The 72,089-nt window shown below is 42.0% G+C and overlaps 1 long non-coding RNA gene across 1 annotated transcript; it reads right to left on the bottom strand.

The window, feature by feature from the left end:
* Positions 1-57,811: 57,811 nt before the first annotated feature.
* On the bottom strand, positions 57,812-70,985 carry LOC126232388 (uncharacterized). Its single transcript, XR_007544693.1, has 5 exons — positions 70,939-70,985; positions 62,305-62,420; positions 62,016-62,123; positions 61,646-61,880; positions 57,812-57,877 (listed from the first exon to the last, which is right to left on the bottom strand). It is a non-coding gene; the product is annotated as an uncharacterized LOC126232388 (long non-coding RNA).
* Positions 70,986-72,089: the final 1,104 nt, after the last annotated feature.

Here is a 72,089-nt window from a genome sequence, read left to right as displayed (position 1 = left end):
TTGGCCACAATATCCCTCAGGAGAAGTCTGTCAATCAATACCAAGCTGAATAATTGCTTGCATAAAAGCTGGAGGTGGAACAATGTGTGAAGCTCTTTCTGTGGAATAAATAATCCAGTTTTTCTGAGAACGTAATGATTTGTTTGTTGGTACTTGTACATCACTCCTACTGGTTTCCATCCCATTCAGAAAATTCCTTTGTAGAGCCTATTTTATGTCTTAGAGTGTACAAAATGCATCTGAACATTTGATGAATTGTCTCGGAAAGAAACAAGAGTTATAAACAAAATGCTTTTACCGGCCTTCAGAGTAATCACCATTACCTACAACAGACTTCTGACTTCAGTTGTCAAGCTGTAGGAAATGGCCAGCCAACACTTCTCGTGGAATCACTTAAAGCACCATGGGCACACAATGCTGGATGTCTGCATCATTGCTGGAGATGATACCTGATGTTATCAGCACTATCCACAGACCTTGCAGCAGTAAGTGATGTGGTGTTCATTGTCTTCTCAACATCCCACAGGTAGAAATTCATCATGGATCAAGCCGTTTCCATCAAAAATTGTGATTGATATGTCCTAATCTCAGAGTTATTTTTATCAAACTTCTTTTGGGAGGCATGGAAGATGATGAACACTGTTGCTTGATGGGCTGTGGATTGTACTGGTGGCTCCGCCTCTCATCTATAATAGCGCAGATATCCAACAATGCGTGACAACTGTGTGTTCAGTGACTCCACAAGAATTGTTTGCAGACAGTTTCCAATAGCTTTACAACAAATGTCAGAAGTGTTTTGTAGCTAATGGTGATTACTTTGTAACTTATGTTCCCTTCATTTTCTGAGACCATTCACCAAACTTTCCAGATACACCTTGTACAAGAAGCAATACACACACTGTTCTCTTACATATACCATCAAGTAACATGTGTATGAAGATAAGTCACATTTTGTCCAAAGAATGTGTTGCTGAGAACTGGACAGACATGTAGAACAGGTTGAATATGGGTTAGCTTTGAGGTAACAGTCATTGTTGTCTCCCAGTGTTGGCATATTAGTTGGGAGAGAATAATCCCATGTGAGGAGGATTGACGAAAGAGCATTTAAAAGGCACATTGTAAGATATGTGAGGAGGGGAGGCAAATAACCTAGAGTAGCATCTATCGACCCTCTTCACTGAGTGGTCAGCACATCTGACTGCCATGCAGTCGAGCCTGGGTTCATTTCCAAGCCATGTCAGACATTCTCTCTGCTCAGGGAGTGGGTGATATGTTGTCCTTATCATTGATTCATCATCGCCAGCATGAAAGTCACCCACCATGGTGTCAAAAGAAAAGACCTGCTAATTGTCAGGCAAACTTTCCCAGCAAGTGACTCCCAGGTATCAATGTCCATACGATCACTTCATTCCACCTAGAGCAGTAGAAAGGGAAACGTACCAAAGAGGGAGCAATAGCTAAGTATGCTAAATGTGATGGGCTATAAACAAACAAGGATATTTTTTCAAAATTTAAAAGCTTTTGTCCAGATTGGTCACCAAAGTCTGAACATTATGGCCTTTCCTCAGAAACATAAAGTGATCAGAAGTCCAAAGTAGAAACTGGATTGATATCTTATCAGTGTACTATCAGATATGAGGCTCCTCTGAGATTGTTGATGGAGGTTTTTCATTTTCTCCTACATAAAGGGTGAAATGAACTCCACTGAAAAAATTCAGTTGGTGGTTCAAGGATGTTTTATGAGTATTTTGGTACAATGGACCCTTGATCTCCTGTGGCTCACTCCAGAGTAATAATGTAATTATGATTTATTTAGTTTGGTACCTTCGTTTCTTCTGAAAATACACTGTCCAGACATGTTAATGTGACTACCTGTCAAAACCTCGAATAACCTCTTTTTGCGGTGCACACCATTGCGAGACATGCAGGAAGAGATTCAATGAAATGATCATATGGCGGACCCCATCTGGGTTTGATCAGTTGCCTACTGCAATTCTTTTCATTTTATGCTGCTTTTGAGATTTGCTTGTTGATGACAAGAACAACACAACGCCCACTTTCCGAGGAGACAAAAATCCTGTATCCAGCTGGGAATCAAACTGCCCCCCCACGTGGCTGTGAGATTCTGTATTAACAGGGGTGTGAAGCCATGATGATTTCATTGCCAAGTCCAGCTGTTCTGGGTTTTTCGTGTGAGGATCCACGGAGAATACAGCCTGGCAGACGGGTTCCCACAGATTCTCAATTGGTTTAAATCCAAGGACTTCGGTGGCTAGGGGCATATGATAAACTCATCCTGTTGCTGTTTGAACCACACATGTACACTGCAAGCTGTGTTGAATTGTATCGCTGGTAGATGTCACCATGCTGAATAAAAACAAACTGTGTGCATGGGTGGATGCGGCCCTCGAAGATGGGTGCATACATCTGTTGATCCATTGTCCCTCCCAGAATAACATCACCACTCAGGGAATGCCACAGACTTCCTCCCCTGGCGTGTCCCCTTCTGACAGCTGTTGCAGTGTGTTTTGCTTTCAGACATTTAAAAACGTGCACGCCAATGGCCGTCTGTTGTTTGAAAAGCCTCTCAGTTCATCTGGGTGGTCAGTTGTTCAACAGCTGCATGTCTCAGTTACCCTTGACGCTGCATCACAGTCAAGAGCGCGTGCTATGGTGTACTCGACGACGAACCTGGGTGCACGAATGGGAAAACGTCATTTTTTCGGATGAATGCAGGTTCTGTTTACAGCATCATGATGGTCGCATCCGTGTTTGGCGACATCGCGGTGAATGCACACTGAAAGCGTGTATTCGTCATCGCCATACTGGCGTATCACCCGGCGTGATGGTATGGGGTGCCATTGGTTACACGTCTCGGTCACCTCTTGTTCGCATTGACGGCACTTTGAACAGTGGACGTTACATTTCAGATGCGTTACGACCCGTGGCTCTACCCTACATTTCAGCAGGATAATGCAGGATGTTGCAGGTCCTGTACGGGCCTTTCTGGATGCAGAAAATTTTCGACGGCTGCCCTGGCCAGCACATTCTCCAGATCTCTCACCAACTGAAAAGGCCTGGTCAATGGTGGCCGAGCAACTGGCTCGTCACAATACGCCAGTCACTACTCTTGATGAACTGTGGTATCGTGTTGAAGCTGCATGGTCAGCTGCACCTGTACACGCCATCCAAGCTCTGTTTGACTTAATGCCCAGGCGTATCAAGGCCGTTATTACGGCCAGAGGTGGTCGTTCTGGGTACTGATTTCTCTGGATCTATGCACCCAAACTGCGCGAAAATATAATCACATGTCAGTTCTAGTATAATATACACTCCTGGAAATGGAAAAAAGAACACATTGACACCGGTGTGTCAGAACCACCATACTTGCTCCGGACACTGCGAGAGGGCTGTACAAGCAATGATCACACGCACGGCACAGCGGACACACTAGGACCCGCGGTGTTGGCCGTCGAATGGCGCTAGCTGCGCAGCATTTGTGCACCGCCGCCGTCAGTGTCAGCCAGTTTGCCGTGGCATACGGAGCTCCATCGCAGTCTTTAACACTGGTAGCATGCCGCGACAGCGTGGACGTGAACCGTATGTGCAGTTGACGGACTTTGAGCGAGGGCGTATAGTGGGCATGCGGGAGGCCGGGTGGACGTACCGCCGAATTGCTCAACACGTGGGGCTTGAGGTCTCCACAGTACATCGATGTTGTCGCCAGTGGTCGGCGGAAGGTGCACGTGCCCGTCGACCTGGGACCGGACCGCAGCGACGCACGGATGCACGCCAAGACCGTAGGATCCTACGCAGTGCCGTAGGGGACCGCACCGCCACTTCCCAGCAAATTAGGGACACTGTTGCTCCTGGGATATCGGCGAGGACCATTCACAACCGTCTCCATGAAGCTGGGCTACGGTCCCGCACACCGTTAGGCCGTCTTCCGCTCACGCCCCAACATCGTGCAGCCCGCCTCCAGTGGTGTCGCGACAGGCGTGAATGGAGGGACGAATGGAGACGTGTCGTCTTCAGCGATGAGAGTCGCTTCTGCCTTGGTGCCAATGATGGTCGTATGCATGTTTGGCGCCGTGCAGGTGAGCGCCACAATCAGGACTGCATACGACCGAGGCACACAGGGCCAACACCCGGCATCATGGTGTGGGGAGCGATCTCCTACACTGGCCGTACACCACTGGTGATCGTCGAGGGGACACTGAATAGTGCACGGTACATCCAAACCGTCATCGAACCCATCGTTCTACCATTCCTAGACCGGCAAGGGAACTTGCTGTTCCAACAGGACAATGCACGTCCGCATGTATCCCGTGCCACCCAACGTGCTCTAGAAGGTGTAAGTCAACTACCCTGGCCAGCAAGATCTCCGGATCTGTCCCCCATTGAGCATGTTTGGGACTGGATGAAGCGTCGTCTCATGCGGTCTGCTCGTCCAACTGAGGCGCTAGGTGGAAATGGCATGGCAAGCCGTTCCACAGGACTACATCCAGCATCTCTACGATCGTCTCCATGGGAGAATAGCAGCCTGCATTGCTGCGAAAGGTGGATATACACTGTACTAGTGCCGACATTGTGCATGCTCTGTTGCCTGTGTCTATGTGCCTGTGGTTCTGTCAGTGTGATCATGTGATGTATCTGACCCCAGGAATGTGTCAATAAAGTTTCCCCTTCCTGGGACAATGAATTCACGGTGTTCTTATTTCAATTTCCAGGAGTGTATTTGTCCAATGAATTCCCGTTTATCATCTGCATTTCTTCTTGGTGTAGCAATTTTAATGGCCAGTAGTGTATAAGAACAGTAATAGGACAGACCTGCAAAATTACAGACCAATATCGTTAACATCCGTTTGCTGCATAATTCTTGAACATACACCGACGGAAAAAATCGCAAAACTACAAGCAGTTGTGCGAGATAAACGAAAGTTGGTAGTCGTGTTTTTACATTTGAAAAATAATGCCTATTTAAATTTCGCGCCAGTCGCATAAGAGTGGTGTTACTATGAGGGTGCAAATCAGGTTTGCTGTAAATACACGCCGTGACGGTTGTGAGCGTTAGTCACCTTCTAGATTGGACGTGGAGATTTGATCTTAGTCAAGAATGCCTTTGGGGAGACGAAGACGCCATCATGATCACCTTACTGAGTTTGAACGAAGTCGTCTAATAGGGCCACGAGAAGCTGGATATGCCTTCAGCGATATCGCAAGAAGACTCGGCAGAAATGTAGCACTGTACACGATTACTGGCAGCGGTGACCACGAGAACGTACGGTTGCAAAAAGCCCGGGCTCCGACCGGTCACGTGGCTCTACCGAGAGGGAAAGCAATCGTGTCTGGCGTACGACTCTGGCGCATCATATTTCTTTTGCAGCCGCAATCTGAACAGCAGTTGGCGACGTAACGAAATGTTAAAAATCGATTACTCCAGGGACAGCCCCAAGCCAGGCGCCCAGTAGAATGCATTTCACTGACCCCCAAACCACCGCCATTTGCGACACAAACTGACATCGCACACCTTTAAAACACAATGCGTGTCCGTTTCAATGCTTGCATTCAACATTCTGATCGTTACATCTGTTATTAATTTACCAGCATGTCACTTTTGCAACTGCTTATTTTGCGTTTACATTGCCCTGTGATGCTGCAATGTTAATCACTCAAATATCCTACATAGACAGACGTATTCCCGAAATTTCATTACTCTACATTATGTTGTTGTTGCTGTGATTTTTTTTACCACCAGTTCATTTGTCCAGTCGCGGAAGCCGTCAGGCGCTGACGCCACCCTGCAACACACCTCTGCCAGGCAGGCTGCATCGAACACAGCCCCTGTAAATCATTAACTGCACAGTCCAGCGAGCTAAGAAATTAGCAGCTCGGTCCACAGAGGTCCTTCGTGTACATGAGACACTAGAACAGGTGGTGCACACAACTGCGACAGGGTCACTCCTGCTACGGACCTTCTGCTGCATCCACCGTGACACGTGCGGCTACTCGAACGTAAGTGTGCCTCCCGGGCAGTCCCGTCGTAGCCAACAAGTGGTGCCCACCGCTACGAACGCAGCATCGCCTCCGACTGCATGCCGCCTTCGCTTCAAGTGCACAGTGTTAACTATACAGACGGCGCTTGTATGAAATCGGCAAAAAATTAGATACACCACTTAAAGAATATTATGTTTTTGAAGAAAACTACACTGTCAAAAATCCCTTTAACTAACAGCTAAAATTAAAAACTTTTCCATTTCTGATTATGGTCATTTCGTATCCTTTAACGTAGTTAATTTACTTACTAACATTCACATTTATGAGACTATTAAAATTACTGAAGAGAATCTTCTCCAACACAAAAAGCTAACGTACAAGAAATTAAAGATGTCATTAGGTTATTACTTCTGATACTCTCCTATAACTATATCCAGTTTAACGCTGAAATCTTTTTTACGACCGGAAGCCTTTGCCGTGCCCATTTGTATAACAAGTACGCTTGCAAACAGTTTTGTTAAACATCACAAAAGGCAGTACTTTAAGAAATTGGTGTGACCTGAGCAATTTTCCAGTCTTTCGGTATGGATCTTTCTGTGAGCGGTTGTATATAATTGCTAAATATGGAGCTATTGTATCAGCACACTCAGTGGAACCTGACTGGTATACAATGTGGACCGGAAGCCTTGCCTTTACTGATTTAAGCTGCTTTGCTACACCGAGGATATTTACTTTTATGCTTCTCATCTTGGCACTTTCTGTTGACTGGACTTCGGGAATACTTACTTCGTATTCTTTGCTGAAGGAGTTTCGGAAAATCATGCTTCGTAACTCTACTTTAGTGGCACTGTCATCAGTGATTTCACCGTTATTTTCGCGGAGTGAAGGTTCTCATTGCGTATTGACATTGGTGTACTTCATGTATGACCGGAATGTCTTTGGGTTTTTCGCCAGATTTCGAAACAGAGTTTTGTTGTGGAAATTATTAAGAGCATCTCACACTGAAGTAGCCGCTATATTTAGAGCTTCTGCAAAACTTCGCCAGTCTTGGGGATTTTGGATCCTTTCATATTTGGCATGCTTTTTCGTTGCTTCTGCAACAGCTATTTGACCCATTTTGTCCATGGGGGATCAGTACCTTCACTAATTAATTTATGTGGTATATATATATATCTCAATTGCAATCGATACTATTTCTTTGAAATCATTCCACATCTTTTCTACGCTTACATGATCAGATCGGAAGGAGTAGAGGCTGTCTCTTTAAAAAGCGTTAAGAGCATTTGTTGCTAAGAGGTCAAGTACGCCTTCGCATCCATTAATGCTTCGAGTGGGCTCACGAACTAATCGTTCAAAATAATTTTTTGAGAAAGCATTCAGTACAATTTCGGATCACGTTTTATGCCTGCCGCCGGCTTTAAACGTATAAATTTTCCAGCATATCGAGGGTAGATTGAAATCATCACCGACTATAATTGTGTGAGTGGGGTACCTATTTGAAATGAGACTCACGTTTTCTTTCAACTGTTCAACAACTATATCCTCTCAGTCGGGGGTCGTAAAACTATCCAATTAATAGTTTAGTCCGATTGAAAAGCATAGCCTCTACCCATACTATTTCGCAGGAACTATCTAATTCAGTTTCACTACAAGGTAAACTACTTCTGACAGCAATAAATACTCCAGGACCAACTATATTTAATCTATCCCTTATGAACGTTGATAGGTCGTTTGAAAAAATTTCGGCATAACTTATTTCCGGCTTTAGCCAGCTTTCCGTACCTATAACTGTTTGGGCTTCAGTGCTTTCTATTAGGGCCTGGAGCTCTGGTTCTTTCCCAACACAGCTACGATAGTTTACACCTATCGCTTCTACAACCACCTTACTGTGTGTTACCTGCCCCCTTTTAGACGGACGCCATTTCCATGGTTTCGTGAGACCCTATAACTTAAAAATCCACCCCCGCCGCCCCCGCTACCCGTGTAGCCGCTTCCTGTGTGTAGTGGACTCCTCACCTATGAAGCAGAATCCAGAAACCCACCACCCCATGGCTCAAGTCAACGAATCTGAGGCCTACACGGTCACATAACCGCCTGAGCCTATGATTCATACCTTCCACTCGGCTCTGCACCGAAGGACCACAGTCGGTTCTGTCGATGATGGTGCAGATGGTGAGCTCCGCCTTAATCTCGCAAGCAAGACTGGCAGTCTTTACCATATCCGATAACCAAAACCAGAGAGAATCTCCTCCAATCCAAAGCAACACACGTCATTGGCACCGACTTGGGTCACCACCTGCAGTTGGCTGCACCCTGTACTCTTTACAAATCAGGAATGACTCCCCCACCTTGTGCACACTGCCGTCCTTGGCAGCAATGTTACTAAAGGGGCCCAGTTAGGCGCCTATTGTTGGAGTTCCGAACTACCAGCAAACTCACCTTCTGTGAACCCCCAGAATTTGCGTTCCAAAAAGCTTCCTCTGGAGGCCCTACGATCGGTCCCTCGCAAAGTCTTTCGCTGCCTGCCAGACTTTGGAATGATCTCTCGCTCGACCACAGGTGAGGGATCAACCTCAGCGCTGCAGACCAACACAAATTTAGGATAATGACATCGGTGCTGCTCAAAAATCTGCAGTCAGAGAAGACAATTCCACATGCAAGGGGATAAGACACAAGAACGCTGTAAGTAAATATCAGAAACTTATCTATTGTAAAGAACGTTCGTAGATATAGAAAGCGACCAAAATTGTAAATTCCACTTACGGTGTTTTAAAAGAATTAAACGAAATGACTACTGATATGGGAAAATAAACCGAGTTTAGTTTTCTTCATGGTTACGTGACGTTACGTATATATCTGTTTTGTATTTATATTCGTCCATGCCTTTCGTTTAAGCACTCACTCAAGCTAAACAGGTCTCTGCTGCCACGTCATCATCACCTGTCATCGATGAAGGGTGAAAAACAAAGGGAAGAGTATTCACTTTCTTTTGGCTGATGGCGGATTTAGGGAGTGGGGATGCATGGCAGAAGCGCATTCTTACGCAATTTTGGTAAAAATAAACGTACGTTTATACCGTAACAGCGTTGCGTACGTTGATTAGGACTCTATAATCATACTGATATACTAAAAAGGACAACCAAATCTGCAACGTGGATAGTAGCACGAGAAGATTTGTTTTTACTTTTTAGACATTAATGCAGACTCTAGAAAATTCGAAGCTCAAGGGACCGTTACAATCGAGTCTGCACAATTCGAAGTTCAAAGGATGTAAGAAAAAGTTCGAATAATTAATTCTATTTAACTCGCCTTTATTCCAGATGGAATCAGGAAAAATCGAAATAAAATTTCGACTTTTTTTTCTATTGTATTCCCAGTTTTCTTACATGTTATTTGCTTTTGTATTTGAAACGGAAGGCACACACAAATGTTCGAAAATACAATAATTCGGCTTCATTCATTTTTCAATGCTGAACAAACTGTTACGAATGGATGCATTTTGTGAACTAAATTTCTTATAAACGACCTTATGTCTTTGGAGTTAGCGTGTCACTCCTTATTTGTATCTGAGACTTCGGTTCCCAGACTAACCGTTAATGATTTAGCGTTCCGTTATGCTATAACCTCCGACAAATACCTTTTGTACCCTGCACTGAGTAAGCCAATTCCATAAGCTTTCAGCAAGAGGCGGGGACTCGCCTCGCCCGGTCTGCTTGCTCCCGCGTTTTAACACTTATCAGCAACATTAGCTTTCCGCTCGATGATCGTTTGCAGCATGGATGGTGGAATCCCGAAACAATTCGTTACCTGCTACTTCTCGTTGCATTCCACAGCGTCGAAACTCGTTTCTGTTTTACGAAAGTCGAAAACTTCCTGGAAGTTATTCTGACGTGAAAACGTCTACTTTCTCCTTGGTCGAAGTTTCTTGTGTGACAAAGTGGCGTCAGATTTGAATCACTAATAACTACGAGACCGACAGTGCGCAAACAAAGGTTAAGTCCACGCCGTCTGTACGTGGTTGTCGCTTATTGCCTGTGTTGTCATCCTACCAGTGTAGGCATATGCGCGTCATTGTTACAAATCACCTTTGTGTAAAGTTATAAACTGGTGTAGCTGTAAGCTAGGATACTGATTTGGGTGTCATTGCGATGAACAGTTTGGGGAGCGCCGCTAGGAGTCATAGAAAATAAAAATATTCGCCGGAATATAAAGGAAAATCGGTATCGAGTTTAAACCTATGACACAAAGGAAGAGTTCGTCTCATAGGACTTGTAAATATGCTCTGAATCACAGAAAACGCGAGGAAAACCCTCCCAGAAGCCTAAAAAGTGCAGCGCTGAGCGAATGCGACAGCTCCCGCAGAGTCGGAAAAAAAAGGAGGAAACGGGGCAACGTGATAACGTAGTCAAAGGCTATATCGTACACCGGCCACTGGAAGTCCAAAATGGTGAGTAACCGTGTGACCACTGTGTTACAGATATTGATAATTAAATTACATATTAATATGAAACACATGTTACGATTTTATCCCGACGTTTTCACGAAAAATCTACGGCGCAGACCTGAACTGCACACACAGATAGATGGTGGGCTGAAATAGTAAAGTCAGCGGCATAGGTCGTGTCTGAGTCAGTTGCGGTGTGTACTATCTCAAAGTTGGAGAGGCTAGCTCAAGTGCCTTAATAGTGTGTTTGGGAAACACGAAAAACGTGCTCGGGTCAAGAATGAAATGGCACGTGGTCGGAGCGCGCAACAATCTTTCCTTCCGGCGCTGCATTCCACCAACTTTCACGACAATGCACGACGCCAAACGACGAGCCCTGTGCAGGAGCTCCGCGTATGTCGCAGCGGAACATACTGGAACTTCCACCGTATTCATCCGGTAGAGACCCCCAATTACGACCTGATCGCCCAAATGAACGAAGTATTTCGTGGCACGCGTTACAGCAAATGGTAAGACACTCTATGGCGGTCCTAGCGAGACATCATCACAGATGGATGCACTGACAGTGTATGACATCTTTCATGTGGGTGTGGAAGGTGATCAAGACGCGAGACGGAAATGTAATTAAGTGAATTATAGTCAATGAAGTCTCGCACGAATTATAACCTAACTGCCAGTACTTTTCATCCACCCCATGTATATTACCATACCCGTTTAATTTTACTCATAAAAATTTGTCAGTAGTCTTGTATGAAATGTTTTTACAATTTTGGTTTGTTTTCTAGATGTATAGCAATTCGTTACGAAAGAAGGAAGAGTTTGATTTTTACTTAGAGCGTTAATGTTCGATTTGCACTTACAGTACTGCCCTGGCTGCACATTTTTCTGGGTTCGGAATTGATGCCCTTAGCATGAATTTACTTTGGCTTCACCACAGCATATTTACTTGACGTGAAATACTCCGCCAATACAGTTCGAATACCATCTCGTAACTGTTGGACCCGGCGGTCGGTAGAAACCACATGTGGTGCGGATTCCACGTTAAACTGCCGATTCCCTTTCCCCGGTTGGACAACTGGTGTACGTTAATGATAAGCAAGACGCGAAAGTGCCGTCCGATTGAAAGACTTAAACGAGGGCACTGAAATACGCGAGATTTATTAGTATTATTACACTGTCCAAACGCAGTAATCTGACCACGTGTTAAAACCCCGAATAAAAGCCTTTAGCAGCATGAGACGTACAGGAATAGAGTCAATGAGGTAATGACAGTGATAAGAAGCCATTCCGACTCCAGTACTTGCCCAGTTGCGATAGAATTTTATCGATTGAGGATCCGTGGCACAAACTACTCGATCGAGGTGGCCCCTCAGATTCTCGATTGGGTTTAAAGCCGGGAAATTTGGCGGTCAGGGCAGTACGGTAAATTCATCCTAGAGCTTTCAGAACCACGCACATACACTGCGAGCTATGTTACACGTGCATCTAAGGGTGGATATGGTTCCCAAGGATAGGTGCGTACTAGGGTTGATCCATTGTGCCTTTCAGAATGACGAGATCACCCAGGGAATTCCGCGAAAACATTCCCCACACCATTACGCTCCCTCAGGATGGCAGGGAGTTTGCTTTCAGACGTTACACGCCAATGAAAATCTGTCCGATGGGACATAAAATGTGATTAATATGGAGAGGCCACCTGTAGCACTCAGTGGACTTTCAGTTGTGGTACCGGCGTGCAAATGCAAGCTTTCAACGCCAATGAACAGCAGTCAGCATGGATGCAGGGACCAGGTGCCTACTGCGGAAGCCGAAACATTGGTGGCAGCCCCCTGTTCGTCTGGGCGGTCAGCTGCACAAAAGTTGCACGTCTATTCTCCAGCACACATATCTGCAGCTATCGCTCACCTGTGTCGCCTACTGCCCGTAGTCCAACACACTTGCCTCGGTGCCGGACTAGATTACCGAGATTTTGCCACGCACGGTTTACTTTAGATACAGTGGCATTTGAAAAGATTACAGATTCTGCCGATTCGGAAATGCTTCCACCCTTGGGAAGAAAGCCAACGATTACGCCCTGTTGGACGGCACATAAATCGTCCCTTTTACGCATTATGACAACGACTTCACATTTTCCAGCCTCCCACCTCCCCCCCCCCCCCCCTCCCATTCACCACCTACTAATGCTATCACCTGGCGTCTATGAGTATTTACACGAAAACAGGAGTTCGTCACATTAATATGACTGGTCCTATTACAATAATAATAATTATTATTATTGAAACTTCCTGGCAGATTAAAACTAGGTGCCGGACCGAGAACCGAGCGAGGTGGCGCAGTGGTTAGACACTGGACTCGCATTCGGGAGGACGACGGTTCAATCCCGCGTCCGGCCATCCTGATTTAGGTTTTCCGTGATTTCCCTAAATCACTCCAGGCAAATGCCGGGATGGTTCCTCTGAAAGGGCACGGCCGACTTCCTTCCCTAATCCGATGAGACTGATGACCACGCTGTCTGGTCTCCTTCCCCAAAACCAACCAACCGGACCGAGACTCGAACTCGGGACCTTTCCCTTTCGCGGGCAAGTGCTCTACCGTCTGAGCTACCCAAGCACGACTCACGCTCCGTCCTCACAGCTTTGCCAGTACCCTGTCTCCTACCTTCCAAACTTTACAGAAGCTCTCCTGTGAACTTATTAATATTTCGTTGTTGTTCAGTTGTCTTTTGCGTGTGTAGCATTGCCAGGTTACTTGCTACAGTTAACTTTTCTTTGCCTTTGCTAGAGTCTTCTTTCAAGTTTGCAGGGGCCACCGCTATTTGGCGCTATTGGACTGCGACATTACTGTTCTTTCAAAATATGCCGTTGGTTACTCTTAAAACTAACAAGGAGAGCTTACCAGCGGTGGGATCGACTTTTTGAAACCAAATAAGCGGTAGTGTAACTCAAGATTCCCCGTATCAGACCCTGCATCCAGGTGGGCCTCCGTTTGCAAGTAACTGACGGAAAAGATTTCCGAATTTTGCGTGATGCTACATAGCGTTAAGGAAGTCGTATTCCATAGTCTGGTTACGTGACATAATGGTTAGGATAGAAGCTTAACCATGCCTCGTCATGTGTAGTAACTTTTTTTATTTTTAAATCTTTATCGAAATGACTTTGATGCCTATTTTTACTCAATTTATTGGTTTAAATGTAATTTCTTTCGTTCTATTCCTTTGTCACATAATTTTAATCGCCGTATGAACTTTTCCATTTGTTTAATTTTTCTTTATATCATTCTTCTTCCAATCGGAATTTTTGTGAATGTGTATTTTATTATACCTATCTGTTTGACTATTCAATTATTTCAAAACTCCGATATATTAATTAAAAAACAAAATACGAAATAATCTATTTATATTGACTGTGCATTAGTGTGAAAAATGTATTTTTCATTACAAGACGTGCCTTTTCCTGCATGGTAATCGACATACAAATATTTAAAACGTAACTATGGAAATAATAGTGTGGATGAAGATTTCAATGAGAGAAGGTTTTATAAGTAAAGTAAAATTCAAGCAAAGTGAGAAGTCGATACAAACAACACAATAACGTAGACGAAAATACAGGGTCATAAAAATAGGAGAAATTAAATCGGAATTGATACATGAAGATGATTAAAAGTTCACGAACAAATATTTCCAGTGGAGAAGGGATGACAAGAAGAAAAATTAGACCAAATTAAGAGGTTCATATCACTATTGAATCACGTGACCGAGGAGTGGAAATAAAAAAAAAATATATATATTTACATCAATTGAATGAAAATGATTATCATCTACATCTACATCTATACTCCGCGAGCCACCTTACGGTGTGTGGCGGAGGGTACTTATTATACCACTATCTGATCCCCCCTTCCCTGTTCCATTCACGAATTGTGCGTGGGAAGAACGACTGCTTGTAAGTCTCCGTATTTGCTCTAATTTCTCGGATCTTTTCGTTGTGATCATTACGCGAGATATATGTGGGCGGTAGTAATATGTTGCCCATCTCTTCCCGGAATGTGCTCTCTCGTAATTTCGATAATAAACCTCTCCGTATTGCGTAACGCATTTCTTGAAGTGTCCGCCACTGGAGCTTGTTCAGCATCTCCGTAACGCTCTCGCGCTGACTAAATGTCCCCATGACGAATCGCGCTGCTTTTCGCTGGATCATGTCTATCTCTTCTATTAATCCAACCTGGTACGGGTCCCATACTGATGAGCAATACTCAAGAATCGGACGAACAAGCGTTTTGTAAGCTACTTCTTTCGTCGATGAGTCACATTTTCTTAGAATTCTTCCTATGAATCTCAACCTGGCGCCTGCTTTTCCCACTATTTGTTTTATGTGATCATTCCACTTCAGATCGCTCCGGATAGTAACTCCTAAGTATTTTACGGTCGTTACCGCTTCCAATGATTTACCACCTATGGCATAATCGTACTGGAATGGATTTCTGCCCCTATGTATGCGCATTATATTACATTTATCTACGTTTAGGGAAAGCTGCCAGCTGTCGCACCATTCATTAATCCTCTGCAGGTCTTCCTGGAGTACGTACGAGTCTTCTGATGTTGCTACTTTCTTGTAGACAACCGTGTCATCTGCAAATAGCCTCACGGAGCTACCGATGTTGTCAACTAAGTCATTTATGTATATTGTAAACAATAAGGGTCCTATCACGCTTCCTTGCGGTACTCCCGAAATTACCTCTACATCTGCAGATTTTGAACCGTTAAGAATGACATGTTGTGTTCTTTCTTCTAGGAAATCCTGAATCCAATCACAAACCTGGTCTGATATTCCGTAAGCACGTATTTTTTTCACTAAACGTAAGTGCGGAACCGTATCAAATGCCTTCCTGAAGTCCAGGAATACGGCATCAATCTGCTCGCCAGTGTCTACGGCACTGTGAATTTCTTGGGCAAATAGGGCGAGCTGAGTTTCACATGATCTCTGTTTGCGGAATCCATGTTGGTTATGATGAAGGAGATTTGTATTATCTAAGAACGTCATAATACGAGAACACAAAACATGTTCCATTATTCTACAACAGATTGACGTAAGTGAAATAGGCCTATAATTATTCGCATCTGATTTATGACCCTTCTTGAAAATGGGAACGACCTGCGCTTTCTTCCAGTCGCTAGGTACTTTACGTTCCTCCAGAGATCTACGATAAATTGCTGATAGAAAGGGGGCAAGTTCTTTAGCATAATCACTGTAAAATCTTAAGGATATCTCGTCTGGTCCGGATGCTTTTCCGCTACTAAGTGATAGCAGTTGTTTTTCAATTCCGATATCGTTTATTTCAATATTTTCCATTTTGGCGTCCGTGCGACGGCTGAAGTCAGGGACCGTGTTACGATTTTCCGCAGTGAAACAGTTTCGGAACACTGAATTCAGTATTTCTGCCTTTCTTCGGTCGTCCTCTGTTTCGGTGTCATCGTGGTCAACGAGTGACTGAATAGGGGATTTAGATCCGCTTACCGATTTTACAAGTGACCAAAACTTTTTAGGGTTCTTGTTTAGATTGTTTGCCAATGTTTTATGTTCGAATTCGTTGAATGCTTCTCTCATTGCTCTCTTTACGCTCTTTTTCGCTTCGTTCACCTTTTCCTTATCAGCTATGATTCGACTACTCTTAAACCTATGGTGAAGCTTTCTTTGTTTCCGTAGTACCTTTCGTACATGATTGTTATACCACGGTGGATCTTTCCCCTCGCTTTGGACCTTAGTCGGTACGAACTTATCTAAGGCGTACTGGACGATGTTTCTGAATTTTTTCCATTTTTGTTCCACATCCTCTTCCTCAGAAATGAACGTTTGATGGTGGTCACTCAGATATTCTGCGATTTGTGCCCTATCACTCTTGTTAAGCAAATATATTTTCCTTCCTTTCTTGGCATTTCTTATTACACTTGTAGTCATTGATGCAACCACTGACTTATGATCACTGATACCCTCTTCTACATTCACGGAGTCGAAAAGTTCCGGTCTATTTGTTGCTATGAGGTCTAAAACGTTAGCTTCACGAGTTGGTTCTCTAACTATCTGCTCGAAGTAATTCTCGGACAAGGCAGTCAGGATAATGTCACAAGAGTCTCTGTCCCTGGCTCCAGTTCTGATTGTGTGACTATCCCATTCTATACCTGGTAGATTGAAGTCTCCCCCTATTACAATAGTATGATCACGAAACTTCTTCACGACGTTCTGCAGGTTCTCTCTGAGGCGCTCAACTACTACGGTTGCTGATGCAGGTGGTCTATAGAAGCATCCGACTATCATATCTGACCCACCTTTGATACTCAACTTAACCCAGATTATTTCACATTCGCATTCGCTAATAACTTCACTGGATATTATTGAATTCTTTACTGCTATAAATACTCCTCCACCATTGGCGTTTAATGTCACTTCGATAAACACCTAAAATAGATTTCTTTCTCTGGTGAGATTCGAACCCACAACCTCATGCATGTGAAGCTAGTATCCTTTCCATTACCCTCACAACCAACTTATGTCATTCGGCTTTCTTCATGCTATCGAGTCTCACACAAAATTCCGAATTTCTTTTCTCGTCAGTTCCTCGTAAACGTCGACTCACCATCATGAATGGCTGCAGAGTGTGATACTTGGGTGCTTAACCTACATAACCGTATAGATGGTTTCAAAAAGTCGATCCTACCGCTGGAGAACTCTCCTTGTAAGACATAACGAAAGAGGGCCGCCGTTTCGTTTATCTACTGATATGGTGGTGGACACACATTTAGTAGTGTAGCAATACAAACACAAACGGTCTGAAACCTGCACGATCTAAGCAACGAAGAACGACCTCGTACTTAGTCCAAAGGAAAATCTCCAGAATTGCTAGAAAAGTTATAGCCAATGCACCAAGTCCCCGGCAGTCATTTAGTCCGCGGCGACTGCTGAGAACCTTCAGGCCAGTCATTAGGATTCGCACTCGACTACTTCGATGTTACACGTTCGGTGTCCTACTCTATGGATCTGAGTCATGGACTGTATTAGGCATTTGAAATGCGGTCGTATCGAAAAATATTAAGGATACCATCGACAGATATAGTCAAAAATATGGCGGTACGAAGACGCAGAAATTCTCAACAGCACCCAGAGAGCAAAACTCGATTGTTTTGGTAGCGCAATTCCGCAACAACAAATAAAACCTGTTGAAATTAATAATTCAAGGAAACAATGGCCGGCCCGTGTGGACGATCGGTTCTAGGCGCTTCAGTGTGGAACCGAGCGACCGCTACGGTCGCAGGTTCGAATCCTGCCTCGGGCATGGGTGTGTGTGATGCCCTTAGGTTAGTTAGGTTTTAGTACTAAGTTGTAGGGGGCTGATGACCTCAGATGTTAAGTCCCCTAGTGCTCAGAGCCATTTGAACTTCTTTTTTGAAAGATTAATGGCATATGTAATCCACGACGCACAGGATTATCCTGGCTAAATAACTCAAACCAGCAGTTTGGGTTCAGCACTGAATCAATGTTCTGAAAAACCATGGACGGACAACAGATCATGCTACCTATCGGCAGTGTTACTGGAGGACGAGGCACTTGGAGAGGAAGAATGACAATACATACAATGCTTAAAAATTACATTAATGCTCACCATTAAATCTAATACTCCTCCACTCATATAATCGCGCTAGCTACAAATAAAATTAATCTGCAACTGCCATACAGTTAAAATTCTTTTAACCTAGTGCTGTTAACAGCATTCATGTCAACACTTCTTTCGATCAATGTACGTATTTTCTCAGACTTCCACTGTACGAGGACGTACTGAAAAGTAATGACGACAAATGTTTTCACATAAAACTCGCAACGCTTTTTAAATAAAACAAACTTCATTAACAATCTACATCTGTATTCTTCACGTCTTTAAATTTATTTCTCAACACACTCACTCACCCTGGGAACCAGCACAATTTCCCCATCTAGATACTATTTTCTTCAAACCGTCACAGTATATTGTTTGACTATGTTAACAGAGCCACAACCTTGCCTCTGCTTGCACCGCTTGAAACAATTGAAGTGCTCGAAGGTTTTCTTAGTTTTGCACAAAGACGAAAATCGAGACTGTGTGTAGGATGATCGACGGCAGTGGACCAAGGACGTCGGATTGCTGCAGATGCCGCAGCGCTCGTGTGTAGTTTGGCACTGCCGTGCTTAAGGAGAATGTGCTCCACATGCGGACGAAGTCTTCGAATTCGTGCTTTTAGTTTTGTGAGCTCTTTCTCACCAACCAACATAGTCACTCAGATAAGAGAGGTAACTATCCAAAATAAGGATAAACACTTGTTACAAAACGCTCCTTACGCAACATCGGATGCCTCTAGGAGCAGAGGGTTGCAGATATCCGTAGTAAAGATGTAGAATGTTACTGACTTCATCAAATAAAACAGACCGAGTCATTATCTTCTCAGCACGCCGTTGTGTTATACGCATAAAAATAAAAAAAATTGTTTCCGAGCAAAGTATGCTGTATTTTTAAGTGAAGATCTTCGTAATGTACATCTGCAGTAAACGTTATGCTGTTGATTTATGGTGACAATTCGTATTTATATTTACAATGAAGAGAGATTGACCAGTGGGCAACAGACAACTAAAACGCAAGTTGCCAGATGGATATTAACTGCAATACTGCCCACGGTGCCACGGTAAGTAGGAGGTTTGGTTTCCCGATACATGTCGCCGTGTAACTGCCGCTCGTGGCGATACATTAAAGAGTTCTCTGTCTTCTTGTCAGAGAGCCAGTACCCAGATTCACTCTAAAGAAATAAAGACGCGAATTCTGTGAGCCACATTAGAAGATGATCCTGAAACGGCTCCAAAACTAGTTATCTCGAATTAAAAAAATTCAAAAAGTGAGTTGTTGCAGTATTCCACATTTATGTTCAGTACACATTCACAGGCACTTGAACAGTGGTTCCCAGCCTTTCTTAGACCATTGCTCCTGAGTGCAATCAGACATTTGCCAGTACCCCCTGCCCTACCCCCCTGGGTTGTCATTTAAAACTGCAGTGCTAGACTTGGAAATGGCTGCAAATTAAGCTATGGAAACAGTGTTCTCCGAGACATCTATTTCCAGTTGTAATTTTCATTTCAAGCAATGCCTTTGGAAGACATACAAGAACAGGGATTAGTGGAGAGATACAGGGATGAAGAAGTAGTTCGATTCTCTTGCCGCATGTATGCTGTAGAGCACATCTTCCACCGGACTGCCTTGATGATGCATGGATGGTAACAGCGTAGCAAATGCCCAGTGGCGAAAATATCATGAGTTCGTAGACTATATAATCAGTCAATAGATGGAAAATCCTAGTACACCATCTGAAATGTGGAATTGGTGAAGACAGGCAGTCGACCGAAATTATTTCGAAATAAATTCACTCTTAATTTGGCTTCAGTTGCGTTAGGTAATACCTCGATATATTACACAACTGTATCAAAGTTATCTGCGTTCAGAGAATTTATTTCGAAGTGATTTCGGTCAGCTATCTATCGTCATCAATTCGATGCACAGGACCATGAATGCTGTCGAAGTTTGGCATAGCAAACGATACTCAATAAGGCGAAGGTATCTGAACCTACAATTTCTGATCAATACGCTAAAGGAGAATGCAATAAAATCAATACCTGAAATTTAAAAAAATCCGTTGGTCAGCCTCTTCAGTGCAAGAGGTAAAAGATACTTAAGTGTTGAAAAAGAGTTACAAGATATATTAAGAACACGTAATGACTCGGTGGATTTAAGACGTTTAAAATTTACGACATTCCTACGAAAAGTTCGTAAAATAAGACAGGAAGTAATGTTGTAGAATGGAGAAGGTAAAAAAAAAATATTTTTTAAAACACGGCTATGCACTATGTGCATAAACAGTCTTAAGCCCAGATAACATGTGGAGGGGCGTTCTTAATTACAAAACGACAGGCAGAGCCTCCCCATTGACGCGGCTTTCTTTGAAGGTCGGAGAACCCGCAGCTAAAATGTATGTGGTCAGAAACACCGCCATGACTCACGGGTCGCCAAGTCCACAGCCGCAGAAGCCCATGACACCCTTCAAGAGGCGGCGAGGCATCTCGTACAGTAGTTATTTGAGAGTGAATTTATTCCTCGCTCCTCATGAGACGTCATCAAACTGATCTTCCTGCTTCTGGAGTGTCTACAGCGAGTATGAGCGAATCCCGAAACGTTACATCTTATTTTTGTTCTGCTCTCCGTTCCACACCTTCAAGGATCTACTTCTTTTCTGTGGCACTCGAACACTTGTACTTCTTCAATGTCATTTTCGCGACGGATTTATGTATTTATTGAGAAAACACGAGAATTTTTCGAAGTGTTTAGGGGTGAAACAATTATCTTAATAACCGATAAAACAATTCCAGATATCGAGTATTACGTACCGGCTGACACTTCGTTACAAAATGTTTACGGGGTTGTCTGTTATGACAGTCGCTTCCGTTTATGGAATGTACCGAACACATGAGGTTTCTTCGATAAATAGAAGTTCTTACATGGGTCTTGACAACACGATCGAATCACAGAGCTTCGGATCCCACGTAGAGCTCACTCCCACACTACAAACTAAACCCGCCTAGCATAGGCAGATTTTCGGTCCCTGCAAATAATTGTAACGCAACTAAGGACGTTATAGCGAAACGAACGTCAGCCGGGTAAATAAGTCGTACACTAAGTGGACATCCAGCGGACGCAGGTAAACACTTCCTGTTATACCATGCCACTGCTGCCTCGTTGTAAACACAGAGGACAGAAGGAAGTGCTCTACGTCCACTAGCTGGACTCCAGAGCAGGAAACAGCCGGGGTCCTCGGTGGTCTAGTGGTAAGGTGTCTGGAACGTTCCAGCGCCTCGGCTGGGGCTATTCGCCCCAGCCGGGCCGGGGTTCTATCCCCGGCCGGCGCTGGAATTTTCAGATTTCCGAACACTAGCCTCCACCTCTGCCCTGGCATGTGGCGCATGCCGGGTACCCCCGTGGGGTCCGTGCTTCGGATCCCACGTGTAGCTCACTCCCACACTACAAACTAAACCTGATTATGCTGCTGCAAACATTTTAATTCACACAATTTCTTCACCACACTTCATCTACATATATTTTAAGGTACTTAATATATCTCACTATCAAAAGTAACTGCATGGTTTCATTAATATTTGTAGAATTACAGCTATGAAATAAAAACCTTACAAAAAAAAATAAAAGATTTTGTTTTCCATCGTGTACTGAATACTGCTGAGGTAAATACCCAAACATCTGCCATTTTCTTGTAGTTAACAGTCAATATTCGAAAAAAAGTTTATCATACTGATTCATATATTACATACTGTATTTCACACATTATCAGTGCTGAAACAGCAGTAATTATTTGAAAGTCATAAGAAAACGCAAAATATTATATCAATAGCAACACACAAGCCAACAATGTGTTCTTTTTAGTATCATGATTGACTATGTGATAAATAAATTCTGTATAAGAAATTGTTTCGTAACAGTTGACACTATCTTTTAAAAATACATTGTTTTCACTACCTGCATTTTCAAAAACGAACACAGGCCTTCTTTTTTCTCAATTTATTCTAGCGTCAAAATGAGATGTTTGATATGACACAGGTCACTAATGAGATAAACTCTTTTTTTTGTTGAAAAACAATATTTCTCGTGGTTTTATGTGAGCTGAATGCTGAATCAAACAGATAACACTTAACATTAATAAGAGGAATTTCTTGGCGATTTTACTAACACGTCCATATATTTCATATAATATTTCGATTAATAGTTATATGACAACCTCTCTGCCTCTACGTTTTGTAAAAGTATCTTGTGGATCAGAAAAGAAATTATATTACTACCTCTAGTTGAATGAAAGAGATTGTAAAGGCCGTAGCCGAAGATGTAGAATGTTACATTCTCTGCAAGGCGTTTGCCATCAGTAATGAGCAAAACTGTAAAATGAGAAAAAGGGATGACAAACGTCTATTATTGTTGTACTATTATATCACTAACGTTGCAATGCAAGAAACTTACTTACAGTTCCCCTTGCTGTTCAAAATTCTTTAACCCACAATACCGTGCGATTATTTTGGTACCATTTAATGTAACAGTAGCCCCGACACCTCACTGCGCAGAGGAAATTGAATCTAAATTTCATATTTTTGGTAATGAGAGAGAGAGAGAGAGAGAGAGAGAGAGAGACTGTCTGCCAGTATGGCTGTTTCTTTTGCTATTCAATTCCGGGCCACATATCCATTTTTAATGCTCAGAAGTGTGGACAAAACTTTTAGTAATACTAAATTATAAGGAGGGAATGATGCGTACATTAATGTCGCTGGAGATGTAGTTTGCATTTTATGTTACGAGAACAGAATTATTTTGTAACGTGTGAAATACACAATGATACGGTAACAAACAAACCGGGCAGTGATGCCATAGTCTGTTTTGTAATAATAGTGTAAAGGAAGAAGTAAACAGCAACTAGACATTTAAGTCACTCAATTTTCGCGGTCATTTTGCGGTTCATCACTTTGCTGCTAGGTGTCACTACCAGTCCCTCACACAGTCAGTTATCACTTCGCTGCTAGGTGTCACTACCAGTCCCTCACACAGTCAGTTATCACTTCGCTGCTAGGTGTCACTACCAGTCCCTCACACAGTCAGTTATCACTTCGCTGCTAGGTGTCGCTACTAGTCCCTCACACAGTCAGTTATCACTTCGCTGCTAGGTGTCGCTACTGGTCCCTCACACAGTCAGTTATCACTTCGCTGCTAGGTGTCGCTACTAGTCCCTCACACAGTCAGTTATCACTTCGCTGCTAGGTGTCGCTACTAGTCCCTCACACAGTCAGTTATCACTTCGCTGCTAGGTGTCGCTACTAGTCCCTCACACAGTCAGTTATCACTTCGCTGCTAGGTGTCACTACCAGTCCCTCACACAGTCAGTTATCACTTCGCTGCTAGGTGTCACTACCAGTCCCTCACACAGTCAGTTATCACTTCGCTGCTAGGTGTCACTACCAGTCCCTCACACACTCAGTTATCACTTCGCTGCTAGGTGTCGCTACTAGTCCCTCACACAGTCAGTTATCACTTCGCTGCTAGGTGTCGCTACTGGTCCCTCACACAGTCAGTTATCACTTCGCTGCTAGGTGTCGCTACTAGTCCCTCACACAGTCAGTTATCACTTCGCTGCTAGGTGTCGCTACTAGTCCCTCACACAGTCAGTTATCACTTCGCTGCTAGGTGTCACTACCAGTCCCTCACACAGTCAGTTATCACTTCGCTGCTAGGTGTCACTACCAGTCCCTCACACACTCAGTTATCACTTCGCTGCTAGGTGTCGCTACTAGTCCCTCACACAGTCAGTTATCACTTCGCTGCTAGGTGTCGCTACTGGTCCCTCACACAGTCAGTTATCACTTCGCTGCTAGGTGTCGCTACTAGTCCCTCACACAGTCAGTTATCACTTCGCTGCTAGGTGTCGCTACTAGTCCCTCACACAGTCAGTTATCACTTCGCTGCTAGGTGTCGCTACTAGTCCCTCATAGACTCAGTTGTCTATAGTGCAGGGCTTCGCTACCAGAGGGCTCTATCAGCACCGGTGAGGACTCACTCTGTCGGCGTTTGCTGCTTCACTCCTCAACATCTATGCTAGCTGACGTGACTGCTAAATCTTCAGACTAAACGAAAAAAATAACACCAATACCAAATAAGGCAAATGGTAATAAGTGCGAATACTACCGAACCATCACTTTGATACGTCCTGGCTGAAAATACTGATCCAAAATATCTACAGAGGAATGGAACACATTAGAGAAGACGAGCTAGAGGAAAATCAATTTTGAGAGAACACACTAGCCGCTAGAGATCGGTTGAAGAAATTCAACCTATATTTATAAAATCAATAGATGTAGAAAATAACTTTTGACAGTTTTGACCAGAATATACAGTTTGAATTTAAGATGCAACCAGGGATAAAATACAGTGCGCGGCATGTTATCTAGAGTTCTGCCAGAAATCAGACAGCAGTTGTAAGGCTTAAAAGACATAAAGGAAAGCTGGTAGTTGATAGTTGAGAAGAGTGAGTGAGTGAATGTGTGGGGGAGGGGGAGGGAGGGAGAGAGAGAGAGAGAGAGAGAGAGAGAGAGAGAGAGAGAGAGAGAGAGAGAGAGAGAGAGAGAGAGAGAGAGGAGTGATTGGGGGGGGGGGGGCTCTAGCCAATTCTCCCATGTTATTCACTTTGCATACAGAATGTTCCACACGTCATGCTACACACTTATCGAGTCTGTACACGGGAATCGATGTCTGGAAACGTCATCCAGCAACGCTACAGAGTATATAAGTTACAGGCGCTGCAGTCTGTAAAATGTGTTTATACAGGGAGATCTAATGAAGATGTTACCAATTTTCTATGGTGATGGAGATGGATAAATGTATCAATTTGAGGTTATGTCCCTATAACGGAAAATTAGAAGAGAAGACATTCCTGTTACGTGTGACAGTATGTACCGGTAGTGTTGTAGCTAAAATGTAGGGCAGGAAACTTTCAGAGGTGGTAGTATGGACCGAAGGAAGAAGACAATGTCCAGTACACATGGGCTGTAAAACGCATACATTGAGAGCTTTAAGGACTTGTTCATCTTCGCTAGCATAAAACATATCTCCACTATTGAACAAGTGCTCATAGCTCCTCAGGTATGCATTTTGTAGCCCATCTTTAAGGGACATTTTTTCTTACTTTGATTCATACTACCACCTTTGAATGTTAGCAACAACAGTACCAGTACTTGTATTCCACCGTCAGAGGTATGATAACGATTTTCCCTTGTAACTTTCGACTCATTTGTTTCCGGAACTGGGGCCCTTACCTCAAATTGATACATGATCACGGGCATCACACTCTACTTACATACATTTGCCGGAGCTGGCGCCTGTATTTTGATGCTCCGTAGCCTCGTTAGATGACGTTTGCAGGCATGAGTTACTAGATAAAATTGCAAGCTCTAGAAATGTGAAACACCTTGTATAAAGAAAGCAACATACGAAACGAACGAGAAATTCGGGAAATTAATCGAAGATAAGAAGTTGTTTCCAAATCGAACTTTCATTTTGCTGCTGGTGATTTGAAATTTCGTGGCATTTATTCGCTCTGAAGAGGATCGTTCAAACGATGGTCGAAATGTCTTATTTTAGTTGTTTCACTGTTTTATAAGGACATTGCCTAGTACCCAAAGAAGCGCTAATAGAAAGCACAGAAGCTGAAATCGTTATAGGTACAGAAAGCTGGATAAAGCCTGAAATAAGTTCTGCAGAAATTTTTACGAAGTTTCAGACACTGTTCAGGAAAGGCAGATTAGGCAGAATTGGTGATGGAGTGTTGGTGTCTGTCAGTACTGGCTTATCTTGTAGATGCTCCGTGCGAATTGGTATGGGTGGAGGTTATACTTAACAGCCGAACTAAGTTAAAAATTGGCTCCTTCTACCGACTCCCAGACTCCGATGATATAGTTGCTGAACAGTTCAGAGAAAATTTGAGTCTCAAATAAATACCCCACTCATACGGTTATAGTTGGTGGAGACTTCAACCATCCCTCGATATCTTGGCAAAAATACTTGTTCAAAACCGGTGGTAGGCAGAAAACATCTTCCGAGATTGTCCTAAATGCTTTCTCCGAAAATTATTTCGAACAGTTAGTCCACGAACCCACACGAATTGTAAATGGTTTCGAAAACACACTTGACCTCTTAACTACAAACAATCCAGAGCTAATAGAGAGCATCATCATGACAAACAGGGATTAGTGACCACAAGGTCGTTGTAGCTAGGCTCAATACCGTTTCTTCCAAATCCACCAGAAACAAACACAAAATAATTTTATTTAAAAAGGCGGATAAAGTGTCACTAAAAGCCTTCCTAAGAGAGAATCTCCATTCCTTCCGAACTGACTATGCAAATGTAGACGAGATGTGGCTCAAATTCAAAGATATAGCAGCAACAGCAATTGTGAGATTCATACCTCATAAATTGGTAAGAGATGGAGCTGATCCCCCATGGTACACAAAACATGTCCGAACACTGTTGCAGAGGCAACGGAAAAAGCATGCGAAGTTCAGAAGAACGCGAAATCCCGAACATTGGCTAAAATTTACAGACACGCGAAATTCTGCACGGACTTCAATGCGAGATGCCTTTAATAGGTTCCACAACGAAACATTGTCTCGAAATATGGTAGAAAAACCGAAGAAATTCTGGTCGTTTGTAAAGTACACAAGTGGCAAGACGCAGTCAATACCTTCGCTGCGCAGTGCCGATGGTAGTGTTACAGACGACTGTGCCGCTAAAGCGGAGTTATTGAACGCAGTTTTCCGAAATTCCTTTACCAGGGAAGACGAATGGAAGATTCCAGAATTTGAAACACGAACAGCTGCTAGTATGAGTTTCTTAGAAGTAGATACCTTAGGGGTTTCGAAGCAACTCAAATCGCTTGATACGGGCAGGTCCAGATTGTATACCGATTTGGTTCCTTTCAGATTACGCTGATACAAACGCTCCCTACTTAGCAATCATATACAGCCGCTCACTTTCCGATAGATCTGTACCTACAGATTGGAAAATTGCGCAGGTCGCACCAGTGTTTAAGAAGGGTAGTAGGAGTAATCCATCGAACTACAGACCTATATAATTGACGTCGGTTTGCAGTAGGATTTGGAGCATATACTGTATTCAAACATTATGAATCACCTCGAAGGGAACGATCTATTAATACGTAATCAGCATGGTTTCAGAAAACATCGTTCTTGTGCAACGCAGCTAGCTCTTTATTCGCACGAAGTAATGGCCGCTATCGACAGGGGATCTCAAGTTGATTCCGTATTTCTAGATTTCCGGAAAGTTTTTGACACCGTTCCTCACAAGCGACTTCTAATCAAGCTGCGGGCCTATGGGGTATCGCCTCAGTTGTGCGACTGGACTCGTGATTTCCTGTCAGGAAGGTCGCAGTTCGTAGTAATAGACGGCAAATCATCGAGTAAAACTGGAGTGATATCAGGTGTTCCCCAGGGAAGCGTCCTGGGACCTCTGGTGTTCCTGATCTATATAAATGACCTGGGTGACAATCTGAGCAGTTCTCTTAGGTAGTTCGCAGATGATGCTGTAATTTACCGTCTAGTAAGGTCATCCGAAGACCAGTATCAGTTGCAAAGCGATTTAGAAAAGATTGCTGTATGGTGCGGCAGGTGGCAGTTGACGCTAAGTAACGAAAAGTGTGAGGTGATACACATGAGTTCCAAAAGAAATCCGTTGGAATTCGATTACTCGATAAATACTACAATTCTCGAGGCTGTCAATTCAACTAAGTACCTGGGTGTTAAAATTACGAACAACTTCAGTTGGAAAGACCACATACATAATATTATGGGGAAGGCGAGCCAAAGATTGCGTTTCATTGGCAGGACACTTCGAAGAGGTAACAAGTCCACTAAAGAGACAGCTTACACTACACTCGTTCGTCCTCTGTTACAATATTGCTGCGCGGTGTAGGATCCTTACCAGGTGGGATTGACGGACGACATCGAAAGGGTGCAAAAAAGGGCAGCTCGTTTTGTATTATCACGTAATAGGGGAGAGAGTGTGGCAGATATGATACGCGAGTTGGGATAGAAGTCATTAAAGAAAAGACGTTTCGCGGTGAGATCTATTTACGAAATTTCAGTCCCCAACCTTCTCTTCCGAATGCGAAAATATTTTATTGAGCCCAACCAACATATGTAGGAATGATCATCAAAATAAAATAAGAGAAATCAGAGCTCGAACAGAAAGGTTTAGGTGTTCGTTTTTCACGCGCGCTGTTCGGGAATGGAATGGTAGAGAGATAGTATGATTGTGGTTCGATGAACCCTCTGCCAAGCGCTTAAATGTGAATTGCAGAGTAATCATGTAGATGCAGATGTTTGTAGGAATTCTATCGCTTCTCTCCGATATTTTCAGCATGATACTAGTATTTTTTCCTACACCTAACAACGTTACTAGTGCTTGAAATGATGAAAATAGTACCTAATCCTTTTTGATATGAAGACAGAAACGGTGCTTCGTTTTAATGATAACAATATACAGGAAAATTCAGCCATTTTTCTGCGAAGTTGCATAACGCCGAAATCCTGAAACACGTCCGTAAATTTCGAATGCGGTACAACAGCTGTAGGTAGGAGACGAGGTACTGGCAGAAGAAGAGCTGTGTGGACGAGGCGTGAGTCGTGCTTGGGTAGCTCAGATGGTAGACCACCCGCCCGCGAAAGGCAAAGGTCTCGATTTCGAGTCTCGGTCGCGCACACAGTTTTAATCTGCCAAGAAGTTTCATATCAGCGCACACTCAGCTGCAGAGTGAACTAATTCTGGAAATAGCTGTATAGTTACTGGAGAGATACAGGATGTTCCAAAATTCCCGTTAAAAACTTCTAGGGAACTGAGTGACGATTTTTGAACTGGAACCCATGTATGGAAACGTTTATCCGTGCTACAGCCGTATAAATACATCTTCGCTATTGAGGTATGCAACAGGGTAATCATCACTGGAGGGGGGTTACTTACGTCGGATCGTATGATGTCATTTGACGGCTGTCCTACCTCTCTGAACTGGTTCGAGTCTCGTTCATGTGTCTGTGAGTGATAGAGCAACATTGCTGAGTACACTTTTGCCGAATACACCGACACGAGTATTGTGTGTGGCCAAGCTCACAGTGCTGGAAGAGCTGCTGGTCGCCTTTATCAAGATCGTTGTCCACAACGTCTGACTCCTTCCCACACGCTTTTCGTTACCATTGCGCAACGTCTTCGAGAAAGGGTGCCTTCACCGTCAGCAGGTGCGACTGTGGTGCCCCGTGGAGACGCAGCGCACACGAATTGGAAAATATATTTATATGGATATGGTGTCTGTTCTTTCGGACAAGTCCGAAAGGACACTACGAATGTAGTGTGTGGATATACAAGGTGAGAATGTGGGTCTCGCGGGAGGCGTGCGCGAGATAGTCCTTGCAGTCGCACTATCCTCTGTGCCCTCGGTGGCTCAGATGGATAGAGCGACTGCCATGTAAGCAGGAGATCCCTGGTTCGAGTTTCGGTCGGGGCACACATTTTCACCTGTCTTCGTTGATATATATCAACGCCCGTCGTCAGCTGAAGGTATTAATACCATTCTAATTTCGAACTGGAAAAGGCCCTCCTGTATAAACAGTGTCTCTGAAGACCGATTTTTTTTGTTTCTTTGGTTAGTAACGAGTGAAACTGTAGAACAATAGATGTAATGGGTCACATCTACACTGAAATGCCAATTAAACTAGTATAATAATGCGTATTCAAACACAGAGACATGTAAACAGGCTTAATATGGTGCTGCCGCCGGCAGCACCTGTGTAAGACATGTGTCTGCCGCGGTTGTTAGATTTTGAACGTAGTATTATACTCGGCGCAAGAGCGATGGGACACAGGATCCCCGAGGTAGCGATGAAGTGGGGATTTTCCTGTACGACCATTTCACGAGGGCTCCGCGAATATCAGCAATCCAGTAAAACAACAAATCTCCGAGATCGCTGCGGCCGGAAAAAGATCCTGCAAGTATGGGAACTGAAGAGAATCGTTCAGCGTGGCGAAAGTGCAACCCTTCCGCAAATTACAGAAAATCTCAATGCTTGACCATCAACAAGTGGCAGCATGCGAACCATTCAACGAAACATCATCTATATGGGCTTTCAGAGCCGAAGGCCCACTCGTGTGCCCTTGCTGACAGCACAGCACAAAGCTTTACGCCTCATTTGGGCCCATCGGTACGAACATTGGACTGTTGATGACTGGAAACATATTGCCTAGTTGGGCGAGTCTCACTTCAAAATGTATATAGAGTATGGACGTGCACGGGTATGAAGACAACATCATGACTCCATGGACCCTTCATGTCAGCTAGGGACTGTTGAAGCTGGTGCAGGCTCTGTGACGTTCTATGGCGTGTGCATGTGGAGTGATGTGGGACCCCAGATACGTCTAGATACAATTCTGAGTGGTGACACGTGCGTAAGCATCCTGTCTGATCACCTGCATCCACTCATGTCCATTGTGCATTCCGACGGATGTCGGTAATTCCAGCAGGACAATGCGACACCCCACAAAACCACAATTGCTACAGAGTGGCTGCAGGAACACTCTTCCGACGTTAAACACTTCCACTGGCCACTGAACTCCCCAAACATCCTGTACGTTTCCAGTAAATTGTATAGCATTATGGAGCATATCTGGGATGCCTTGCAACGTGTTGATCAGAGGAGATCGCTACTCCCTCGTACTCTTACGGATTTATGGGCAGCTCTGCAGGATTCATTATGTCAGTTCCCTCCTGCGCGACTTCAGCCATTAGTCGATTCAATGACGCGGCGTGTTGAGGCATTTCTGCGTGCTCGCGGGGGCCCTACACGGTATTTCTTTGGCTCTTCAGTGTAACAAATTACTTGTCAAGGTGACAGCGTTACCAACATGTTTTCAAATGGTTGTAGCACACGGTACGTTTCCGGAGAGGGGTTACAACTTAAAATACGAGTATTATGTACTCAGTCCCCTGTACAAATTCCAGCAGTTAGTGATGGGAATTTCAGAACATCCTGTACGTTTCTAGTAAATTGTGTAGCCGTTGTCGTATTATAACTGATATCTGCGAATACATTTCATAATTCGTGACAGATCGTCAGGCGCGACTGCAGACGTCCGCAGCGTTTACCCAGGGGGCGTCTTGGCTACGGCAGCTCTGACGCCCACGAGAATAACCGGAGGTAGAGAGCGCAGCACGGCTAGTTTGAAGGACATTTTCAACTAGTGTTGCCAGAGGTGTCTCTTTTTAGAGATACCACGACTCGCCGCACGTAAGCTGTAAGCGGAAAGCCAAATGCTAACATTTCGAAATACACTATCCTATCAGTAAGTGTACAGGCACCAATTAGTGGACATTAATATGCAGTGTGTCCACCCTTTGTCTCTATGGCGGCTTGAACTCAGCGCGGGACACTAAGTGAGGTGCCTGCCGACAATTTACGCACCACACACGGAAATAGTATCTACGTGTTTGTCTTTGTACATGCCAGGCAATACATTGCTCAGCAATATTGCCATGTCTCTCACAAATTTTGAACGTTTGGAGCACAATGGGCGGGTTCTTTAAAGCAGGTCGAGATTTTGACGATGTAACGAACCAACTGAACTGAATTTGGTACGATATCCGTCAGGAGGTTATCCACTAACTTTATCGATGTCAGGCCGAATAACTGCCCGCGTAAAGGCCAGAGGTGGACCAACACGTTATCGACTTATCAATTTGTGAAGCTCTTTCTCTTGAATTAATCATCCAGTTTTTCTGCAACTCTAATCATTCATTTGCCCCTACACGTACATCACATGTATCTACTTCCAACGCACTGGGGTAATTCCTCCGGGATACGTTTAATTTCCTTAGTGTGTAAATATATTTCGTGCATGTCATTCAAAAACGTTTGAAACGAAATAGAGGGGAGCCGGTTGTTGCTAGGAGAACATAATGTATTAGACTCGCGGATCATGTGGTGTTATTGGCAGAGAGCGAAAGAAGTATGACTGAAATGTTAAAAGAATTAAACAAGACACGTGAGTAAATTGGAATGAGAAATAATAAGAAAAAGGCAAAATGTCCGGTGATAAGTGCAAGAAAAGTAAGAACAACTATAATGTTAGGCAGGAAAATACAGAACAATTTAGTGTTTTTAGATAACTGCGACGCTATTATGGACGACATTGGAAGTAATAAGGAGGTGAAAACACGTATAGCAATTGCCAACGAGACGTTTCATAACAGGAGGCTTTTATGTGGGTGCGTTGATAGGGGATAAAATAGGCAGGCACAGTGAGAAATTAGGTGGTGTTGAGTGGGAGAACAGAGAGAAATTTTAAAGGTAGCAGGATGAGGAAACACAATTGGCGTGGACACTAAATGAAAAGAGATTGTTTATTGATGGTATGGAGGAAATAGTGAATGAAAGAAGAAGAAGGAGAAGAAGAAGAAGAAGAAGAAGACGACGACGCAGAATATACCAGGTGGAGGACAGCGTAAGGACAGAAAATAGTTGTGAGAAAACAAGAGGGTAACAAATGATGGGACTGCATGGAGAGGTACATGTGAAGACCTGCCCTAGGGCATAACACTCATGATGGCGGCGGTGGTGGTGGTGGTGGTGGTGGTGGTGGTGGTGGTGACGACGACGACGAAGAGGAGACTTATTTAGGACATTTTCCAAGACGCCCATTTTCTTGTAATCGAAATTTAAACAAAAAAATAGGCAGCATATAATCCGTACTCTAAAAACGACCGTGAAGTGCGTGGCAGATGGAACTTGCCACTATACCAGTTATTAGGACTTATTCCCTCTCCACTGACGTATGGATCGTGCGAATTGTGACTGTTTAAAAGCCTCTGCTTAGTCTTATCTGGTCTTCACGCTTCCTACACTTACGATACGTAGGCGGTTTCAGTATATTCCTACATTCATCATGTAACGTGGGTTCTAGAAACTTTCTAAGTAGGCCTCCTCGCGATACTTTGCTCTTCCACGGTATAGTCCGTGTCTATCATCAACTGTCCGTTAGTTCAGTTCTTTGAACACCTTCCTGACATTCTTCTATGGGTCAAACAAACCTGTGAGCATTTTTGCTGCCCTTCTCTGTAGAAGTTCAATATCCCCTGTTCGTCCTATCTGGTACTGATTGCAATTCCCCAGTATTCTACCAATGAACCGCACGCGCTTTACCTACAAATATGCTTATATGAACGTTCCATTTAATACCCCTACAAATTTATACACTCAAGTATTTACACGAGTTAACAAATTGCAGCTGCAGCGCACTGAAGCTGTAGTCATCGGACTACGTAGTCTCATTTTGTGAAATGTTGATTTTGTTGATACCGTCACAGTAGAATATTTGACTATGCTAACAGAGCCTCAACCTCACCTCTGCTTGCACGGCTTCGAACTATAAACGTCCTCGAATGTGTTCCGTAAGTTTTGGAGACAGATGAAAATCTGATGGGACCAAGTCGGGGCTATGTGGAGGTCAATCGATGGCAGTGAACGAACGGCATCGGAGTGCTGCAGACGTCGCAGCGCTCGGCTGTAGTTTGGCGTTGTAATGCTGACCAACTCTTCGAATTCGTGCTTTCAGTTTTCTGAGCTGTTTCTCACGCACCGACATAGTTACATCACACACCGCTATGTTACACGGTACAAATCGGAGCCCTCTAGCAGCAGAGGGCTGCAGATATGTAGAATAAAGATGTAGAATGTTACTAACGTTTTTTAACTGGAAAGCTTAGAGTTTTCAAATAAAACATTTGGAATAATTACTTCTCAGCACGCCCTCGTGTTATATGCACAAAACCAAGAAACTGTTTCCGAGCAAAGTATGCTATCCATTTAATGGAACATCTTTATAACGTACATCAGTAGTAAACCTTATGGTGATGGTGAAATTTCGGATTTATATTTACATTGAAAAACGATTTATCTGTGGCCAATACACAATTAAAATGGCAGTAGCCAGGTGGATATTAACTGCAATAACGCCCACATTGCCACGGTAAGTGGAAGAATTTGTTTACCAACACATGTCGCCATGTAACAGTCGCTCATGGTGATACATTAAAGAGTTCTCTGTCCCCACGTCAGAGAGCCAGTACCCGGCATCACTCTAACGAAATAAAGACGCAATTTCTGTGTGCCACATTTGAAGGTGAGTCTGTAAAGGCTACAAAACTAGTTAATGGAATTAAAAATATTTCAAAAAGTGAGTTGTTGCAGTTTTCCGTATTTATATTCAATACACTAGTCACAGGCTCTAGATCCTCAGTGGATATGCTTAATCGGTTGTGATACCATTTGAATTGTTGAGTGCGTGATGTGTCTCTCCGAGATTAATTTTGCCTGGGCTTTAAGCGACTCACCGGTCATCATTTACAGAGCTGCCAACTACATCTCGCACCGGGAATATTATTAGGCTGTTTGAACCGCAGCTAAGGGAAGCGAGCGCAGATCGAACGTGCATTCGCAGTCATTCCCTCTATTGACTACCATTCGCCTATATTCAACATTTAAGGATTCCTCCGGAAATATTCCAAGTAGACTTTCTCTGGATATTTTACAGTCGTATCTCATTATGATCCAAGAATCTCTAGCAATATTGGGGGATGGGTCACGCGAGTGATTTCTAAGCAATTTCTTTTGTACACATATTGTGTTTTCCTAGAATTCCACCAACGAATGGCAGCCTGCCACCATCTTTCCCTAAGACTGCGTCTATGTGACGGTTCCATTTCAAATCTCTAGAAATTTTTACACCCAGGTATTCGTGTGAGTTGAGTGATTGAGAATTTGACTCGCTGACACTATACCCGTAGGATAAGGTTATTTCGTTTTGTGAACCAAACAATTTTACATTTCGGGAACATTTGAACCAAGTTGTCATGCTTTGCACTACAGTGATATCTTATCAGAGCGTGGCTTCTTTCAGATAGTACTTCATTGCAGACAACTGCATAATTTGCGGAGAGTGTGAAGTTTCAAATAGACCGCGTAACCACCACCCCCTTCTCCCCTCCAAATTGCTATCTGAAGACTGCAAGTCCCATATGTAAACCACCTTCAGAAGTTCGTTCATTTTCCGTATCAGTTAATGTGTTAAATACTTGACCTGAAGAACCATAGCCCTTTGCAGTTGAAGACGCTCTGTTTTAAGAGAAGCTAGTTTTTCGAAAACATCTGAATGTTTATGAGCTAGGTGTTGTACAATGCTATAATATTTCAGGTACATTCAGCGATATGTGTGAATACTGTTAGACAAATGTGTTGCGAATAGAGTGAGTTGTAAAGAAGTAATAAATTCTAAATTCATGCCTAATGCTGACGCCTTACTGCATGAACAGCTAAAATGTAGGAGTGATAAAAGTCTTTTTTCCATTCATCATTCTGTCAGGGATATCAGCTGGAAAAAAAAGTTTCGGAAATTTTCCAAATTGTGTGAAGTTTGTTGGAAGTCGCCAAGTGCTGCCATTCACAAATGCACGGTTAATATAATCTGGATAATTTTCGCGCCATGAAATTATGCTGTCTTGGACGTGTACGCAGTTTCTAACTTTTAACGCCCGACTTATTGTGTTAAACCTATGCCTTTAAATGAGGGACGGAAGGAGGATTGTATTTAATGTGCCATCGATGTCGAGGTCATCAGAGACGCAGAAGGAAATGGCACTGCGTCAAGGAAGGGTAAAAGAAGTCCGCCGTGCCCTTTTAAAGGAATCATCCCGACATTTACATGGCGATTTAGGAAAATTACGGAAAACATAAATCAGGGTGGCCGGACGCGGATTTAAACCGGACCGGGTTGAGGACTTTCTCCGCCCGGGGACTAGGTGTGTGTTGTCCTTATCATTTCGTCATCATTCGTGAAGGTGACGAGGTTGGACTGTGTAAAGATTAGGGCTTTGAACAGGCGCTGATAACCGCGCAGTTGAGCGCCCAACAAACCCATCTTCATCATCATCATACAGTGTACTAACCACTGCGCCAGCTCGCTCGGTGTACTTTTAAATGAGTAAATTATGTCAGCATTTTTAGTATTTACATTGACTTCATTCTTCATAAATGAAAGCATGAACTACGAGCAGACAAAGGAATTGGGATAACGAATGAGAAATACCTGATTGTGCACATGATTCAAGTGAATGAAATGACCTCCAAAGATCTGCATACTACCTGAACGAAATATGCAACGAATGCAACTTTAAAATTTCTAGTAATAAAACGAAAATAAGTGCACTTCGAGGAAAATATTCAGTCAAATTAAAACCTGCTTTAGAACAGGTCTCTTAATCTTTCATTTAGGCTACGCTGTAAGATCTTATTTTTACTCTGATACTGAAAATAAATTACACAAATTCTAAGCTGTCTGGGGCACCATTATCCGAACATTGGGCAATAAAGTACAAAAAGAGATTGTCCCGAAATTCTATAAAATGGTCGCGGTTCCTGTGTTATGCTATAAAGCGAAAACATGGTTATTAGAAAAAAAAAATTCAGACGGCAGTGATGAGGTTCCTAAGAAATTCGAAGGGCTGCAGAACAAGAAATGATTAGGAATGAAGATACTAGAGAAAAATTAAGTATTTTCAACAGAAACTAAAAAATTCAAACATATCGTGAAGACTGGTGAGAATGCTAATTCCCAGACTTCCCCAAAATATTCTGAGCTACAAGCGGAATGGGAGACGTGATATTGAAAGGCCTCGGACGTGGGAGCAATTTCGTTTGAGAGACTATCCCGCGCGTCGACTACTGAAGTACTTATATATTACACAATTGTTAAGTTACACATCAAAATAAGTAAGTTTTAATGTAGTTTACGTTCACTGATGTAAAAAAAAAAAACATTTCTTGCTTTCTAAAGTGGGCTATGTTCTTTCTCAGGGTTCAAACTGTCTCCATGCCAAATTTGAACAATATCTGTTACGCGGTTTAGTCTCGAAAACGAAACAGACTGTGTTACAACGAAGAAAAACAACTGAGAGAAAGAAGCGGCGTCACTTTCTGCAGGACGCACCCATCATTTTGCAGGACAATAATCGGCACGCTTGGTGCAAGTCGTGATTGATTTGTTCGCTATGTGGGGCTGGAAAGAGCCGCACCACTCACCACACACCCCGGACTCATGCCCTCGCGATCTCAGCTTGATTCCTAACGTGAAGGACGAACTCTGGGGTATTCGGTTCGGAGCCGTTATGGAGATTCGTCGGACAATAGACCGCTCCATTCGAACTACCTATACAACTGGCGTAGCTACGGGTATCTTGCTCTTTCGACATCACTGGCGACGGCCTATATACGAGAGCTGCTCAAAAAATATCCGATCTCTAGTAATTGTTGAAATCAACAATGGTATCAGGGCGTGCATGCGCTCATGTTTTCAGGCATACATAGCACACATACCTGATTTTCTCCACTACTTCGGAACACTTGCAAGTGGTACACGTCGGATTTAGTAATGTCAGCAAAATGACGTCATTGCATGACATTTGGCTTCAAGCTCGGCGATTCTCAAGTTGAAACCATCATGTGATTGAGGACGAAGTAATGGGTAATACACGGCTAAAGGAGTGGTACGACCGTTTCAAAGGCGGCCACTAATCAATGAAGACAGAAGGCAGTCAATGTACGCCCTCAATATCCGCATATCAGGTCGTTACTGACCCCGAAAGATCCCTAATGAAGCAGAATAGACAAATCACAACCAGAGAAGTTGCAGTCTAATCTAAAAGCCGTAAATTCAACTAAATACCTAGGTATTACAATCACGAACAAGTTAAACTGGAAGGAACACATCGAAAATGTTGTGGAGAAGGCTAACCAAAGACTGCGTCTAGTTGGCAAGACACTTAGAAAACGTAACAGACCTACAAATGAGACTGCCTACACTACGCTTGTCCGTCCTCTTTTAGAATAGTGCTGGGAGATGTGGGATCCTTACAAGATAGGACTGACGGAGTACATCGAAAAAGTTCAAAGAAAGCCACCACGTTTTCCATTATCGCGAAATATGGGAGAGAGTGTCACAGAAATGATACAGGATTTGGGCTGGACATCATTAAAAGAAAAGCGTTTTTCGTTGCGACGGAATCTTCTCACGAAATTCCAATCACCAACTTTTTCCTCCGAATGCGAAAATATTTTGTTCACACCGATCTACGTAGGGTGGAACGATCACCACGATAAAATAAGGGAAATCAGAGCTTACGGAAAGATACAGGTGCTCATTCTTTCCGGGTGCTATACGAGATTGGAATAATAGAGACTTGTGAAGGTGGTTCGATGAACCATCTGCCAGGCACTTAAATGTGATTTGCAAGTATCCATGTAGATGTAAGTACAGGTGTTCACATTTTTCCTATCCCCTGTATGTGCATATCACTTCCCACGAACTTTGTTACCTCAATGTCGATATCTGCACCATTTTCGAAATATGTAAGCTTACTTATATTATCTGTAATGTTAATATACAACGTGAAAGGTAAGGCTCCCAACACACTTCCCCGTGGCACACGTGGCTACTTTTACACGTACAGATGAACCTCCATTCAAGATGAGATGCTGTGTCCTCCTACAAAAATATTTTACTGGCTGTACTTTATACGATACAGGCAAACGGTCAACTACAATTGCTGTTAACTGTGCGGTAACTTCTAGCGTATCAGAAGCGGTTTAGGAAAATTGTTTCAAATGAGTATACGCACTCGTATTTCGGCAGGTGCACAGTTTTGCCTTTCAATTTTTGCAAGTTTCCCAGATACTTTTTCGAAAATGTCGAGCAAAACAAATCGAAATGTTTCTTACATCATGAAACAATGAAGAAGCAAATGCGGGTTTGTTCGCAAACCCGAAGCAACATCTGGTGCAAGAGTCATGGGTTTTAATAAAGTAGCGCCCGCATCTCGTGGTCGTGCGGTAGCGTTCTCGCTTCCCACGCCCGGGTTCCCGGGTTCGATTCCCGGCGGGGTCAGGGATTTTCTCTGCCTCGTGATGGCTGGGTGTTGTGTGCTGTCCTTAGGTTAGTTAGGTTTAAGTAGTTTTAAGTTCTACGGGACTGATGACCATAGATGTTAAGTCCCATAGTGCTCAGAGCCATTTGAACCATTTTTTAATAAAGTAGCTGTCGATAGTTTTTCTTTTCATTGCTAACAAATGTAACTGGCAAACACATACTAATGACTTCTCAAATATCTAATTGTGATGGAATAGGCGTTTCGGTTAACCCTAAAAACCAATCGAAGATCGCAGCTTGCAAGGGGAAACGTCAAGTAGGATCGTTAACATCTGCAGAAAGGGGCGAAACAGTAACCAGCCTCATTATTACGTCAGCAAGCGGAGCTTACATGCCTCAAACTTATTTTTCCACGAAAGAAGAAGCAGAAAAAAATTTAGTTAGGACTGGCAGAAGGAGGTTGCGCTGAGGTCCACAGCACCGCATGGATGGCCACAGAATCATTCTTTGTACGGTTTCGAAAATTTGTGGAATTTTCTAAGGCATAAAAGGACTTCTCCTTATATTAGATGGCCACTCAGTACATACGACATACATTGACGTTATGAACTACGCGAGGGAGAGTTGCGTTTCGTTGCTATCTTTACCACCACATTGCTCTCACAGACTTCAGCCGCTTTATGTTTCTTTTATGAAGCCTTTAAGCCTTCGTTATAGTGATGAGCTTCGAAAATGGCTACGAAGCCATGCAGGGAAAGTCGTAACTATCTTTCAAATTTCAACGCTTTTTAGTTCAGCTTTCGTCTAAAATGCAACAATGAAAACCGCTATTAAATGTTTCTAAGCTAATGGAATACGGCCCACGGACCAATCCAGATTCACCGATGCACACTTCCTTCCGGCAGATACATTTGACATCGGACAAAATAGGTCGTCAGATAAAGAGGTTATCATATCTGAACAATTGGAATTGCCTCCACCTAGCACACCAGCTAAAAAAGACGACGCCAACGGGCTGGATAATCAAGCGGACGAGGTTTCAGCGAATTCTAACAATGAACTGCCGCTTAAGAATGACAAAGTTATTGAGGCTAATTGTTCTAATCCTTGATGCTCTTGGATGACAACTGACAACACCTCCTCATTTCATATTTCACTACAAATTCTGATGCCCTGGCCAAAAGTTAACGACAGCAAGAAAAGAGCGAAACGGAAGAGGGGGAAGACTGTTGTTTTAACTGATTCGCCGTACAAAAAAAGAGTTAGAAGCCATTATTAAGGAAAAATAGAAAAAGAACTTTGCCAAAGAAGAAAGTGCAAAGAAAAAACTATTTGCGAAAGAGAATAAAATTAAGAAAAAAAAGAAAGAAAGGGCCTGAAGATAAATGGAAAAAAGGACAGAATACAATACTAAGGAGAGTGATGAGAAAATTTCCGACTGTGAATGTTTATATTGTGGTGGGTTTTAGTCAAAATCAGTTGAAGGTTGGGTCGCTTGTTCCACGTGCAAAAAATGGACACATGATTCTCGTGCAGGAATAGATAGCGAAGATGATGAGTCTTTCCTCGTGTGTGAATTTTGTAAACAGCCTTAAGAAAAGGATACAATACATGAAAACTGTAGTTTGACATTAATATTCACTTTAAACTAAATAAATACCGAACAAGCCAATATTTTCTGCATTTCCGATAATTTTATACGGTTTTGTAATCACTTGTACTTACCACCCCATACTGCCGCGTGCACAGGGCAGAATGGGGCAAATGACATACATTTCTGTTTTTGAGTGAAAAATATTGTTATTTTATTTTATGGCAATGTTCTTGTATTTTTGTGATTAATACATCATAAGGTGTTCATATAAAAATTGGTAACTCTCTTATTTATCACTTTTGAACATTTAATCAAAGTTTTCAATTTTGTATCCCATTCTACCCCAGGTTCCCGTATGTGTCGGATAAGAAAGATAAAAATACAATCGCTACTCGTTTCTTTAACGACAATTTAAGCTGTGCTCGCGGGTTCCTCCCATCGTTCATCACGATATATTACGAAAAAATCATAGTTAATGATCATTATAAATTGCTCTAGAAACGAAGGCAATCACATTTAACATTTAATAAGGCGACTGGTATCCTTCGAAACGCTAACTAATGACCGTCATGCTAAACGTCATGGGTCAAAGTGGACGGGTGGAATCGAAATACGCCCTTTGCCCACGATCGCTACTTTCTGTCAAGTTGTGCCATTAATTTCTCTGCTCCCTAATCTGTTTTCGTATCTCCCCATCAGCTATTCGATATAAACTTTTTTAGCATTCTTCTACACCACCACATTTCGAAAGTTTCTAGCCGTCTCCTGTTTGGAGAACTGTTGTGCAACTTTTGTACACAGCTAGAGAAAGTGTGTTAAATATGGTGCGGACGGAAACACTAGGCTACGCTACAGGGCAATCTGCTCGCACAACGTTTACTCGGCATTCATAATCGTTGGCCTAAACAACTGTCAATCAAATTACCCCCTTCAACCTTAGATCTCGGGCTACACTACCAATCGGCCTGTCATCACAACCAAAATTTCTTTGTGGCGGGGGGAGGGGGTGGGGGCGGATTTCCTGTATCTCTCTCTTGGGAAAAACTGTCAGTTATTGTAGATTTACTAATGGTAAACACTTTTGAGACGACTCATAATTTTAGAATAGTCCTCTTCGTCTTACTTGGCATAACTTGTTCGCTGGCGTCCCAGCAGCTAGCTCCCTCAGTGTCTGCTTCTGCCATAGCACCACGCCAATCTGTTGTTGTCTTAGCAGACCGAACGCACCGCACATCCGACACCTTCTGAACCACTCTATGGCCAGTTAGCAACTGAGTCGAGCACTGTTTACATCGTGAAAGGAAAACTATGCAAAGATGTACACTCAAATGGCACGACTGAGTAGCACACACACACACAGTAATATCTGTGGAATGTCCATCGACACGCGTGGAACGAAATTCTTCTCGCGAACGTACAACGTCTCCGAAAAAAAAAAAAAAACTCGTGACTATATTCCGCCATTACGGCCAGGTTCTCATTCAAATGAGCAAAAAATGGTACATTTGGAAAATTTTTTGAGACAATGAAAATACATTCGAAGGATCTGTTTGGGAATTACGAGTGATCATACTATGAGCTTTATTTTAGATTTTCAGTAAAAAAAATGGCGCCCGTAATTATGATTTGATCAAGGGCCTGCGAGTCTGAAGTACGCAGAGTGCGTACAGTGTGGCCCCTCAGATGTTACCTGGAATCAAAAATGGATAACATCAGTTGATACTACATTATTTCTCTGAAATTAAAAATGGATAACATCAGTCGATATTACATAAAATTTATGGGAGCGCATACCTAACCGCAATGAAACAACCTTAAATTTAACGATACAGTGCTAATTCGAACTTTGAGTTCGATTTTTGGGGGTTTGTTTCACTCCTTATGCCCACACAAAAATTAGTTAATATTAACAAATGTCATATTATAGCTATAAGCTCCTAAGAAAAATGTTTACTTTTCGGGATCCGAGGTAGAAGTTAAGAGGTTGAATCACTTTTAGTTTATGCTGCATGCCGTTCTGAGAAGAAAACGTTTCTCGAAAAAAAAAAAAGTGTTCAAAGTTTAGGGAAAACTTTTAGTTATATTTTTGAATACATATGGGCACAGCAGTGATCAATGTCTTTTAAATAATTACTATTAAAAACAGTCTTGATCACAATTTATTTAACAAGGTGACCGGTTTCAACCACTACTGTGGTCATCTTCAGACCACTGAGTAGGAACCTCTTTCTGTTGAAGAATCACTAGTAGTGATTCTTCAACAGAAAGAGGTTCCTACTCAATGGTCTGAAGATGACCACAGTAGTGGTTGAAACCGGTCACCTTGTTAAATAAATTGTGATCAAGACTGTTTTTAATAGTAATTATTTTAGTTATATTATTATTTCGATTTGCATGAACTGACTGTTACATATATATTTTTAATGTCGCTGAACAGGAAGCTGAAGTCAGATTTTCAATATTCAAAACGGCTAGTCCAATACGGAGGGCACAGGATTATGTTTTGACCAATTTTTACCAAAAATGCATTTTCGTTATTTACGTTTAGTCTGCAATTCAAGTAGTGCTTATGCGGCCTGCCTCTAGCTCGAATTGTTCGTACATAGCAATTCCCTGTTCTCCTTGGCCGGAAAGGCCGATCTGTGTAACTTGGATATGCAGCACTCGTTATTCGTCAGTATTTTTGGCGAGTATGTTTGCATGCATTCTGCAGTATGAATCGTTTTGAGCACGTGCGACACGGGACGAGTTTTCATCTACATCTACATGGATACTCTGCAAATCACATTTAAGTGCCTGGCAGAAGGTTCATCGAATTACCTTCAGAATTGATAATTTATTGAAACCCTCAGATGTCGATAGGTGTTGTTGATACAACCTCGATGGGGACAGCTGAAAATGTGTGCCCCGACCGGGACTCGAATCCGGGATCTCCTGCTTACATGGCAGACGCTCTATCCATCTGAGCCACCGAGGACGCAGATGAATAGCGCGACTGCAGGGACTTAACCCTTGCACGCTTCCCGTGAGACCCACATTCCCAACTGTCCACAATCAACATACGTAATGTACGTAATAGGTATTTGCCCATCCACTCATTACTCGGGCACACTAAGGTGACGATTCCCGTAAGAGTTCGGGCAATCATTGCGCATTTGCACAGACGAAGGTCAATGGCAGGGTAGCCTTTAACTACATATATGAAGATAGTAACTGTTCTCGAAGGAGCAGATACCACTGATTACCGTGCAGCTTCTCTAGAATAAATGATAATTAATTGAAACCCTCAGCTGCCGACAGGTGTTGATATACCTCTATAGGGACAGCTGAAAATGTGTACCCCGAGGTACATCAACACCTGTCGGCAGCTGAGCGTTTCAATTAATTATCATTTATTCTAGAGAAGCTGCACTGTCATCAGTGGTACCTGTTCTTTCGAGAATAGTTACTATCTTCGTATACCTTCACAATTCTCTATTATTCCAACCTCGTATAGCGCACGGAAAGAACGAACACCTATATCTTTCCGTACGAGCTCTGATTTCCTTTATTTTATCGAGGTGATCGTTTCTTCCTATGTAGGTCGGTATCAACAAAATATTTTCGCATTCGGAGGAGAAAGTTGGTGATTGGAATTTCGTCGCAACGAAAACGCATTTGTTTTAATGACCCATCCCAAATCCTCTATCATTTCAGTGACAGTCTCCCATATTTCGCGATATAACGTGCTGCCCTTCTTTGAACTCCGATAATCCTACCTGGTAAGGATCCCACACCGCGCAGCAGTATTCTAAAAGCGGACAGACAAGCGTAGTGTAGGCCTTCTACCTGAGCAAGCGTTTCCGACTCAGGAGTGTCCCATGGCAACCGCCTGTCTATGGTAAGCTCCTATGAGACCAAACTGCTGAGGTCATCAGCCCCTAGACGGCCGGTGTGGCCGTGCGGTTCTAGGCGCTTCATTCTGGAACCGTGTGACCGCTACGGTCGCAGGTTCGAATGCTACCTCGGGTATGGATGTGTGTGATGTCCTTAGGTTAGTTAGGTTTAAGTAGTTCTAAGTTCTAGGGGACTGATGACCTCAGAAGTTAAGTCCCATAGTGCTCAGAGCCATTTGAATATTCTGCGTGGTGTCTGCTTGTTCTATATCGTGTCTCCCTACCACTTTCGCGCAACGACGCTCTGAGCGTGTTTTTTAGGGAATTGACTAGTTTGAACCTGGGACCTGTTGCTGGTAAGGAGACACCAGACCACACATGACATGTAGAATTCAGAAGAGTTCAGTGACACTGGCGATGATATAACCAAACACTTAATTATTTCAGCGTCAGCTCCACTGCACTCCCTGTAAAAGAATCTTAATACTAACTAAATTTAGTGGAAGGGGTTCAAGGCTTTCCTATTTTTAGTTTGCTGGTAAAATAACGTCGAAAAAGCAGTTAAGTTTACCATTGGAAATTTTATTCTAATCACAAAACATTGTTTATAAATTGCACTATTGATAAAAGGAAATGTTTTAATACAGGATGGTAAAAACCAACAAAAATGTGAACGAATATTCCCTGAATGGGTTTCCAAGTTCTACAATGGATCGAAGGATGACCTATGCCATATCACATCTATAATGTAGGTTTAAATTAAGTTTCACAAGAGAGAAAACTATCTAAATGGTCTACAGTGACCCTCAATTATCTTTATTTACTTATCTAACTTGTCGTAAATTACAGTGGCTGATGTGGCTTCTCATTAACTATATAACAGAAAAATCATCGCGTTTCGGATTTTTACTTCAAGTGGCAAATGTGAACACCATGAGCTTTAATTGACGATCGACACTAGTATTACGCAAAAAAGGGATGTAACAGATGAGACTTCTGCAGTTCTGAGAGAAGCTTTATGCGCTGTTATGCGGCATCGCGTGCGTTCATTACCTTGTCGGTGTTCGTCAGGGGGCGGCGGACAGCACAGCTCCGCTCATCTCGCCGTCTCGGAAGTAACTCTCCCTAACTTCTCCTTACTATAATTTACCGAAGTTGGTTTAAAAAAAACTATCTGGCTGTGTTTTCATCTTACCAATCAGGGTCTCAATGTTAACCTTAAGCTCCGCCTACAAAAATTCTGTCTATCCAATGACAAACATTATACTTTTCGTGGTGGGGCAATGTTTTTAAAGTTTGCAACGTAACTGACGCGAGAAAGTCTCACGCTAAAACTTGCAGCTGGTGTGGTCCTTTTAGCGTTATCGTAAGATCTATACTGTTCTTCTGGAGGGCTCTATCTTTTAACATGGGCTGGGGGTTGGTCCTAACGTAACAGAGACGCGAAAAAGTCTCAAGCTAAAACTTGCGGGTGGTGTGATCCTAGCAGTTAGCTGGCGACGTGGGTGTCCGTCTGTCCCTTATCGTAGGGCCTTCCAGCTTAACACGGTTCTGCTCTCGGCTTCTGTTCTCGTTTCTCCCCTCGGAACTGCGTCTGTCTCATGGTGGGAAGGTATGACATGCATTTAGGCATTCTTGTGTTAGTCTGTGATATTCCATTTGCTCACTCGTTCCTCTTATTACTTTGGTTAATTTAATGTCACGATTTATTCGGAGCTATGTGACATACTACTGGATTTGCTTATCATGTCAGGGTTTTCATAGAAGGTGTTGGATTTGCCTGATACCTTATAAGTCCCCATGCTTACACACTACTTACAGTAACGTATGCTAAGGACAAAACACACACACACACACACACACACACACACACACACACACACACACACACACACACACACACACACACACACACGCACGCCCGAAGGAGGACTCAAACCTCCAACGGGGGGAGCCGCGTGAACTGTGAAAAGGCGTTTGAGACAGCGCAGCTACCCCGGGCGGCTCATGGCAGCCGTGACACTGCTTCAAACAATGGGCTGCAGAAACTTTTGTAACGCAAGGATTAAGAAAACCTTTCCGTTCCAAGAGTCTAGACAAGTACACCCTTAAAAAATGCAATTACAAAGAAATTGAATTTTCGAACGTTTTCAATCAGAACCTGTCCTTAAGGAACACCGTTGATCAAATGTGACAGGGATTATGTACTCAGGTTTCACATGTGGGTTAACAGTTTCTAATCAACATACGGAAAGAGCAGGGCTTAAAACTTTGAAGCGTTAAATTTCAAGGGCCGTTCTCTTATTTGCAAATTGTTTCACAGCGGAAATTTCTCTTTTTTTTTGCTATAGGAAAAGGAAGATAGCAATGGGAGGAGGGGGGGGGGCGGGGGGGGGGGAGGAATCTTGCGTCTCCCACCTTGGAATCTTCAATACATAATTTTTATTCATTACGCGATTCTCAGCCACTTGTAGAAGTGATTTCCCTTGATTCTGCAAAACTTTCCCTTTAGCCAATCGTAGCAACTGTAGGATTTGGTTCCTGCTGCATGACATGTCTCGGAACTTAAAATAACCAACTCATTTGCATAAAGAGCTAGCTTATCATCCGCTTCTTTACTTGTGTAGACCGTATGGTCTGCAAAGAATTTTTTTTCTTTAATCGTTTTTTATGTCTTTTGTAAATTGCAACACTTTCTGAACTTTTCACGCTAATTAACGCCATTGAAGCATGGTCTTTTACTGAATGTTCTTATGACCAAAAAGCAATGCCGATAGCTGGAGTCCAAGGTGTTTGTTAATCAAGCCGTTTGTAGTCTTGTGGTGATATCTCCGTAGAATCTTTCATTCCCTAACGCATATTTCTTTATATCTAATTGAGAAGTGAAATACCGGTTTTCATAGATGCAGACTTAAAATATTTTAATATCACGCAATAAATATTTCATTAAAATTTTTCATCCCCTTAGGATTGAAGTTCCAAAACCAGTGCAACATTGAAAAATTCTAACAGAGGAGCCAAATACGAATTCTGAGATATATTTAGTAATGCTTTCACAATGAAACATTTTCAGAAACATTTCACACCTTTTAGGGGTTGAATTTTCAAAAATAATTAAACATGTATTCTTCTATTTAGAACTGAGGAGCCAAATTCAAATCTTCATCGATTTAGTTCTAAAAATGCTTTCATAGTGAAATATTTCATAAAACTTTTCGTCCCCTATTTCACTCTATTGGTGAGTTAAATTTCCAAAAACAACGAAACACTTTTTTTTTACATCCAACAATCCATCAAATTTCAAGTTCGTATACTTTGCAGGTTGGGCTGGAAGGTGATGAGTCAGTGAATATGTGTGCCCTTATTGCACCTCATGGGAGGTTGTAGTTCCAAAAACAGTGAAACACGTATTTTTCAATAACACAATTTTCATAGATTTTGCTTTAAAAATTCTTTCACACTGAATTATTTTCATAAAACAATTCATTCTATATTCCACTCCTTTTATGGGTTGAATGTATCAAAAACAGAGACACATGTTTTTATTTTTATTTTTAATTTTTTTTACTTCAACCGAGAAGCCAAATTCAGGTTTCAATATATTTAGCTTTAAAAATGCTTTCATAATTAAATATTTCATGAAACATTTCATCCTCTATGGTAGTGACACACCAAAATCACAATAGTAATCTGTTGTAGCAACTACATATTTTATTACAATCGAAAGCATTATAAAATCACAATCACAATAATACAGGAAACTGCCTTATAAGGCCAGATCAGTTGAAAAAATAATAAATAAATTTCTTTACATGGAACAAGACCCATAAAACTTGAAATTTTGATATGACTAGGCAAATATACTTAGTTAGCTTTACTTAAATAGTACAAATGTCTATTCTGAGATATAAACCACACAACTTTATCTGGAGAACAGGTGAGCAATACAACTGAACTGAAACAAATGAGCCTCCGCGAGTTATTTGGCCAGTGTCAGAACTTAATCTTTGATTAATAAGTTCGCTAAAAATCATTCCGAAGTTAAGATGACTTTATCTCCAGGTTCGGCATATTAGGGGCAGTGACAATGAAGTGGCCGACGCTCTCAGCCGTATGTTCGCGGGAGAGTCTGGGGAAGGCAAGGGCCACGTGGAGACGGATCTTGGGGTGAATTTCCGTCTCTCCGAGACACCCTGTTTCTTCTGCGACTTAGCTGACAAACAGGATGAGGACCCTAGGTGGGGACCGATTCGGCAGCAGTTGGCGGATGGCGAGGTCGTTACTGGCTATTGCCTTCGTGGGGGCCTCTTGTGTAAAGGGGGAGACAGCCATGGTGAAGTCAGGGTCTGTATTCCACAGGAACTAGTTAGCATGGTACTCATGATTCCGCGGTCGGGGGTCATTTGGGGTTCTACAAGACCTACACCCGGAAGAGAAGTCGTCCTACCCCGGTGGAAGTTAGTGACGAGGTCGCCGTTGCTGCACCGACTACGCAGCATGTGCCCCGGGTAGAGCTAGTGCAGTGAGACGATAATCATCCATTCCATGGTCAACACCACAGATATCCTGCGATTTACTTTACTCTGATACCCATACAACATACAGACAGTGCAGCAAGTGAAACCTCACTATGCGCAACAACATTATGAATTCGCTCTTCATTTTCTGGTGCGGATAGAAGTTGGTGACTTATAGCTGGGTAACAGTCTGTACAGTGAAGAGGCTGATTTTATACTACAGGGTGCAGTGAATAGACAGATCTGCCGAATTTGGGGTACTGTTAAATGATGTGGATTCACAAGCATCTTTATTCTCCATCCGTTCTTCTTTGAAGACAATTCACCATAAAGACCTGTCAGGTGTACCGTGACGTCTGCACGTTATCGAGACCTCTCTGTACAGCATGTGAGTCGCTTGGGACTTTCTGTTATGTACACGACCAGTAACGCTCTTGTCCTTGTGCCTCCTTTGCACTTAGATTTCTGAAGATGGAAATAACTCCAAAACGCGTCATGCATACTTTGCATTTGATCCGGTGACCTCGCTGTTTGGTCCTCTCTTCCCAAATCAACCAATCATACTTTGCAACAACCAATAAAGTCATTCTTCACCTGCTGTGTGGGATTTTATGCTATCTGATCAGCAGACCTAAGCATATTAATAGAACTAGTTTCGCCTGTGGTCAAAATTCGACCAATTGCGTCAATGAATCTCATATGCGATGGATATTGTCATGTATCTTAAAGTGAAATTTTAGTCGCAGAACTGATCCCTGGCAAATGCTGCGTTGTAGCTACGTGTGTCTATGAAACAGTTCTTTAATTTTTCTTTAATTATACAAGCATTTAAAGGGAGTCTTTGATACACTACGTTGACAAATTAATTTTATGTTAATGGTGGCAAATTAATTTTACCCTTATGACAACAGAATGTGAATGCCATTGTATCGTATAAGGTCATCTCAGACGCGAAATTACTTGCATTACAATATCTGCGTTGTAAATTCATCAAAACGCACTTACAGTTCTCAAAATTATTTGTAATTATGTTCCGTGCACATTTACTTGTATCTTTTAGAACAATAGAATTATCGTTACTGACATCTGCATTATTCCTATTACTTTCTCTACGCAAAAATTGTGTCTCTAGCTCTTCGTCTTTCAGCCCGACCCGTTAATGTTCTTTTTCGAGGCATAGCCTAAAACAAGTACAGTTTCGTTACAATACAGGACGTCGTAGCTACTCAAAATGCAGATACTGAAATTTAGGAACACACTACATTTGGTGGTGGCGGCGGAAAATGAACACACAGTTAGTTCCGTTTTCTCTTTCACCAAAGTAAGTGAAACAACGACGTTAATAAAGAACGTTTGCTGTCCCCGACGACTTCGTTACTACGTTTCGTTTTCCACTGTTGACAACTTCAACGACATAGCAGCTTCGGTCCTGGAAGTTGGTAGCAGTGTCAGAGACAAAGGAAAAGTTTTCACATGTGTGCGCTTCTATTTACCTATCCTAATGGTTATGGACACACATGATGGGTTCCTTTTGTTCACATCTACGGCGAAGTTCCTTACCCGTTATGCAAGTTTGATTTGTCATATTGTATAATTAATTTTAAGAATCAGTACTTCAGTTTTCGATAAACAGATGCGTTATCATTATGAATGTTCACATTGCTATTACTTTCTCGACGCAAAAACTGTGTCTGCCTAGCTCTGCGTCTTTCACTCTGACCCGTTAGCATTCTCCTTCTAGGCATACACTAAAACAAAGATGGTTTCCGCATACTAACGGAAATCGGAAGTCTTACATATTCAAAGTGAAGAAATTACAAATTTGGAACTTACTTCAAAGTTTCTGATAATGGCAGCAAACGATCACGTAATTACTTGTACACAAAACTAAGCGAAATAACGACGCCAATATACAAAGCTATTTACAGACATCATCATTGACTTTGCAGTTGCCGCATTTTACATGCCAGATATGCATGTTGTACTGCAAATCCATGTAAGCACGAAAGCCCCTAAAATACGATCTCACGAAATGTTGTCACTTTCATGTGTCATTTCTACTGTAGCACTTGATCTGCGCGCTAGGCCGAGGTTAACAGCTCTACAGTTTTCAATTTTCAGGCACTGGAGATTTTAATGCATGATAGAGAATGCAAGATTAGTGTTACGAATGTGAAAGCTATTTCCTTTTACGACTCTTAATGGCTAAATACAGAGATTATTTTTTCTTAGCGCACATCTATGGCAAAGTATCTTTCGAATCACATAAGGATCATTGTCCTCGTTGTACGATTAATATACAAAATCTGTACTTCAATTTTCTTGTTCGCGTATTAAAATTATGATTTGACTTGTTGTTACATCTTTGTTACTGACCATTCACCCTCGAAAACACTGTACATAGCTTACAGCGGGCTGGAACGTGCATGGTCAACTCTTGTCCCTATTGTCGTATCTGCAAGCTACCAGATCATCTTCCACGGATTAATGTGGAGATTACAAAGTCGCACTCGAAACGTAATCTGCATCCAGCTATATTTTTAACGCTTCAGGGCCGTTTACCCGAGCTAAAAGTCATGCGATATTTGTATGTAATCCCTGAAGGAACATGACGCTTCTTGTTTATTTATAGATTTATAATCTGAGACGTGATCAACTGCAAGCAAGCCCCACTGACTGACGCAAATGCCCCTTTCCAGACAAGATACCAAGATTAAATCTGTAAGTTTTAGTTTTGTTTGCCGATATGAAACTTACTGACTGACGTAATTCAACATTTTAGTAGAAAACAGCCGTCTGAAAGAAATAATTCTGTGGGAGATGAAAACAAAAAGAGAAACACATTAAGGCACATTGAAACGGAAGCGAGACAGTTGGGAATAAGTAAGGAAATTATTATTATTATTTCAAAAATAATCACCATAATTGTTATTACGTTTATACAAGTATGCGACAAGACGGTATATGCCTTCATGGAAAAAATGTTTGCGGTGCCTACAGAACCATTCTGATACTCAAGCGTGCGCCTCCTCGTCCGAAACAAATTGACAGCAACGAATGTCTTTCCGCTCTAAAAATATGGACGTCGCACGTGGGAGATTGCGACCGTATGCAGGATCTGTAAGCGCTCTTCCCAGCGAAATTTCTGCAGCATGGTACTGTAAGTAGGCTGTTTATGTTTTCTTATTGGCAACGCCACGTAGCGCTCTGTATGAAAATCACCGGCTGTGCTGTGTGCAGTCTGTGGCTAGTTTGCATTGTTGTCTGCCGTTGTAGTGTTGGGCAGCTGGATGTTAACAGCGCGTAGCGTGGCGCAGTTGGAGGTGAGCCGCCAGCAGTGGTGGATGTGGGGAGAGAAATAGCGGAGTTTTGAAATCTGTAAGACTGGACGTCATGAACTGCTATATATATATTAAGAGTATTAAGCTAAATACATTGTTTGTTCTCTATTAAAATCTTTCATTTGCTAACTATGCCTATCAGTAGTTAGTGCTTTCCGTAGTTTGAATCTTTTATTTAGCTGGCAGTAGTGGCGCTCGCTGTATTGCAGTAGTTCGAGTAACGAAGATTTTTGTGAGGTAAGTGATTTGTGAAACGTATAGTCCGGGCCATTCTTTTGTACGGATTTTTGAAAGTCAGATTGCGTTGCGCTAAAAAGAATATTGTGTGTCAGTTTAAGGACAGTCATGTATAATGTTTCTAAGAGGACGTTTCATATGGCGCGCCTGCCAGGATACCTCACTGGAATCTTCTGATTTTTTTTTTTGGTAGTTTGTGTAATTAGTGTAGCTATTGTTTATTGCTAGCGTGTAATTGTAGAGAGAATCTCCTTTGTAGTTGCAGTCTTTCATTGTTGTTGTGGCATGCATGTAGATTTACACCAAGTATTTCGCAGCTGCGCTTGCAATTAACTAGATATTATTTTCAGTGCTATGTTAATGTGTTCTCTTATTTTTACTCTTCAAATTGTGCTTTTCTGTGTTATCGTGTGAAATATTGTGACAATAATGGCGTGTGAAAAACGTAATACTAGGCTCCAAAGTAAACTGAGAAATGACAGTGAAGACGAAAGCAGTGTGTTAGCGCCACCGTGTAATGAATTAACTAATATTCAAAGTAGTAATTTGGTAATTGTGCATAGGGAAATGGAGCGGGCGGCAAATAATGGCATAGAAAGTGAAACAATTAGTGAACAGGGAAGCATTATCGATAGATCGGTCGGCAATAGCTCGCCTCAGGAATCCAAAATGACAGGACGCATCTCGAAAATTCAGGTTTTGGGTCCTCACCGTTTTCTCAAATAAGTCAAGACACATTTTCTGCTTGTCAAAATGTGAATGTTGCCGGTGCAAATTCACTGCCGAAAAGCACTGAGGAACATGTTTCAGATACCAGTGCATTGTTATTACAATTAATACAACAAATGGGACAAATGTGTCGACATCTCGAAATAAATCGACGTCTCCGAAATAAATCGACGTCTCCGAAATAAATCGACGTCTCCGAAATAAATCGACGTCTCCGAAATAAATCGACGTCTCCGAAATAAATCGACGTCTCCGAAATAAATCGACGTCTCCGAAATAAATCGACGTCTCCGAAATAAATCGACGTCTCCGAAATAAATCGACGTCTCCGAAATAAATCGACGTCTCCGAAATAAATCGACGTCTCCGAAACAAATCGACGTCTCCGAAACAAATCGACGTCTCCGAAACAAATCGACGTCTCCGAAACAAATCGACGTCTCCGAAACAAATCGACGTCTCCGAAACAAATCGACGTCTCCGAAACAAATCGACGTCTCCGAAACAAATCGACGTCTCCGAAACAAATCGACGTCTCCGAAACGTATCGACGTCTCCGAAACGTATCGACGTCTCCGAAACGTATCGACATCTCCGAAACGTATCGACATCTCCGAAACGTATCGACATCTCCGAAACGTATAGATATCTCGAAATATATCGATATCTCGAAATATGTCGATAAATCGATATCTCGAAATAAATCGATATCAATAATTTTTTGTACTCCGGGAAAAACGCCGACTCCGGGAAAAACGCCGACTCCGGGAAAAACGCCGACTCCGGGAAAAACGCCGACTCCGGGAAAAACGCCGACTCCGGGAAAAACGCCGACTCCGGGATAAACGCCGACTCCGGGATAAACGCCGACTCCGGGATAAACGCCGACTCCGGGATAAACGCCGACTCCGGGATAAACGCCGACTCCGGGATAAACGCCGACTCCGGGATAAACGCCGACTCCGGGATAAACGCCGACTCCGGGATAAACGCCGACTCCGGGATAAACGCCGACTCCGGGATAAACGCCGACTCCGGGATAAACGCCGACTCCGGGATAAACGCCGACTCCGGGATAAACGCCGACTCCGGGATAAACGCCGACTCCGGGATAAACGCCGACTCCGGGATAAACGCCGACTCCGGGATAAACGCCGACTCCGGGATAAACGCCGACTCCGGGATAAACGCCGACTCCGGGATAAACGCCGACTCCGGGATAAACGCCGACTCCGGGATAAACGCCGACTCCGGGATAAACGCCGACTCCGGGATAAACGCCGACTCCGGGAAAAACGCCGACTCCGGGAAAAACGCCGACTCCGGGAAAAACGCCGACTCCGGGAAAAACGCCGACTCCGGGAAAAACGCCGACTCCGGGAAAAACGCCGACTCCGGGAAAAACGCCGACTCCGGGAAAAACGCCGACTCCGGGAAAAACGCCGACTCCGGGAAAAACGCCGACTCCGGGAAAAACGCCGACTCCGGGAAAAACGCCGACTCCGGGAAAAACGCCGACTCCGGGAAAAACGCCGACTCCGGGAAAAACGCCGACTCCGGGAAAAACGCCGACTCCGGGAAAAACGCCGACTCCGGGAAAAACGCCGACTCCGGGAAAAACGCCGACTCCGGGAAAAACGCCGACTCCGGGAAAAACGCCGACTCCGGGAAAAACGCCGACTCCGGGAAAAACGCCGACTCCGGGAAAAACGCCGACTCCGGGAAAAACGCCGACTCCGGGAAAAACGCCGACTCCGGGAAAAACGCCGACTCCGGGAAAAACGCCGACTCCGGGAAAAACGCCGACTCCGGGAAAAACGCCGACTCCGGGAAAAACGCCGACTCCGGGAAAAACGCCGACTCCGGGAAAAACGCCGACTCCGGGAAAAACGCCGACTCCGGGAAAAACGCCGACTCCGGGAAAAACGCCGACTCCGGGAAAAACGCCGACTCCGGGAAAAACGCCGACTCCGGGAAAAACGCCGACTCCGGGAAAAACGCCGACTCCGGGAAAAACGCCGACTCCGGGAAAAACGCCGACTCCGGGAAAAACGCCGACTCCGGGAAAAACGCCGACTCCGGGAAAAACGCCGACTCCGGGAAAAACGCCGACTCCGGGAAAAACGCCGACTCCGGGAAAAACGCCGACTCCGGGAAAAACGCCGACTCCGGGAAAAACGCCGACTCCGGGAAAAACGCCGACTCCGGGAAAAACGCCGACTCCGGGAAAAACGCCGACTCCGGGAAAAACGCCGACTCCGGGAAAAACGCCGACTCCGGGAAAATACTGTGAAATGTTAACACATCAGTTTGTAGTTATTGCCCAGTACAATTAATTTAACACAGACACTATTCATAATCACCATCAAATTGCAACCAAAGTTTTGGTATTTATCTTTACACAAAAAATGGTCCTGACGGAAAAGTCTCATCCTTTGGAAAGTTTATATCGAGATGTGCTAAATATTACAGGTAATCCATTTACAATAATCCAGAAGTACTGCAAAATTAGAAGAGACTGTCAACCTCATCACTTAGAAGTAGTGCACAGCCAGGACGACAGAGGTTGCATTGCTGTTTCTAACCTCCGGTGCTTGAGATGCAGAATCCAGGATTGCCTCGAATGAGAATGGCTGGAATGAATATCCTGCACCAGCATATAACTTACTCTGGAACTCCACCCTGCAAAGAAAATCACAAGGCACAGTTATTCCACATCATTCTCAGCAAACTACAGAGTCCTCTTCAACTGTGAAATTTCTTAGCAGCTATTGACTAGATGAAATTTCTTAGCAGCTATTGAGGCAAAAGGTGGCCAATTATTAATTTGTTTTTCAAAGCTCATTTCAGTGTATATCGGAATACTCAGTGGACATCTTTAACCATCATATTTTACTGTCTAAAAGCTGTCAACTTTCGAGACTAAGTATAAGCAGAGCTTGGTCTTTTCCATTCAGAGTTTGTTTAGAATGGGTATCACGGGAAGCAGATCCACTGGGCATTTAGAGCAACCTGCTTTAAACAACATGAGCAGGCAGTAGACACAGAATTTGACTGACTGTTCTCCTCCTTATGTTGGCAGTATGTTAAGCTTGTGTGTTTCTCACAAAAGAAATCTGGCGAAAATGCTTGAATGGGGGGATGAAACCACGACAACCAGTACAAGCCTCAGACTGTGTAGCATGGTATCTGTGCTTCATTTCTCTGGAAGGTTGCTGGACGTCAACTTTCCCTCCAATGACTTCACAGCACCCCTTATACTGGCACCAAACTAGCATATAAATAGGCCTGTTGGAAGTCCTCTGCACCCTTGCACCTGAAGGTGACTGGCACGCTGCCTCATTGTCACCGCAAGACACCACACTTGCTAGGTGGTAGCCTTTAAATCGGCCGCGGTCCTTTAGTATACGTCGGACCCGCATGTCGCCACTGTCAGAGATAGCAGACCGAGCGCCACCACACGGCAGGTCTAGAGAGACGTCCTGGCACTCGCCCCAGTTGTACGGACGACTTTGCCAAAAGGGGATCACTGACAAATACGCTCTCATTAGCCGAGACGATAGTTAGCATAGCCTTCAGCTACGTCAATTGCTACAACCTAGCAAGGCGCCATTTATCTTTTGCTGGTTATCTTATAAAGCCTGTACCGTCAGACCAATGTTCTACAATTATGGATTAAAGTTAAATATTCCAAGAGCTTCGTACTTTATTTACTAAACTTAACTCCTTTAACTGTTCCAGATCTCACACCAGTCTGCGTGAGCTTAACGCGTGCATTTCGGCCTCCTCTAGAAACACAGTGTTGGCACTTTTGCCAACACTTCAGTAATAATGAAAGTCATTTCGATAAAAATTTAAAGCCGTTATGAGTTTCAAACCTACAACCTTACCCTATTCGTTACGCCATGTAACCAGCCAATATTATACTATATTTTAATTCTATTGAGTGTCACAAAAAATTCTGATTTCTTTTTCCATTGATTACTCTCAGACTGGGTCCCACCGAGGTGAATGACTGCAAGTGCAATACCTGGTATCATAACCTACATCATACAGATGGTTTCACAAAAAGTCTATCTCACCACTGAGGATCTCTCCTTGTAAGTGCTTATCTACCGCTGAATGCCCCTATTACACAGTGATGCGACACCTTTACTCTTTCTGCTGTTCACTGTACATTTCAACTAATTTAATAATGGGCAGTTGTTTCAAAAATTCAATACTCATGCTGACACTTTACAACTGCTTATGGCCAATTTACACTTGTGCTGTATAGCCATGACTACTAACTGAACGTTTGTAGAACATTTACTCTATTGACAGGGCACTCATCAGTGAAGCCGCAATGTGTGGAGGAATAGTCCCTCCATAAGCACCAAGATGCCCACGGTAAGCACTGCCCAGAAGGCAAATACCAGCCATAGGGCAAAGCCTCCAGTCCAGCCCTCCACTACCAGTCCATTCTTCATCACCATACTACACAGCACCTCAGACACCTCTGGAAAACCATTTCAACACATGGAGTAAGCAATCTAATGGACATAAAATACCTGAAGACAAAGGGCAAGAACTTACTGAGAACAATGCACAGAATCTCTCTAACAAATAAAAAAAAGGTACAATGAACTGTTTATACTATTCATCCCATGTTGTACAGATTTTATGAAATTATTAAATATGATAGATAATACTGAACAAAGCACAACACTTCCAATTACAATTATGCCTAAGTTTTCATACTACAGTTTTTGCTCTCACAGTACAGTACTATCATTTGTGGTTCAGTAAGCATGTGTCTTATGTGATTTATATGGGGTGACTTGGGCCTCTGTATCAAAACTACCTAAAATATAAAAAACTGTCAGAAATGAATATTTAATTCTTAACTGCGAAAACACCTAACTGCAGCAAGCTGAGCGCTCAGTAGTTCAAAATGACGTCTTCCTTTCTTGATACACATATCACAGTCTTGTATTAGACAATATTCCGACAGGACAGAACTCAGAGTTCAAAATCACCTAACTGCATTACTTGGACAAGTTTCTTGACAGTGTGTAACTGCTGCATCAACAAATTCCACAACGTGTTATTCAAAGCTGGTGGGTTCTTATTAATAAATCTGTTCCCTAGAAAACTGACACTATCTCCTCAAATGCTGCTGTGCAAGTAATTCTTTGCTGAGAAACTGAGCTGTGTCCGTGGCATTATTTATCAGCACCATTACTAAATTTTCATGTCACTCTATGAAAGAAATCAAAGAAAATTCTGGGAGATGAGTAACACTGCAAGATGACCTAATAACAATGCTATAGCTTATACAATCATGATCGTCCTGGCTGGAACACCTCTAATGTTATCATGACAGGTATCAAATGGATGTTTTCCTCTTGCCTCTGCCTTTTCCCTGACCTAACTGCATCCATTTTTCACGTCATCCAGCAATCCAGATTGTCATTGTTCTTCTCCTCCCTTTCTTACTGTATTTCTTTTCATGACTTTATTGCAGATAATTTTTCTACAATATATACATTCTAGCCGAGATATTTTCCTTATTCATATCATTCCATACCTTTTCTTTCCTCTTCTATTCCTAGAAGCATCCTTCATCATTGTCGCTCCATTTCACTTTATGTATTTTTTCCACTACCATATTTCAAAACCACCACAGGATTATCCCTCTTTCTTTCTGACTGTCCGCAATTCATTGCTTTATAATACTACACTCTCAACATGAACTTCTGAAAATTTACATGTAAGGCTGTGAGAGCTGACATGAGTCATGCTCGGATATCTCAATAACATAAAGGACTTTCCCACAACAAGCAAAGTTCCGTGGTTTTAATCAGTCAGGTTGTTCTAGCAATATCCTTGTCTACCACCTCTCATATGTTTCCTCACTGACAATTTTCTGTGCTTGTTCTTGCTTTTATACAGCCCCTTTATCGCTCTTTTGTCCTTCCAGTCTGCAACTACATCTTCCAAGGTGTTCAAGGGAATACGTTAGTCAACCAAATCAAACACCTTTCCTCAATAAATAAAACATTAAAATTTAGCATTCAGGTAATTGATTTTTCAGATAACTCAACATTTACAGTAACGTACTGTACTATGTGCTATATCACATATTGCAAACCTACTGTTATAGCTTGGTATTTACCTAACCTCTAGAATCATCATATGATCACCATACTTTTAACAAGTGAAAAAGGCCGCATCAGCTCCAATCCAAGACAATTTTTGAAACACAATGGATGTTCCATGAAGGATTAATGTGGTAAACCACAATACCTGGCAAAATGAGACCTTCAAAGGAGAAATTCCAGTCACAGCATTTCTAATGTATATACCCAGGGTGACGGACGGAATCGGCCACATGCTTTTAAATCACAGCATCGAGATAGTGTAGATACTCACCGACATAAAATTAGTGAGTGCTTCAGATCAACCAAAGACAAATGGCACCCCACTCATTGCATCAGCAGATTACACTTGCTGTATACACTGAGACGACAGAAGTCACGGGGCAATGGTGTGCACATATACAGACGGCAGCAGTACCACATACAGGAGGTGCAAAAGGCCAGTGCATTGGTGGGGCCATCATTTGTACTCTGGTGATTCTTGTTAAAAACATGTCCAATGTGATTACAGCAGCATGACAGGAATTAAACTCTGAACACGGGGCTGTAGTTGGAGCTAGACACATTTCTGCCAACAGAGGCACAGGACCCTAAAATGAAGTATTTAATTTTTATTTCATATTTGATATTTGATTTATTAAAATAATGCTTCAATATTTGCCAATTAACATTTCCATTAAATTTGAAATTAAATTGAAAGTAACGGTACTGACCAAATTCCACAATCTGTATTAAATACTTTAACAAAATTAGATACCTTGTTTGATTTAAATTTGTTAAAATTAAACATGGAAAAGAATGAGTTAATGGAGTTTAATACAAAACAAGCAAAATTATATTATATCTAGGACAGTCACAGAAACCAGGATTTGCAGGAAGCTAACTATGTGAGATTCCTAGGAATGCAACTAGATAAAAATCTATCATGGGGATCACATATACAGTATCTTGCAAATAAATTAAATGGCCTAGCATTTGCAATGAAGATATTGTAAAATGATACCAGTATGGGCCCAAGAAAAGTAGTATATCACAGCTACTTTGGGTTGGTAGTAAGGTATGGAATTTTATTTTGTGTTAACTCAAACAATGTGTGTCGAATACTAAAACTTCAGAAAACCATAATTACAAATACGAACAATGTAGGGTGAAGAAAATAATGCCAACCACTACTAACAATTCTTAGCATATTAAGTGTTCCCTCACTGTACATATGAGCTGATTATCTTTGTACACAGTACCCCTGATTTATTTGTAGCAAATCATTTTCAACATGATTGCAACACCAGAAATCAAAATAATTTTGTGCCCACCGATCATTTAAAACTGTGTGCTCAAACTCCATGAAAATTTATAACAAAGTTAAAGGATGAGAATTGCTCAGCATAAATTTAAAACACTGAAAAACCTTATATGAGAAACTAGTGCAAAATGTTGCTATTCAGTAGAAGAATTCATAAATGACAATCTGAAAATTTGGTAAGTACTTAGGACTTAATAATTTTTCTTCAAAAGTAACAAACTTTTAAAAATTAATTATTCAGTACCATATATTACTGATATAACAAGGAAAAGTATAAACCAGTTTTTGTGTTTTGACAAATCTCCTGTACATTAAGTCAATAGCTTGAAACTGTAGGTTAAGAGACAATAAACTTCTATTCTATAATAAATATGGAATTTTTAGAAAGTAAGGAAAAATTGTTTCCCATCCAGTGACTCTGTGCTTATCAGCTTGGTGGCTTTGTGGAAAAGCTCAACATGTAGAACTCCAAAACACAGAAGTCTGAAGTGATGTATTGTTCTGCTTAAGGAATTTACATCCCAACACTGACTTTCAGTCCCCTCTTAAGTTACAAAAATGCCAAGTTAATGATATCATCTGGTGAAATAAACAAGGTGCTCCCTCACCAATATGCACTGCACTGGGGAAGGCATTATACATCTCATCTCATAGGTGACAATGTGAAGTGAAGGACCTCTCATTAGACTAAGTGCCACCAAAATTTATTACTTTCAGTGGCACCTCTATGAAATATAATTTCTCCTACTCTATATTTAAAATATATTGCCATAGTGAAATAAATTATTTGAAAAACAAGTAAAAGATAGCCACTTATACTTACGGACGTGCGTCAGTGACAGTGCCCAAAGTCACAGATAAGAGGCAGTGTGAGAGACAGAGCCTAGCACGTACTCTATTGTGTGGATGCCCTGATGGATGAAGATTTCTCCAAGGTTGTGGTCTTCACTGCTCCGTGGTGTGGGAGCCCCATCTGCACTGTCCTTGTGTGCTGTCCCTGACATCGATCCCACCTCCGCATCCATGCCTTTCTCTGCAGGTACGAGATGGCTTGAAAGCTGGGGAAAGTCAGAAGATTGTGTGTTAAATGAAAGATCAAACTGACTCAACACAGTATCATCTCCTGAGAGATATTTACCCTCAAATGTGTCAAATGCCTCAAAACATTGCAGGGGGTACAGATTATTACTTACCGTTTGGTGGGCTTTGCAGTGCCTCATTATCAAAACAATGGGTTTTGCAAGAAGCATCCAAGCAACACACAGTAGAGCAAGAACAACAAAGAACCTCTGCAAGCCTTTCTGCAATACAGAAGAAAGAAGAAATTGCATATACTAAAAGTAACGGAAAAATGCGAAACTGGTGAAATTAATTTCCAGGGCTTGTTTGAAAACACAGATTAATTCTATTTGAGGTAAGACTGAAGATAATGTAGAGTGAAACCAAACAAATTCAATGAAACTTTTTTCCACTCTTGCTCACCTGTCCACTATACATGAACTCATCACAACCTTTGGGAGGAACACTACCTTTGAACAATACCATATTGATGAAAGTGATTAACATTGATGGAGCACACGCAGGGCCTGCTGTGAAACCTGAAAAAGGAAAGGTTGTGTTTAGTCATCTATCAAATCACAAGCTATAAATTTATTCTAATGCTCCGAAAGTGAACACCAAGACGACTTTAACAAAACCTCCACTGTAATCACAAATGCTGTCTACTATAGTAGAATTTCAAAATGTCCAAAATTTAATTATCACTTACCAAATGTCGGTCCATAATTCACCCATTTGGTACCATTTTGCTACTAAGTTTTGCATTGTACACTTTGCTGGAGATTTTACCAAAATACTTCCAGTCAATCTCTTACACTAACAGCCCTGCACATGTTTTCCATGAACTTTTTGTTTGTTTGTGTGTGTTGTACTCATCTAGTCAGTAAACACATGTGCTCGTCTTACTCACTCAAACATAATGACACACACAAGTACTCAACACAGCATGAGGGAGAGACACTTGCAGACATGTACTAACAATCGATTGGTGCATCAAAATCACGGTTTCCAGCTTTTTTATGATGAGCAGCCCCCTGTTTATTAACAACAGTCAGTTCTGTGTCAAGTCTTACAAATATTTGCTGTTGCCTTGAAGAAATCATCAATGCATACCTACAGCAAGACAGCCAAATGAAATCTGAAACTCCATCCATTTCCTTAAGGAGTACAAGACAATTTTTAAAAAATCTCATTTGAAGACTAGATGTTTTCCAAGCATTCTTAAATACGAGACATTTATGTTTTATTCACAAATTTGTTGGCAGCTACGTGCATAGCGTAAGCAGACTATAATCATGATGATTTTTTGAATCTCACTACAAGTATAACATTCATTCTTAATTTTCTGAATTTCTCATTAATTAACAGAAATGATAGTTACCAAATAATATGGACTCAAATCTGTGTTCTTTAAACAACCTTTCTTGTGGTTCTGACATACCAGTTCCTTCTGACAAACTGATGAGCCCTTCATATTACCATACTACTGAAAACCATTCCAGATCATCTCCTGTATATTTTCAAGTTACCAGACTTCAGCGATTACTTAACAAGGCTTCAGGTCACACTATCAGATCCCTTTTGCCTAATTACATACATTACATTAAACTGGATATATTGTTACCTACTAGTTACCCTATCAAGCATTTACAGGGTGGCTTCCTACATTCATAAAGAAAAGTCTTTTCTGAACACGACTGTCATTTCAGATAAAACTCTCAAGCTTTTAATAGTGTGTCTACCACTTGTCTTCAGGGATAAAATGAGTGTCACGGTTGGTTCTGTATTCTGCTTCTTATATGGGCAAGCCAGCATGGTCTGAAACCGACCACAGGAGAGTGTCGCAGAACTAAATGGTGTCACATGCTGAGGGACACCAACACCACATTTGAAACTGCCAGTTCCGCCTCCCTGTAAGTGTCAGTCATTCCTTCCTGTTACCCATCTATAAACAAAGTGTCATCTTGCCCCCCACTCTGGAAATTTCTAGATTCTGCTGATCTTGCTATATAAGCGGGATAGTGTGCCAGTCCCAAGTAAGTAATTTTATTGCTGAATATGATGGCAGAGAACTGTTAAAAGCTCAACAATTTTATTCAAAATGATGGAACTTGAATATTGACAAGTTTTTGTTTAATTTTTCTATCAACACCTCCCCTCCCCAACACACACACACACACACACACACACACACACACACACACACACACACACACACACACACACACACACACACACAGCAAGAATGTACCTAATGAGTAAAAGCTATAGAAAGAACACTGTCATGTTATCTTTCTGCTCTAAAAGCAGAAACACTCTTCCAAAACACTTCCCAATATCTACTGCTCGCAATCTTTTCAATTTTATTTTTAGGTCAATTTAACCTAATACTGAGCCCCTATTTAAATATTTCTTGTTAATGTTTCCCAAATTAATCCATTTATTGAAGTGCATCAATGTATCAACTGACCACATTCTGTATATCTTGTGTGATGTCAACTATTTTTGCTTTTCCCCCACAAGCAAACCAATTTGTTCTGTAAAGCTGTCTTACTGGTGCCATTTTTATACATTCTACTTTTTTAACCAGGAGCTGAGATAACTGAGTATGGATAACCTCAAAAGTTTATTCCTTAACGAAACAATTAATTGTCATTTTTGTTTCATTTACGATGCACCACACAGCATTCAATGCCATAAATATGAGGGGAATTCAATATGTAATGCAACAAACATTTCTTTCTCCACAAATTTTGGTCGAGATATGCGCAATTTGTTATGGGAAATTGTGGAATATTGCCACTTCTGCCACCATAACTCATCAAGTTTGATAGGTGGCAGTACTGTATGTAGTCTTCAAAATGGTGTCTGTAACAGAGGAGTATTCCGAGCAGGGAGCTGTCACTGCGTTTCTTTTGGCAGGATGTCTACAGAGACCTGGCAGTGAACAAAAGCATGGTGAGTCATTGGGCAGTCATTCGTCACCATCGCAACAAGGTTAAGCAAACCTATCTAATCTCCCACATGCCAGCAGCTGCACACAGCTAGGACACCTACAATCTTGCAACTTGCACTCTCAGTCGAGGTGGGTGACTGTTCACAATCAAAACACTTCACTGCTCAACTGGACATCTGTTGATAGTGATGTCACAGTCATCCACTAGATGGGATACTCAAAGATGTGTGCCCACTGGATTCCACACCACCTAACAGAAGACCATAAAGAGCAAGGAAGGACCATCTGTGGAGAACTGCTTGCGTGTTACGAGGCTGATGACAATTTTTTGTCAAACATCATCACAGGCGATGAAAAATGGGTTCGTCACTAAACCGGAAACAAAACTGCAATCCACAGAGTCGTCCCACGCCACTTCTCTGAGGAAAAAGATCAAAGCCGTACACCCGGCCAGTAAAGTCACGGCGACAATGTTCTGGAATTCTGAAGGGATTATTCTGTTTCATGTCCTCCCTTGCGGTGCAATAATTAACTGACATTTATTGCACTACACTCAGGAAATTGAAGAAACGACTTCAGGGTGTTCGTCGCCACAAAAATGCAAACAAAATTCTCCTTCTCCATGACGATCCAAGACCTAAAACTAGCCTATATCCAAGAGGAGCTGCTCACGAAACTGCATTGGACTATTGTTCCTTATACAGCCTACTGACAATCTCACACATTCCGACTTCCATCTGTTTGGCTCAATGCGGCTTGCACTCTGCAGGAAGTATGTGGAAGATGGTGCAGTTATTGGTGCAACAGGATATTCACTCTGATGTCAACCAGCAGAGTGGTACACGCAGGCATGCAGGCGCTCCCAGTAAACTGGCATAAGCCCATCACATTGCCCATAGATTATTTTGAGAAACATGGTTTTACAGAGAAACATGTTTTTACAACCAAGAGGATGGGAAACAATATGGTTACTGGCATCTTAAATAAGAAAGTTGCTTCCAGGAAAAATTTTGTTGCATTACTTATTGAATGCCCCTCATATTTCCAGTACAGTAACACTTTTTGTTAAGTAAATAAAAACTTTTCTTTAACTATTGTACATAGCACAACCATTAAATCTTAGCATGAAATACACTGGCTGTGCAAGTAAGTTTTAATTCTGTGGTAAAAATTGAACTGCTGTTCTTTAAACATTTTTGTTGTTTAAATGTTCAGTGTATTTTTCTTCTTATTTTCTTGCATGTACGAGTATGTGTTAGCAGTGCGTGAAGAAGGGCAATGGAAAACAACATTGTAAAACTTTATACATATGTTTTAAGACTTCCACAAGGGCTGGATTGGGTTGGAAGGGGGCAAGTGAAGACTAGGTTAGTCGAACACTTTTTTATTCAGAACACACATTTGAAGATAAGAAATGTGAGTAGGGATCTTGGCTAGAATCAGACAGCCACTGCTCTGAAATTCCAGTAATATTTGACTAATGGTGTATGGAGCATTTGTTTGAGTGCATCTAAGGAAAATATTTAGCCAACATAGTCTGTACACTGAAACCTTAGCAGGGTTTTTCCTTTAATACAGTAAAGTTGTGTCACAATCATGGCTGAATAGGAAATACAGATAACTGCTGATCATTAGAATGTACCACTCGCTCTCTTTAAATGTGTTTCTGTACTGTGTTACAATCAACATTGTGTTCTGAACTTATTTTGTGTGTAAGTGTCGTTAATATGAAACCACTGGTCGTTAACCCGACCCCAACAATTATGATCTGTTAACTGAATGCATCATGTGCCGATGTACAACATTCAATGCTCATACAACAGCCATGTGCAATTATTAATCTGATGTGGCACTAAAATCATCATTGCACTGCCATGGTATAGTATTAATAATGGCTGCTTGAAACGGGTAAGGTTTTATTGTACATGGGAGGGGCAACTCATTAAATAGTGAAGGTGCAAATGAGCAATGTGGATATGCAGATTGCCTTAAATGAAAGTGTCTAAATTATGGTTTGAAGTTTTCTTTCCAAGTTACATCAGAAAAATCTCTTCAGTGTTGACCAACACTAGAATCACAGTGCCAGTCTATAGCATCACATCTCCAGTTTATTAGTACACATTGTAACTGCATCTTTTACACGTGTTTGAACAAACAATAAGCTAATAAGTATCACAATAAATTCTGCATCAGTAAGCAGTATGTGCATTATAATTGAAACAGCTGTGAGCCCTAATGCAAATGTTTTGTGCATTATATACTCATAGTTATGGGTGTAGTCGAATTAAGTCGAGTGATGCTGAGGGAATTAGATCAGGAAATGAGAAACTTAAAGTAATAAAGGAGTTTTGCTATTTTAGGAGCAAAATAACTGATGATGGTCGAAGTAGAGAGGATATAAAATGGAGACCGGCAATGGCAAGTAACGTTTCTGAAGAAGAGAAATTTGTTAACATCGAGTATAGATTTGTCAGAAAGTCATTTCTGAAAGTATTTGTATGGAGTGTAGCCATGTATGGAAGTGAAACATGGACGATAAATAGTTTGGACAAGAAGAGAATAGAAGCTTTCGAAAAGTGGTGCTACAGAAGAATGCTGAAGATTAGATGGGTTGATCACATAACTAATGAGGAAGTATTGAATAGGATTGGGGAGAAGAGAAGTTTGTGGCACAACTTGACTAGAAGAAGGGATCGGTTGGTAGGACATGTTTTGAGGCATCAAGGGATCACAAATTTAGCATTGGAGGGCAGCGTGGAGGGTAAAAATCGTAGAGGGAGACCAAGACATGATTACACTAAGCAGATTCAGAAGGATGTAGGTTGCACAGAATAGAGTAGCAAGGAGAGCTGCATCAAACCAGTCTCAGGACTGAAGACCACAACAACAACAGTTATTGGTACTAATTAACAGTGTTACTAGGCACATATCATCCTTGTATTTGACTTCACGACAATGCATGCTGATAGCCAACATACAAATCTTGCTTTTTTGATTAATTTTCATGGTACTTAATGTTTTCATCTGTTTAGGGTTGTATGTATTTTATGTACACAAAGATGCGTGTGTATTATGGAGCTACTGAGTGCACTTAGGCTCCCATACTGTGTAACACTATTAACAAGTTGTCAGCATTTTTTTCATGTTCCATGTTACCTCATTAATTATTTACAGTGCAGGCATATACTAACTGCTCAACAATTAATCAAGATTGTCATGTTTTGTATTCTACATGCCAAATTCTCACAGAACCAATAAATGTGTGTTCTGTTCGAGCTAATGATGGTGGCGGCTGAGTGTGCATGAAGTGTGCCTGCTTGTGTCAATGTGTGCATTTTCTTTGAAGAAAAAGGCTTTCGCCGACAGCTGCATGTGTAACAGTCTCTTCATTGGTCTTTATGTTGTGCCTGTCTGCAACTCAGTGTATCATCTTTACGTTGAGTAGCAATCTATTCTATCTGTTGTATAGTTCTTATTACAAAATGGAGTTTCTAGTCTTTAGTTATCATATATACGATGTCCCAGGAGGAATGGTCATTTGTCAATGATCTATCAGGAATGATCATTTGAAGCACAAGAGTCCGGTAAACAATTCTTTTATGTTTTGTAATAAATGTGCAGAGTATTTTGTTTAAATTTATTCCACAATGCTTAAAACTTGTGGCAAAAATTGAACATGATTTTATCCAGATTTAAGGGTGTGTGTGTGTGTGTGTGTGTGTGTGTGTGTGTGTGTGTGTGTGTGTGTGTGTGTGTGAAAAAGACACGAAAATATTGCGTTGTAATTCTCACTATTGTGAACTATGTTGGGCACAATGAAGACGGACATAAATCAATGCTTGTAACAATCTATGGGCGCAATTATCTCGTAACTATTACTATCAATATTTTTCAAATCACACTAAGAAAAGTTCATGATGAAAACATTATCTGACAGTTAAAGTAACTCACATAATCAGGGCCTCACAAGTGATTCCAAAGACTCAGAAGAACTCCGAACAGCATATGCAGTACACCAAGAATGATTGAAGTTTTCATCTTTTAAAAGTTCATGAAGATGATTTTATTTTCAGCCAGCTGAAATGGAAGGAATGTATGTATATTTAGATTTATTTCATACACAGAACAATGATTTTTCCTCTTACTATTAATAGAAGGTAATCTAGCTATCCATACTGCAGAATCATTCTGCAATCACCTTCAAACGCTGGTTCTCGAAATTGTCTCAATAGTGTTCTCCAGAAACAATGTCATCTTCCCTTCAGCGATTCCCATTTGAATTCCCAAAGCGCATCTGTAATACTTGCATGTGTATTTGAACCTACCAATAACAAACCTAGAAGCCAGAGAGTGAATTGCCTCGATGTCTAGCTTTAATCCGAACTGGTGGAGATTCGAAACACTATCACTACTAAAAAATGGGTCACAGATGAACAACATTTTCCTAAAATTATTCCAACAAACTAAAGTCTACCACTTGCCTTCCCTACTACAATCTTTACACGTTCGTCCCATTTCATGACAGTTTTCCCCTAGACATTTAAATGACCTGACTGTGTCAAGCAGGACACTAATAGTGCCGTATTCAAACTTTATGGATTTGTTAATGCTAATCATCTGCATTAACTCATTTTTCCACAACTGGAACTAGCTGACATTCATCACATTAGCCAAAAAATCTGTCCAAGTAATCTCATATCCTCCTACAGTCACCTAATGGCAACACCTTCCTGTAAACCATAGCATCATCAGTAAACAGGCACAGATTGCTGCTGACCCTATCCCTTTATGTAGGCCTATATAGAGAAAAATAGTGGTCCTGTCACACTTACCTCAGCAAGTATGTTAACAACATAATGGGTTCTTGACAAAATTTAAATTCTAATCTGGCACTGATAAATTGAATGGCAGAAAGTGAAAATCTGTGCCAGACAGACTCAGCCTGGTTTTCCCACTTACCGAGTGATCACCTTAAATGCTTCAGCTGTCTGAGCACACTTCACATCCAACCCAAATTCCTGACTTGTCACACACTACAGATAGGTCCCTCATTACTTAACGCTTCACGTTGATTCCCACAAGAGTTCAGATAAGAGTGCATCTGCACCAAGTGATCTTTGGGGAGTACAAAAGACGTTGTGGGTATAAGATGTTGATTTTTATTTTTTGACGGAAAATCGTTGCTTAGATTTCTCTTTAATTTAATGTATGTTTATCGAGTTTTGGATGCCTTCGAGTCTTCATTTACTTTGAAATAATTAACTACACAAGTATTTTTACAGGTTCCATGAGTACTTTTTCAGCTACAACAACATATTGCAGGGACTGTTTGCTCTAGATGGCGGGTGATTGATGTTGATCTGCAGTGAATATCCTGTTTGCCATATAATGCATGGCATTCATTCATACCTCGTGAGGCGCATTACGTGTTTCGCTGCATACATTTGGGCTTGTTACTCATTGAGTTGTGTTTCTCCCTTTGATATGACTCAACCAAAGCAAATGTTTAAGAGAAACCTGAGGAAACCTCCCGTTTTCGTTATTTGCTGTCGTAAGGACGTACTGCCAGATCGTCACATTGGTCGTTTTTCTCTCTGAAACGATAACATTTATCGTCTGCAAACTTATGTTGCGTGTTGAGGTATGCGGTGACACTACATGCAACAAAATAGAAGCTTCTAAGTAGATGCAATCGGCAAGTAAGACGTAGTTGAAGTCAAGTTTTAGCTATCGATATTTTAATTATTGGCCGGTTTTGGTGCGTTGCAGCTGACCGAGGACCTTTAGATTTTGCATGAACGAAGGTCTGGCAGCCACATTACACGACGAATTGCGAAAAGCTTTAATATGTAGTAGAAGGCTAAGAAAATCTGTTTTCGTCATTTGCTTTCATAATGATGTTATGCCAGATCGTCACATTGGTCGCTTTTCTCTCACAAACGTGTACATTTATCTTGTATATTGTAACAAATAAGCCCTCGGACACAATATTAAGTCATGAGCGTCGTCTTCAGAATTAGACTAATTGTACTAAAACATTAGGTATATAGTACACTAATAAAATTAAAGTTTGTACTGACTCGAAAAGATGCAGTACTTACAATGTTAAAGATCTAAGCCGGAAAGGCGACGTCATGAACACTTGAGACGGCGAGCCGCTAAGGGCTGCTCGTACTGTGAACAAGGGTTACAACAAGACTGTGGTGTCCACTTTAGAAAGTGTGGGCAAGTAAACACGGTGTTGCTACGAGCGCCATCTAGTAGCCGCAGAAACAACTAGGATACTGTGCATTCAAAATTAGACACATGAAATTGTGATGCAGCTGATTTCGGCATAACGTAAGCATTAATAATAACAGGATAAAGTTACATATTTATCTGCTTTCGGTAAACTGCATGAGGAAATCTGAATCCAAGATCAAGCAATGGCTTTATACAGACAAAAAAGTTTTTATTTCACAGCTGCAGCTGTTCGTTGAGAATGAGGCCACCATGAGTGAGATGTTTGAAAATCTCCGATTCCTCTAAGACATCTAACCTACGCTCCTTTTCGGTATGCAGGATATTATCGCCTATGGCTTTAGGCACGTGTCCAGTAATTAAGAGATGATCGGCAAAGGATGAATTTTAGGGACTGGTGCCGTTCTATCTCAAAAGATGTTCTTTATATCTGATGGTGAAAGCACGTCCGGTTTGTCCTATATAACACGAGGAGCAGGTATCGCAGATGAACTTAAAAAACGCCAGAACCTTCTGTAGGGGAGCGAATGGATTTGAAATTATGAATGAAATTTCTCTTTAGATTATTATTAGTAGAGAAGGCAACATTGCAGTTGTATTTGTTGCGAAGCACGCGCTAAATCTGATAGGAAATGGGTCCTATGAAAAGAATAGAACAACGTTTTGTTTGGGTTAATTTCAGTGCATGAGGTGTGGAGCGTGGTAGTTGTTGCAGTTTTCTTTTTTAGGATATCGTCCACTATGTTAGGCGTACATTCATTATTGACTGCTATGGTTTTAAGTAAATTATTCTCCTCGTTAAACTTTTCTGTTGAAAGTGGTATGGAGGTGGCTCGGTGGACGGCAGAGTGAAAAAAGGTCATTTTTTGAGACTGCTATCTTACGTCGCGTGCTGCGGAATGCGGAGACACTACAAGCAACACAGTAGAAGCTTCTAATTTGATGCAATCAAGTTTTAGTTATCGATTATTCAGTAATTGGCCGGTTGTGGTGCCTTGGACACGACCGAGGA

Source organism: Schistocerca nitens, unplaced genomic scaffold (genome assembly GCF_023898315.1).
Source record: "Schistocerca nitens isolate TAMUIC-IGC-003100 unplaced genomic scaffold, iqSchNite1.1 HiC_scaffold_468, whole genome shotgun sequence".
Taxonomy (NCBI): Eukaryota; Metazoa; Arthropoda; class Insecta; order Orthoptera; family Acrididae; genus Schistocerca; species Schistocerca nitens.
The sequence above is the reverse complement of the archived record's forward strand: the minus strand, read 5'-3'. Positions and strand labels throughout refer to the sequence as shown.